The following is a 72,089-nucleotide window of genomic DNA, read 5'->3' as shown; positions in this document are numbered from 1 at the left end:
ATGGACTGGCCACCCGGCCTAGTCCTGGACAGAGTCAATTGTTCACCCCTCTTGGGCAAACCAGTGAGAAAATAAATGTTTGAGGGCTCTATCTCGAGCTGGTGCCCTCCAATGTAAAAGCACTGATCCTGAACGTTCCACCTTTCAACCAGCCACTCTAGAAAGTGCACCTGGGCCCTCATGCCAGGTATGGCCCAGTATTTGTAGAGGTCGCATGCCTTTAAAGCATCAATGGATGGTTGATGATTAATGTCGGCCAAATCAACATCTTCGTGCTCTCTCTCGTGCCAATCAAGCATGGTGGGAAATGTACACACCAAAAAACATCTGTTAGAATCAATGAAATCAAAAATTTTGGTCCATTTTAGAAGGAATTAGGGTTTAAAAACGCGTTTTGCGGGGTACGCACCCCGCCGTTAGAAACAGGGCGTGCGTACGCAGGTTCCCTTAAGGCAAGGTGCGTACACCCGGCATTTTCCCAACTGAGAAAATGTCGGGGTACGCGGGTCACCTGTGGAGCACCTGCGTACCTCGAAAAGCGGACCTTGAAACCCCAAAACCTCCAAAAAATGAATCTAGGGCCTAAAAATAAATTCTAAATGGATGGAAATGAAGAGGAGGATGTTGTAGAATACCTGATGAGACGACGTTCGATTTCGACAGTCGGATTCTCCGCAAAGTCCATGGGAAGTTTCTTGCCAAAAGCCTTTTTTCTCTCCTCAACAGTAAAATGGTAAAAACCATTTTTATAGGTGTTTTGGGTAAATAAATGCTAAATTTGTTTATTTTTCACCATGAAAAGGTATTTTTCAAAGAATTTTTATCTATCTTTAAACATGTATGAGTAATGTGCTGGTTTTTGTGCAGGATAAAAGGATTTTCAGGGAAAATTGTCATTTTTCACAAACAAAAACATCAAAGTCATCTTTTAAGCCCTTTTCTGACTCCTAAAACATGAAAAGATTGCCGAGCGTTTCTTTTACACTCGTTAAAAAGGAATTAAAAGACGGTCCCCTTATAGCCCTTTTCTGACGTAAAAACAGGAAAAGATTGCCGGATTTTGTTCTTTCAAATTCGATACTAGAAATAAAACGACGTGTCCTTGATCGCTTTTTACTTTTCAGGTCAAAGGCACTAATCATGAAAGTACTCCCTGGTCGCAAGATCAAGCGGTTCTCTCAAGTATTATTTTATACTTTTTCGCGCTTGGGAGACACAAATTTACAAAAAAGTTCAACCCTGGAGTCTTCTTAAGTTTTTCAGACTCTCTAAAATTGAAAAACGACGAGTTTCTCCTATACTGGACTCGTTAAAATTTCACAGTAAAGGACCTGTTCGATTACAAACAGGAACGGACCACTCCTTCTTAGGGTTCGAATCTAAAACTAAGTTGGACTCATCTGAAGGATGAGCTTATAATCAAGCATATGTTATCCTCCTCAAGCTTGTAAAAAATAAAGAGGTACTTGGCAGAAATGGTGGGGGAAAAGAGAGAAAAATGAGCCTATTTGTTATCCTTTGTCTCAGAAGAAGCCTTATCACCACTCTTGAACACGACACTTTTCATTCACCTAGGTTGGGAAATCCTTTGCCTAACAGTTGATCAAACCACATTGAAAATCTTCAAACCGGTTCTGGCTATTAACTATTGGGTCAATTGTCACCAAGCCATCTGTCGTGTCGCTATGTGTTCAAGAGGTCACTGCAAATAAACCATTCATCTGCAAAATACCCGTCATCCATATCGACCATCCCTGAGTCAGTCCTTACAGCTACATTTCTTCAACTTGATCTATGATTGCGTGTTGTGGGCTTGCCTGCAACAGGTCGCTTTCTATCAACATCAACACATTATCTAGAAAGATGACCTAGAAATCGTCAGTACCTTGAAATCTGCATGCATCAATGGCAGGTTTCCCGCCTTTGACGACGGTTTACATAATTGACTTTCGATCGAAGGATTCCGTGAAATGTTCGACATCAACTCATTCATTCACATCTCAGGGATTGTGCTGGGTACTTTGACAACCATTTACATCACTGGTGGTCTCTCTCACACTTGTTAACAGTTTACATCATCGACTGGTAATCAAGTGGTTTCTACCATGTTCGACATCAACTCATTTATTCGCATGGATAGAATCGTACCATTTCGGGAAGTAGAAATGAAGACCCTGGATCTAGTTTCCACCATCCAGGCTACGAGGAGTTTTGTATTCATTATACAGTAGACAAATCATAAACAGATGGCTGCGTCCATACTGTGTCTACAAGAGTCTATGATTATGATGTACTGCGAAATCATTCCTATATCAGAGAAGTAGTTTGTTTGTTAGTTAAAGTTTTTAACCTGAGTACGGGAATGCCTACCTCAGTGATGATATGATCTTATCTATGTATTTTGTGTTGAATATTTGCAGGTTCCGACTGGGCTCTCCACAAGATAATCCTTGAAATGATAAAGTACTTCACCCTTCCTAGATGATATGAAACCCTAATCTACTACAGGCTTCGCACTTTACGGGGAAATCTGTTACACTAAAATTTGTCACCATGACTATTTGCAGTTAGTATGGCTCCATCAACTGTCATACTATCCTCCTTGGCAAGTCTTATACCTCTACTCTTCATGTCAAACTCCAAAAAAGAGAGAAAGTCTTTTAAAATCTATATAACTCTGGGTACGCAGTTTCTCTTAGCCTTACCTGCATGTACGCATCTCAAGTTCACATTCCCTGCGTACTTGTACGCTTTGTCTGTAAAGGGGTGGGTGCGTACCCCTGTAAAGGTCAAAAGGCGTGAGTTTTACTTCAAAAAAGTTACTTGTGGTCGATTCTAGAGCATTCTAGAAGTTTGTTTGACGTGTATTGAGCGCCTCCAGATGGTTCATGTATCCCTATGAAAGAGGAACTTATCCCATCAAGAGGGGAGCTATCCCATTCAAAGAGGGGCTTATCCCATTGATGGCGGACCTAACTAACTTCCTCTAAAGCACTATAAATACAGACATTGGGCCAGAGGGAGGGGAGGTTGAAAGTTGAACATTCCTAAGGGTAGATGCTGCTAGAATTAGGACTCCCTTATAGAGCTTGAGAGGAGAGATTCCCATCCTTTCTTAGCTTCATTTGGAAGTGGGTGAGCTGATCAAAGTAAAGGAGAACTCTTGCTGGACCCTGGGAGGGACCTGCACAACACCAAGGCACAGGTTGTAATGGTTTCTTTTGTTTCCACTTAATACAATTAAGCTCATTTTTCTCAACAGGTTGTTATACATGATTTGTTTCATATACTCCTTGGTCTGTATGATGAATATGTTTTATTTTATGAGTTATTCAGGTGCTATGTAATCGTTTGCTTGTTAGTGAATGCAGGTTTCGAAGAGAAGGAGGAGCTCATCTGGATCAGCGAGGCTGGACTGCTACAAAGCGTTGGACTAAAGGTATGTTATAAACACCTGATTACTTGTATTCTAAATGCATATTTAGGGAAAGGTAGTGTTTAATTGTCTTGTTTGTCACTAGAAAGCCTTAGCTTCTAGGGAGGTCGGTTTTGTCCACAAAATTGACTCTTTCCGCATGACAGGAGGTAGAAAAAGAGGCAAAGCAGAGAGAAGAGTCACATGAAACTTGCGAAAGAGAAGTAGCAACTGCCCTCACTGCCCTCAACACACCAGTCAAGTAGAAGCAGAAGAGGAAAAGAAAAACTTCCATGTGTTTCAGGGTAAGGAAGAGTATCATAATTAAAATAGGCAAACCTCAGCCCTCATCAAAGACTCCCATTAACATTGAAGATTCACCATCTACCAAAGTGAAAGAATCTCCTTCCAAGACACCCACAACCTATGAAAGTGGGACTCCAAGATCTTCTACATAGAAGGGAAAGGAAATTCAATAGGACCCCAAACCCGACCTACATGAGGCTAAAACAGTCCTACAGGAGACATTGTCCAAACTACAGGAGACATAGAAACTTGAGGAAAAGATAGGAGGACATGCAGAGGTGAATGAGGAAGTGCAAGAGCTAAAAGAACCTAACCCCTAGCCTCATCTTGACTCTTGTTACATAATACTTGAGGGAGGCAAGATAATCCCATAGAAATTTGCAATTCCATTGTTTTTTGAATTGGAAAAAGAGAGAGTGAGAACACATAGGTGGATGTAGATAGTGAAGTCCAAAGGAGTTGAGGATATTGGCCACATGGAAAACAAACTCAAGGAAATGGGCAGGGAATTTAGTGCTCTCAGAGACAGAGAAGCCATTACAAGAAGCCACCTTGAGAATGAGAATGCATTACTAAGGAGGTAAATGTAGGAGAAAGAGACTCATTTGGCATACATGGACAGATTTTCCATAAAAGCATTACAATGCAGAACACTAGCCAAATCTTATGGCCTCTATCTGAAGGATCAATGGCTTCGATTCCAAATAAAAACTTTGGCACAAAGAGGCACAATGCCTTTCCAAGACTACAGGCAGTTCATGGATTTGTGTGACTAAAGCACCTCCAAGGACAAAGCAAAGATGGTAGAGTTCTATCTACACAACATGGCCCTCATAGACCTGAATGTGTGGGACCCCAATGCCAAGCTAGGGGATCTACAATTAATGGCCATGGCATCATGGATGAACCATGAAGAACTGAGGGCAGCATAAATGAAAATATTGTTAATAAAAGAGCAGAATGAACCATTGATGGTAAGAGCTAAGCCATCAGATCCTATGGCACTCATCAGTACACACAACTTGCTTGTTAATGACCCTTAGATTTCCCCTAAATATCTAGCCAATTAGGAACAAGACATTGCACACTTTGAAGATATGTTTAGGCTAGTTAGGGAGGACTGTGTGCATGCATGCATGAGAAGATGGAACATCCTACCCCACACCTTGCAAATCAGGGAATACCATTCCCCCATGAGGCTGAAGGAGGCATTGAAAAGAGTGCCAATGTATAAGCGCTCCATGCAAAGACCTAAGGTCAACTGGATTGGCCTCAAACTGAGTCCTCCACTCATATTAGGCATGCTAGAAGGTAGAAGAGAAGAAGAAGATGAGGAGAAGTAGAAGGACATAGACAGAAAGGAAGGATTTTATGGAGAACATGAGCAGACCACATCAAAAGCTTGGAATGCTAGGGAGGCCACCACAACCATAAAAGTCAAAGAGATTGACAAGGTTGCTCAGAGGATGAGCAACACCTTCAGTAGGGTGGTGATGATGAGCCTCATAAATGGGTAATTATATGGGCTCATTTTACCTCCTAACCTAGTCAAATCAACCATTCTCTTAGCTTATTGTATGGTTTTATGATTATATTTATGCTTATAGGGTGAGTTGAGTTAGTTATTATGCCATGTGTTCTAACATTTGATGGATTTCGAGGTCAAAGACAATGATATAGTGGTTAAAATACAACAATAAATTGAAGTAGATAGAGGAGAGGACTTATATGAGGGAATTCCCCTCATTTATTGCTCCTCACTTTGAATTCCCCTTCATTCAGCTTGGAGTACAAGTAACCAAATGATGCACTGGAAGGAAGTCGAGCAAGTGGAAGATGATTGATAGTTATCTTTAATTTTGGGAGCTAAGCCTCCATGATTTTTAGGAAGCTGTTGGTAGGTTTAGATGTATAAGTAGAGAGGCCTAGGGCCTCACTAGGGTCAAATTTTTTCTTGTGTAAACTCTGCACAAATTTCGAGCTTACTATTTGGTGACAGTTTTATGTAATCTTGTTATTTTTTGATAATGAAGATGGAATCCTTTTTGAGCTAGCACTGAGTTACCTCAGAGGGCCGAAGCTCTTGGGTTAGGGCCCAATCCAAGTAGCCAAGCTCCTCTTTACTTGTATTTGTATGCTTTACTTCCGTTTGTAGATTAGCTTGCTGTTAGATGTATTTATCTTATGGTTAGGAATAGGTTGCTTTTGATTATTTAGTAGCTTGCTTCCATTTGTGCTTTTTGTAGTAGGTTAAATAGTGATCAAATAAGATTCGAAAGGCTAGCAATAGTGCCTTGTCCTCTCTTCCTCCCTTGGGACCATGATTTGAGGCAAAGACTCTCTTGCTGCCCCAAAAACACAGATCTTCCTCATTCCTAGGACTTCTACTGTTTGCAGCTCTCTAGTAGGTTGATAGTCCAGTTTTTCTTTGCTTTAGATCTTCTTTATCATGTTCACTTCTTGATTTTCAATAGTACTTTTTCATGCTTCCCTTTCTTATAGCATTTACCAACATTTCCTTCTATACATCATAGTTTATGCCATTTTAATGCAAAACTTTGTTTTTCCTAGGATGCACTCATTCCATTGGTTGCTTGATTTTCTTGGTTGATTGTCAGTTTATATGCATCAGATCTCTTCCAGCAGTAGGCCAGATTACCAACAATCACACCCTCCATCTGATCCATGCCCTATAGGTCTCCCAAACCTCACCTCATTTCTGCCCTCGTTTCCTTAATTTTTCATAGAACTTCTTCCTCTCTCCTTGAGCAAACTCAATCATCTTTCTCTCTCTTGGTGATTCATGGTAGATATTAGGTGCCCTAACACCTCATTCCAACCTTCATCCACATTTTCCACCCACTCTCACACCCTCAAAACAATAGAAATTTCTCTTGACCTCATCCTGTAGGCCTTTTGTAGTTTCCCTGTTTTGCTCCTGTAGTTTTTCCTGTAGGATTTATTTTGAAGGCTGAGTGTGGGAAAAGACTCTAGAAAGCCACATAAAACCTCCTATATCCTCCCAAGCTCCAAAACCGCCCTCTAATGCCACCTGTTTTCTGCCACAACCACACACAATAAATTATATGCATGTTAAATTCACATAAAAACACAAAAAATCCAAAAATATGTTTTTTGCTTAATTACTTCTAGAAATAACATGGTTAGATGTTGTTTACTTCCTTAAGTAGGTAATGGCATTCCTTTGATGGTTTTCACAGTGTTTTTGGCAAAAGTAGAATTAACTTGTTAATTAGGGTTTACTAGGTTTTGCTTCGCATTCCAGTCTTTCTCCTTTTTGCAGTTAGAATAACATTTGTAGAGTAATCTTTCTTTCCTTTCATCACACATAGAGCTTCTTCTTAAATCTATAGAAGTCGGCTTGAGCTCCTAGTGATCTCACACATGCTGACCAAGTGACAACCTGCAGTGAGAACTAGTACTTGTGCATATAGCACTGATGCTTTGAAGTTTGTTACGAACTACCAGGTTGATAAAAATAAATTTGGAAGCCTAGGAGTTGCAAAATCCTTGCTGCAATACTAGAGCTCACTAGTTGAAAAGCTCCTTCATGCTGGTTTCATCTACCCTATTCCTTTGACTAATTGGGTGTCAAATATTTTCCTTGCAATGAAGAAACATGGGACAATCCGTGTATGCATCGATTATAGAGATGTAAATTGCGCTTGTCTAAAGGAAAATTACCTAACCTCATTCATTGATCAGATTTTTAATGATTGCATTAGTTGCGAAATATATTCATTCATGGATGGTTTCTCTGGATATAATCAAATCAACTTTCTCCCAGTAGGTCAACCTAAAACTGCATTTATTTTTCCCTATGGTACGTTTACCTACCGAAAACTGCCATTTGGTCTAAAGAATGTTGGGGCCATGTTTCAATGGGAAATGGATTACGCTTTTCACAACATTAAACACATTCTTCATAATTATTTGGATGATCTCCTTGCTCATTCTAAATATCATGTTAACCACCCGATTCATCTAAGGGCCATTTTCTCACCGTGTAGACACTATACTATTTGACCAAATCCACACAAATGTGTGTTCTACATTAGTTCTTATCAATTTCATGGTTTTTTTATTTAAAAATGTGGAATTCGTAGTGATCCTCTGAAAGTACATGAAATCATTGATTTTCCTACACCTTCTTCACTCGTTCAGCTTCAATGACTCCATGGGAAGACTAACTTCTTGCAAAGGTTCATCCCTAATTATGCTAAGTTGACCAAAGGATTCACTTGCCTACTTAATAAAGGGGTTCCCTTCCATTAGAACAATGCTGTACAAATGGCGTTTGATGCCCTGAAATATGTAATCATTCAGGCGTCTCTCTTATATCCCTCTAATTAGCATCACGACTATTTCATGTATCTTGTCGCTGCAATTTTTCCTATAGCAATGTTATTGGTCCATGAAGATGATCTAGGGACTTGACATTCCATATATTATCTAAGTTAGAATCTCAATGATACTGAAGTCAGGTATACCCACGTAGAAAGGTTAACTTTGGCAATCGTTCAAGATGTTCAAAGGTTCCACCATTGCATCTTGATTTGAAAAGCTATGGTTGTTTCATATTGCAACTCTATCACATATATTTTGTCATTTCCATTTATAGGGGGAAAATACTCTAAATGGATCATTATCCTCCAAGTGTTTGACCTGGAATTCATCAGATCTAAGTCAAATAAATCCTTGGTTTTCAGTGAGCTCATGTGCAACATTCCTTCCTCCAATTCTGAATCGACACCTGACGATTCTATCCCTAACGAGTCATTGTTTCTAATTTCGTCATTTGAAGCATGGTATGGATACATTCTGATACATATACAGACCCAGACTTTCCGATCTGATACCTCTCGCTCTAAGCAGTGACATATTTGATACCAACCCAAAAATCACATCATCATTGGCAACACCCTTTATCGACATGGTATTGATACGATTTTATGGAGGTCCCTCACACATGAGGAGGCCGAGAAAGTCCTTGATGAATTCTACTTGGAGGCATGTGGTAGTCATTTGTCTGGTTATGCTACTGCAAAGAAGATCTGATGCACTGGTTACATTTGGCCTACTGATTTTCGAGACTATATTCTCGTTGTCCAAAAGTGTCATGCAAGATAAATTTATGATCGTAAGACTCATGCTCTTCCTTCTCCATTTCATCTCGTTATCCACATCAAACCTTTTGTGAAATGAGGTATCAACTTCATGACATGTAACCCTCACTCGGTCGGGGGGCATAGTTATATCATTGTTGCAATAGATTATTTTGCTAAATGGGCCAAGGTGATGCCTACATTTAAAAACACAAGTGAAATGACTGGATATTTATTTTTCAATTACCTTATCACTCAGTTTGGTGTTCCACAAGCCACAGTTATGGATCACAGAAATAATTTCTGGAATAATATCATGTCTGAACTAACTGGTAAGTTGGGACTTTCCCATGAAATTTCCACTCCCTACTATCCTCAGGGTAATGGACAGGTTGAGGCTATCAATAAAGTTCTCAAAACTATGCTTAAACATATGGTAGGGTGTTGGAAATAATACTAAGAGGGGGGGGGGTGAATCAGTATTATCAAATCAATAATAACTTTTTCATTTCCATATTCAAATTCATATACGCTACTTCAGTTAAGGATACCCGCGTATATACGCAACTGTGTTTAATGCAACTAGCATATATCCAGTAAACTTATGATTCAATTAGTTGATCTTCAATGAGTGCATCAAAACATTATTAACCATATTAACAGTAAACAGGTGCATTAAAATAGAACAGATCATCACACATAAGGAGCACACATGAACACCATGATATAAGGTGGAAACCCAATGTGGGTGAAAACCACCTGCTGCAATTCGTCTCTATCTTCTTTTAATAAGAAACTTCTTTTTACAATAGTATTGGTGCAGTCTTATACCAGTACGCAGGCTTCTACCTACAGAAGGCTACAACCTTCTTAGCTCTTGTACAAGCCGATCCATTTACTACTACATAGGCACTGGCCTACTGAAGGCTCCAACCTTCACTCGTTTTTTAGCTGCTCCTGGAAGGGAGCTACAACCCCCTAGCTCTTGTATTGTCCAATATGTTTACCAGTACATAGGCACTATCCTACTGAAGTCTACGTTCTTCTAGGGACCACGTTTCATAAATTTTCAGACTGGATCCATAAATACAAAACAATCACCACTGTAATACAATCATCAACTACACTTGCATCGTTTATCTCTGAATCACCCAATACTGAATCACTGAAACCCTGTCAACAACAAAGAACAGACAACAGAACTCTGCAACTTCAACTATCATATCTCATAATGTATACACTACTATGAAGAACCAAACCAGCGTACATACGTGCTTTCACCAAAGACAACCCGCGTACAGATCTACAAATATTTACTCATAACTTTGCAACTGTTTAGACATCAGTCATACCCAGTTCATAACATAATAAAACATGCGTCAATAATTCAGATCTAGTCTATCCATAATCAAACCATATAATGATAAACATTCCAAGCCTTAAGATCCCGATCCATCATCCATCATCAACCGCATAGATGCATCCTTGATTTAGATCAAGCTAAGCATCACAAACCAATAACCAACATACTAGATCTCACACTTCATCAGATATTCATTACTTCCACTCCTCCCTTGGCCTAATCATCTTCTCCTTATATAGGTTTAGGCTTCTCTCAATACCATGGTCCAAAACCATGTAGAAACAATACCTTGGACGCAATACCTGGGGTCAACACTTCAGACCAAATACCACAGACCAATACTGAAATACCATGGACCAAATACCATGGACGAATACTTAGTTTTCCAACATGTACGTGCCTTTCCTTTTGTGAACCTGCGTGTGTACACATACGCACCTTTTTTCCTTCTCACCCGCGTGTATACGCACTTTCATCAAGGTTAACCTGCGTATATCTCTCTCTTGACCTGCTGTACTAAGATCTGTCCTCTGATTGAGTTGCCATCACCTGTATCATACCTTTGAGTGAGTTTCCATCAAGGACAACACTTGTATCATAATGCCAACAATCTCCCCGTTTGTACTTTATGGCAACCACCACACTAAGTCACTGTCCCCCTTTGACATCAAGGGAAAAGGGTGGACCAAGATATTCTCTTCTTTGATATACATTCTGTTGTCCATGCTCCCCCTAAGTACATGCTGAAGTTTCGGAATGAGCTCCCCCTTTGTACATGCCAAGATGTACCAATCCATCCTTGCTCCCGCTGAGCATAACATGACTCTATACATACTTTTCCAATGACCTTCCTAAAGACTCATACATACATCATTCCCCCAACCAAGTGGGGATACACCATTTTTGACTTCAAAAACAAGAACTATTACATCATCCATCCCATGCATAGTGGAGTAACAAGATACATCATATGACCCACAAAGACCAAGGACCTAAACAAGACCATGACAGTTATCAGCAGCTATCATACACTATATGATCTGCACTATAAGCATCTTAAATTGCAATCCTTTTTCTTGGTCAATCAACAATCAGTAGTAAGATATGTCAATAAGCATCATCACCAAGGACTTCTAACCATAATGCCAACAATGCATTATTCGAAGCATATGCTCCCCCTGAACCTGTGGCAACCATCATATACCAATGACTGAACCATATCAAACTTCTGTACTGCTGCTTTTCTTCAAAAGCGTCTAACTCATGTATATACGCGACTTATCTTCAGGATACCTGCGTATGAGATTTAGAACACTGATGTTCCACACTTTCAGCTTCCTCTGCATCTATCATGTCTGTGTACTCTGCTATGCCACATCTTTCTGGCCGTACTTCCTTTTTCTTCCATATCTTTAACTGTAATGAAATTTTCTCCTTTTGGTATGGTGCCCAAAATCTTCTCCTACATTCCTTTGCTATGTGTCCAAGCTTGTTACATGCATAAAATCTTACATGTTTCATATTCCTTCTGTAGCAGTCAATGGCTTTGTGACCAAACATATTGCAAGTAAAAAAATATCCCTTAAATTACCTCGATCATGATGATCTTTCTGTGTGACGGTCTTGAACCATTCTACTTCTACATCTGGCTGCAACATGTCCAAGATTATGACATACATAACATTCAACATTATTCATCGGAGGAAATAATCATCTATCAATTCCACAATTAGGAGCAAAATATTTTCTTTGAGAAATTCCTTTCCTTGGCTGTTGTCCTCTCATCTCCTTGTTGATCATTTTAGATTTCTCATTAGAGCTCCTTACCTCACCTTGTGAGCTAGATTCACCTTCAATAGATTCATAAAAACCAAGACCAGTTTTGATAGCAGGCAACGTTTGAATACTAAGAATATCATCCAAAATCTTAGTACTGTCTTGAAATCCTAATAGTTTATCCTTTTCTTCTAATTTACCTTTCAAGATATTTACCTCAACCTGATGTTGTTCCTCCTTTTCCATAAATTGCTTCTTCAAAATTTCTTCAGACTTTCTTCCTTCTTCCACTTGTTGCCTTAGTTTGAGAATCTCTTTGTCTTGTTCTTCATTCAGCTCCTGTAGCATTTGACGAACTCTGAAGGCACATTCCAGCTGAGATTTTAAGCTGATAATTTCTTCTTTGAGGGCACTCTCCCTTTTGCTAGGTAGATCTTCTTGATCTATGATTTTATCTGATGCTTCATTTGCTTGTTCATCTTCAATCTGAGGTGATTCAGGATTTGAATACTTGCTTCTACTCAATGGTAGGCTGTCATTGTTCCTTTGAGCTATCTTCTTCTTTTGATGCGCTTTCTTTCCCATTATTCTACAGATCTCCTTAAAGTGATCAAGCTTCTTCTAAAGGACCTACTCTGATACCAATTGTTGGAAATAATACTGGGAGGGGGGGTGAATCAGTATTATCAAATCAATAATAACTTTTTCATTTCCATATTCAGATTCATATACGCTACTTCAGTTAAGGATACCCGCGTATATACGCAACTGTGTTTAATGCAACTAGCATATATCCAGTAAACTTATGATTCAATTAGTTGATCTTCAATGAGTGCATCAAAACATTATTAACCATATTAACAGTAAACAGGTGCATTTAAATAGAACAGATCATCACACATAAGGAGCACACATGAACACCATGATATAAGGTGGAAACCCAATGTGGGTGAAAACCACCTGCTGCAATTCGTCTCTATCTTCTTTTAATAAGAAACTTCTTTTTACAATAGTATTGGTGCAGTCTTATACCAGTACGCAGGCTTCTACCTACAGAAGGCTACAACCTTCTTAGCTCTTGTACAAGTCGATCCATTTACTACTACATAGGCGCTGGCCTACTGAAGGCTCCAACCTTCACTCGTTTTCCAGCTGCTCCTGGAAGGGAGCTACAACCCCCTGGCTCTTGTATTGTCCAATATGTTTACCAGTACATATGCACTAGCCTACTGAAGTCTACGTTCTTCTAGGGACCACGTTTCATAAATTTTCAGACTGGATCCATAAATACAAAACAATCACCACTGTAATACAATCATCAACTACACTTGCATCGTCAATCTCTGAATCACCCAACACTGAATCACTGAAACCCTATCAACAACACAAAATAGACAACAGAACTCTACAAATTCAATTATCATATCTCATAATGTATATGCTACTATGAAGAACCAAACCAGCGTATATACGCGCTTTCACCAAAGACAACCTGCGTACAGATCTGCAAATATTTACTCATAACTTTGTAGTTGTTTCAGACATCAGTGATACCCAGTTCATAACATAATAAAACATGTGTCAATAATTCAGATCTAGTCTATCCATAATCAAACCATATAATGTTAAAAATTCCAAGCCTTAAGATCCTGATCCATCATCCATCATCAACCACATAGATGCATCCTTGATTCAAATCAAGCTAAGCATCACAAACCCATAACCAGCATACTAGATCTCACACTTCATCAGATATTCATTACTTCCACTCCTCCCTTGGCCTAATCATCTTCTCCTTATATAGGTTTAGGCTTCTCTCAATACCATGGTCCAAAACCATGTAGAAACAATACCTTGGACCCAATTCCTGGGGTCAACACTTTAGACCAAATACCACAGACCAATACCGAAATACCATGGACCAAATACCACAGACCAATACTTAGTTTTCCAACATGTACGTGCCTTTCCTTCTGTGAACCTGCGTGTTTAGGCATATGTGCATTTTTTTCTTCTCACCCACGTGTATACACACTTTCATCAAGGTTAACCTGCGTATATCTCTCTCTTAACCTATTGTACTAAGATTTGTCCTCTGATTGAGTTGCCATCACTTGTATCATACCTCTGAGTGAGTTGCCATCAAGGACAACACTTGTATCATAATGCCAACATAGGGGTCCATAAATCAGACTAGAATTTTCTTCTTTATGCTTCCTTATGGGCGTACTAAACCTTAGTAAGGACTGCTACCATATTTAAACCCTTTCAGTTGGTTTACAATCTAGAAGAAATCCTTCCAATCGAGTGTGAGTTTACATCACTAAAACTATTTTTAGAACTTCTTTGTTTCACTTCTATAGAAGAGGAACATCTTTTACATCTGACATGTTTATATGGGACATGGTGTGATGCATGAAAAAATCAATAGTTCAGTATCAATAACATCAAAAACACAAAAAAAGAATTTGTCAAACTTCCAAAAATTCAAATCGTTGAAATATCTTACCTACAACACCCCATCGCTCACCCTTAGGAAGCACAAGCTCAGAGTCATCACGAAAATCCGTCACTGTGTATGAATAATCAATTATCATAATGAATTGTCTATGTAGCCATCCAAATAAGGCTGGTGAGAAACTTATCGCTGATAGACCTGTATGTTGGGACATATGATCTATCCACATCCTCATCCATGGAACCGTTAGATCAATGTTAGGTCCCTATACTACTATTCTAACCCGTTATTGTTATTAGTGCAACCCCCTTATTATATTGTTGTGTCCATGTAGTACCAATATTGTTATTATTGTACCCCATAGAAGCCCATTATTGTTATTATTGTGCCCTTACATTATTATTGTTGTGTCAACTCTAATTATATTATGACCCCTTAGACTCCTATATATAGAAAGGAGGTCTTGTCATTTGTATCATCCAATAATTGTTCATTTGTGTAGTGTAAAGGAGGTTGTCGCCTCGAAGAGACTGAATTCTAAGGCGTTTATCTTTCTTTTCTATCTTTCTGTGATCTGGTTTCTTAAGTTTCAGAAGCTAAAAAAATCACATTTGAGAAGAAATCATTCTGAACCTTGGGTCTGAATTTCAGATCTTGTCTCACTATATTTGCAGAGATATAATCTAAGGAAGTTAGGGTTTTTGCAGACTGTTGAATTACATTCTAAACAGGTGACTGTAGGAAAATCGTCACAACTGCCGCTCTGAGCATCGAATTGAAATTTAGTAAGTAGTTACAAAATAGGACTGACTTTACTTTTCTGTGTATATTTTTAAGATCCAAAGGTCGAAACACTAATAGGTGGTACATCATACAAGTTCGCTCTACTAAACCAGTCTATAATTAGGTCATTGCAAGAGATTGGGCATAATTATTTCTTCGGGAATCCAATATTGTTCAAACTTGTGGCATTGGAAAGAGGATGCAGAGGGCTACAACAGGTCATAATTTCAGACCTTGGAGATCCAAAATTTCAGAGATACAATAGATTCAAGATCGAGCTACTAAAAGAAAGAAAAAGAATGACTCGAATCAAGACTGGAAACACCTAGTAGTCACAATTGGATGGATGATTTGAAGAATGCGATTGAATATAAGATAAATAATTTTATCTATTCCATGGAAGATGATATCGATGGTATGAAAGCATATTGGAAGAAAGACATGGAAGGTTTGAAGGAAGATGGGACAAAGCTAATATAAGAAAGACCTCCTAATGGCGAAAAAGTAGTAGAGGAAACTCATGATGAGAACAAAAGTAATTTTAATCATGATTTCATAGAATCTAATGTTGGATTTATGACCCAACATGTTCCAAAGATCTATATGAGGAATTTTGATGGAAAGGATCAAGAAACATCAAAAGAAGAGGATATACACCAGGAACCAACCCCAGAGAAAGAAGAAATGAATCTAACCATATCTTACAAAGAATTGGCAAGAATAACCACTAATCAAACTCTCAAGATAAAAGGACATATCAAGAAGAAAAAGGTTCAAGAAGTGAAAGATCACATCAAGAAATAAGAAATGAATTCAACCATATCTTGTAATGCATTGACCGGAATTACCACTCCTCAAACTATCAAGATAGAAGGACATATCAAGAAGAAAAATGTTTAAGAAGTGAAAGATCACATCGAGCATCAAGAAATGAATCCGACCATATCCTGTAATGCATTGGAATAAATTACCACTCCTCAAACTCTCAAGGTAAAAGGACATATCAAGAAGAAAAAGATTCAAGTAGTGAAAGATCACATCAAGCATTAACAACAAGTTCTCCAACTTTTAAAGCAGAACACCACTTTGGTGCAGAATCGAATGAAACAACAAGAAGATCAACATCAGAGTGAAAGAAGTTTTGATGTAGGAAATTGGGTATTTTTACGGCTATATCTCAAGCAAGTTATTTATGAGAAGGAAATGTTGGTAATACTACACGCACTTAAGAAATGGTGACCTTACCTAATGGGAAGACAGTTCAAGGTTAAAATGGATCATGATAGTCTTAAATACTTTTTAGAACAAAGATTATCTTTAGAAGAACAAAAAAAATGGGTCACAAACATGTTGGCTTATGACTTTGAAATCATCTACAAAAAAGGGAAGAAAAATGTGGTTGTAGATGCACTCTCAAGAAAGGATGAGGATGTGGAAGCATTATTTTGTTCTATTTATATTATCCAACAAAATTGGATAAAAAAAGAAAGGAATGAATGGAAGAAGGATGAAGAAGTGTGGCCACTCATTAAAAAGTTGCAGAAGATCCCAATTCAAACAATATTGCCAGAACTTGATGAGGAAATAAAAAACATATTAGAACCTGGAGTAGTTACAGAAACAAGAACCTTACAGCTAGGAAATCAATCAATTTCAGAGTATCTCATCAAGTGGAAGAACTTACCTGCTGAAGATTCCACATGGGAGGAGAAGAATTTTATACAGAAGAATCAAGAACTACTCAAGTGTTGAGGACAATACTTTTTGAAGGAGAGGGGCATGTTAGGTCCCTATACTACTAGTGTAACCCCTTATTGTTATTAGTACAACCCCCTTAATATATTGTTGTGCCCATGTAGTCCCCATATTGTTAGTATTGTGCCCTTACATTATTATTTTTATGTCGGCTCTAATTATATTATGACCCCTTAGACTCCTATATATAGAAAGGAGGTCTTGTCATTTGTATCATCCAAGAATTATTCATTTGTGTAATGTAAAGGAGGTTGCCCCCTTGAAAAGGCTTCTTTTTAAGGCATTTATCTATCCTTTCTATATTTTTGTGAGCTGGTTTCATAAAAATCAATGGGCTCGAGTGTAATCTATTGCGGCTATATTAATGGAGCCCACTATAGAGAAAAACAAACCAAGATGGAACTGTAGCCAAAGTTTTTCAACTTTCCTTCTCTTGCTTTAGACAATTGTTCCTTCATGTTGACCAATAATCCCTCACTCCAATTGAAGACTATTGGCTCCAGACACTCCACACCATATTGCATGTATGATCTGCTAGCTACATGAAGTGTTGAGCTACCCAACAATATGAAAATAATGAATAAGATCGTTCTTAAAGGAAAATGGGTTACATCTTTTATGTCAATCTTTCCATATATAGTTTGCTTGGATTGAGGTCTGCAACAAGTGGAAATATAATATTTCATCATTTCTCCACCTTTTCTCCCACCTTGGAGAGAGATGGGGTCACCTCTCATGGATAAACCTGTTAGAAAATATATGTACTCTACTATCATGTGGAGAAAATGTTGGCCAAATATGAATGCCTATGCATGAACATACCATGAAATAATAAGATACACAGTAATTATATCTATTTCCTCATGACAGGAAGCCAAAATAATTTCAACAATCCACAGTCTTGTAGTGCATGGATGGTATCAGGATCATTAGATGCATTCAAATCATGTTCTTCATGTTCTCTTAAGAGACTCATTAGGATCCATTTCATGCAAAGAAACTTGAAAATCTTGAAGGGGAACTGGTAAACAAATTTTAGATTTGTGCCCAACACACCCCTATAAGGACAGACGGTTCTTCTCAACCCTCCCCTATAGTGTATTCTCATTTAGCTAAAATGTACCTTTCGACCATTTGGGCCTTCGTTGGTCCTAGGGTGACTTATTTAAACCCCAAGGCCCTAAAACTCACATGAAAACACAAAATGGGACCATGAATTAAAAGAGAAAGGTATTAGCTCTTACCTAGAAGTGATAATGTTTGAAACAATCCACGAGATTAAGTGCAATCAGTTGTAGAAGATCAAAGGAAAAAGCTACTCAAAACTCTCACTACTAAAGGTAAATGTGAAATGGTAAAGATGAATAGTCATTTTGAATATTTGTTGTTATTTATTCCATTATTTGATTCACATTTAAGGTTTTGACCTAGTTGCACCCCATTTTTACCATGAAACGAGTATTTTTAATCCTTTTTGTGATGTTATGAGAAGGTCGACAACTGTTTGACATATTTTTTCGTGTTTTGAAAAAAAAAAAACACCGAGGAGAAAACCTTTATCACATTTTAGGGGTCCATAAACTCATGAAAAATGAACCCCCTGGAGTTCTCTTTCAGCTCTTTTCAAACTCCCAAAATATGAAAAGGTTATTGAGCACTTGTCTTTTCAAACTCATTAAAATAGATGAAAAGATGTCTACTTAGTATAAGTTTAACCTTTTTCGAGACTAAGATAAACTACTTACTAAAAATGAATACCTTAGTTGAACATGGCTAAGAGATTCTCTTGGGTATTATTTTCTACCTTTTCAGACCTAAGGGACTATCTATGAAAAGGAACATTTGGAGTTTTTTTTGCCTCTTTTTCAAACTCTCTAAACATGAAAAAGATGTCAAGTTTTCACCTTCACTAGACTAGTTAAAACATCAAACATCGATGGACTCATTGTTCATGACGAGACCGATCCACTCCTTCTCTATGTTTGTTAAATGTACTTAGATGGATTCATCTAAAGGATGAACTTATGGATCAATCATATGCTATCCTCAATCTTGTTAAAAAATAAAGAGGTACTAACCAATATGGTCGAGTAAATTGGGAAAATAGGGTACTTCATTTGTTAATGGAAGTGAGTCACTCTTGAACATGACACTCTTCCACTTCATCTTCATGGTTGTTGGGTTGGGAAATATTCTTTTCTTTTGGTTTATCATACCTTTTCAAAACCTTCGTTTTTGGTTTTGGGTCAATGTTGACAACTCCATTTAGTGTCGTCATTGTGTTCAAGAGAAGTCATTCAGTCAATATATGCTACAATACTCTTAATCCTTCATTTCATGTCTTCCTTTCCTAATTCACTTCCATATCAACATCATTCTAATCATTCTATCTTAAATCATGATACCTGTTTGATGTCGTTTACGAGGGATACATCAAGGCCTTCCTATGATGTGTGCTTTCCTATCGACCTCAACTCATTATCCAGGAAGTTGACTTAGAAACATACCTTGGTGCCTTGGTGCTTTCCTACATCACTGTCAAGTTTCCTCGCTCTTTGTGATAGGTTTTCATCAGTGTTCTTCGACCGAAATATTTTTTGTGGCATTCAACATCAACTCATGTATTCACACCATACAGATTTTATTGTAATACCTTGAGAGCCATTAACATCATCGATGGTTTATCTCACATATGTTAATGGATTACATCATTGGTTGGTAATCAGATAGTGTCTACCATGTTCGACCCCATATCATTTATTCACATCATTAGACTCGTAAATTGTTTGGTCATGTGAACAAGATAGAAGACGCTAGATCTAGTTTCATCCATCTCGACTAGGATTTTAGGAATAATACAAGATCACAATATCTGATGGCTATAATCATATATATATAACTATCCAATCATGGGTCCACCATCAGTCCTCTGTGGACATACATTTTGATCATTGTACATTTAATGTTAGCTTATGTGTTGAGAATGGGTATGCCTCCCTCAACAAAGAAGACTTGATGTAAATGTATTGTAATAGATGATGCTCACACTGGTTGTTCCTAATCCTGACTTGTCACAAGGTAAAGCATTTTATTCATCATTTATCATTTATGACTTTTCACTTTAGGGGGAAATGTAGTATATTCCATTTTTTCACATCTGGTCAACAGGCCTACAAACAAGATCATTCACATCCATTGAACACTTTTTCATCCTTCCTACGCAAATCCCTAAGCATGAGTCTGTCTAATCCTTGAGTTTCTACCTAAAAGTGCCTTATTTCATTCATTTTAAGGACCAATGACCCCCTGCCCCTCATTGGAAAGTGTTGACTACCAGGTTTCCCTACTCTGCACCTGTTTTGATCACCAGTAGGTTTCTTAGTGTTAGGGGTGCACTGATTCTAAAAATACGAGAAAACAAAAAAGAAACCCAAAGCTTCCTCTTTGAGAAGCTTCCAGGATCTGTTGTAATTATTTACCTTAGATAAAATTCTTGAATATTATCCTATTATACCTTGGATTTTTCATCCCTTATCCCTTGATCCCATCAAGAGTGGATTTCAAGCCCAGATTGGTAAAAGGATAAGAATTCATTAACTACCTCCTTCACCTATATATATATTTTGTCATCCATAGGAAAATGGTTGGATTTTGGAGAGTGATTCTACCCTCATGCTTCTGATGTGAAAGATATCATTTCATTCATTAGGGTGATTAGAGGTGAACTTTATGGAAAGGAAAGGAAAAGTAAAGTTGTAGGAGCTCTTTTACATGATCAACATCTATTTTTGGTTGTAATTCACTCCATTTATATTAATGCAAACAGTTCTTTGTTTTCCTATATATGACGTTATGGTTTCATGTATTTCAATACCATGTTGATCTATTGAATAAAGTAATTAGATGATTCTAAATAGATCCCATAGATCATTGACTTATGTTTTCTGACTGCGCAGGTTCTAATTATAACGATCAGAACTAGGATTAAAGCATACAAGCTAAGGAAGGTGCGAAGCATACGAAAAATTATAGGTAGGCTTCATCTTGTTATCTATTTTATTTAAGGAAAACATTAGTCCCTTTCTCTTTATTTTGTTCTAGGTCAGTCCACCAGGCCTAGGGAAGATACTTTTGTCCATGGTCATAGATTCTACAGAACAATACTCACAACATTCAATAGTAGAACATGTGAAAAAGTCTCCAGGAGGCTCAGAAACAAATTCAGCAAGGGCAGGACACATTATCTAAAACTTGGAACTCAAATCGAAAACCTATTGTTCTAATTTCTCTTTCTCCTCTTGTAATTGATCTCGCTCTCTTGTAGCTAAAGCGAGTTTCTTCTATTGCTACTCATAGGTGTTTGAAAACTATTTGTATCTATATTTAGCTATGACCAAGTGATCTTTGAGATGGGTGGTGGAGGTGCAAATTAACTGGAACAAATGTGAAATAGACAAATTCTGGAGATCGCTGGCTGAAAGGATGTTCGATGGTGGAAATATGGCTTGTAGAGGTTGTCCACTAGTAACCGACTTTTCTAACTGACCTTGTGGCAAGGATTCTTGGTCTTGGATTTGTTATTTATGAATATCTAGTGGAGTCTTACAATAACATGCCCCAGAAAGATTGGATCTATATCCAAATTCTTGGAAACCAAAGAAAGGAATTGAAGACATTTTTCTGGGTCACTATCAAAGATAGCGACCTGGTCAATAGAGAGTACTGAAATGGGTCACGATGAAACAATAGTAGATGTGGGAATGAATTGTACTGTGGTGACCTAATGTGGAGTTTGAGGAGGTGCGGTGGATCGAGGAAGAATGACGGGATTTAATAAGACTGATTCAATTTCCATCAATAGTCTCGTTAAGAATAGTATTAGGGTCAAGGTGATTGGAGATGGTTTCCTCATAGGTCTTAGGTGACGCATTAGGTGAATGATCATAATATGGGGGTTTTTCTTGAGTAATACTGATGGTGGGTTGAGTGGTTGTAATAGAAACACCCTTATCTATAAGTTCAATTAAGCTAGAAGTGGAGGGTTGGGGATTTTTGTGTGACTATCGAGGAAATAGGTCAATAGGGATGGTGAAAATGGGAAGGGTTTCAACAATTTTTTTTGGCGCAATTGACACAGGAGAAACAACATGAACACAAGTATATTTTTGAACTAAATATCCTACCTTGGACCGATTCTTCTATACAAAGGAAATACATTCTTATACCATCTTCATTAGTGGATATAGATCTTACTTAGATTCAACAGATCACCTTTTGGACGATGATGGAGTATCATCACGAAAATTATTTGGTCACATTCCATCAAAAGAGTATAGAACTTCACCATCTTTCTACATAGCAATGATTCCTCGCCATGAGAAAACCTTTGTATGGAAGGAAGTCTCATTCAAATATAATGGCAGCTTATGAATCGAAACGTTTGTTGGATTGAAAATAAGGAACTAGACATAAGCATTAATGTGGCTAACACAAAATCACATATGAAGAGAATATCAGTCGAGCAATGGAAGAGGCACTCTAGAAACATGACAAGTGATGCTGACCATATTAGTGTACCACTTCTCGAAGGAATGTTCAATGAAATCTATGTTTGTTGGATCTTTAGTGGTTCACCAGGGAGAAAAATCATAGGCCAATGACTCATCATCAACTACTTGGGAAATATCTCTAGCTATTGGGATGGGGTCCCTAGGGTCAATTTTGTTGAGTTTTGAGTCATTTTTGCAATATCTGTTTGTAGCAAAGGTAGAGTCTCCACAAAATGTGGAAAGAGGAGCACAAAGATAAGTAGAGTCAAAGGGGCTTTAGTCGCTTAGGTGGGTAGGTAACAGAGTTGGTTTGAGACCTCCCCATGGTCCACAAAGCATGGTATTATAAAGCAAAGGCTATATAAAGTTGAGTCATAGAGATTCTTAGAAAATAACTTGAAGTGAAGAATCATTGTAGGGACAAGGTGCTAAGGCATGAAAGGTCTATTTCTTGTACTAAGGTAAAACAGGAAGGCCCCTCTAGCTAAGTGCGTGGAGACCTTCATAAGTCCACAAGCTAACTATGCAGGCCCCTGCAACTAAGTGCGTGGGGATAAGAAGTTGGTATCAAAACATTTATATCTAATAAATATTATTTCAGACTGAAAATGATGCATTTGTGTCCTTTTATTTAATTATGGTAAGTTTATATATCTTCACTCTGTAATCTGTTGAATATGAATTGATGCTTATTTACTATGCGGAACTAGTAGCTCTATAATATTTAGGCATAATAAGTACAATTAAGTACCTTCACGAAGCTCTGAAGGTCATTTAGATAGAATTGTAGTAGTTGTATGTCGAAAGGATTAGATCTAGGCGATGGCAGATCTAAGCCGCAAGGGAATGGGGAAACCATCACACAGGCCTCTGGATGCAAAAACCTGGCTCTGGAATCCTCCAATACTGCTTTGGTTGAGACTACAGCCTGCACTACACAGATTGTTTCTGAAAGGGCCAAAAATTAGGGTTTTGTTGGTTGGTGCAGATAAAGTTGAACTTGGTTCAGGCCCCATCAATCCAACAAATGGTTCTATTGTTGAGTCTGGGATCTATCTCAGGAATGTGTGATGTTGAATAAGTGGTTTCCTACTAATAAGGAAATTTAGAAGTAGATCGATTAGAAGTTGCATGTGTTTGCAGCTCAAGAGAACAAAAACCCTTGGTTATCCAAGGAATAGTTGTTGAATAGATACATGTACACATTCGAAACTGAAGCCTTTTTCTGTTTCTTCCCTTAGGAATTGCACGAGTTGATGTATATATTGGAGGATAGTCAAGGTACGTGGAGGCTTGACGGTCCTACTGTGTGGAATCAAGAGCTGGTGAGGTGCTTGGAAGCTTAAGAAAATAACATCACGTGGGTCGTTGATCACTGGATTGATCTCATAATTGGAGGATTTGTCACTAAACTTGTGATTGATACGTCCATAAACTAGAGTGAAGCAAAGTGTAGGCTCTTCAAGGGGCCATAAGGTAAGTATTTAAAATATCTGAAAACTTGGATTAAGATGTTGTTGTATGAAACATGGGTTATTCCATTACCTTGATGTTTGGGACTATGAGAAGCAGAAAACCTTTCAGAAGGAACAGAGAATTGGGCTATGAATATACTCCGCTATTAGGATCCTCTTCAAGTGATGATGAAGGAACTATTATGAACACACCGCAAAGTGCATTTTTTAAGTCAGGATATCCCAAGGATACCTCATCCATCCACTCCACCTATGCCTCCACCTCTGCTGCATACACCTACAACTTCACCTCCAACTCCACCTCCGCCTCAATCATTCAACATGGTGAACACAATGAAGATGTCGATCTTTAAAGGGATAGGGAGTGAAGACCTTGACCAATTCTAGTTTGTTACAAATGATGTGTGAAAAGAGCAATGGATAGTTGATGATAATATAAAGAAAGCACAGATGCTCATGGTGCTAAATGATAGGGCGCTGACTTGGTATATCAAGTTCTTTCAAGACAAACCTAGCACGATGTTGGTAGAGACTTAGCAAGAGTTGAACAATGAGTTTAAGAAGCCTAAGTCTTAGGCATAGTCTATCACAAAGTTTAAGTAGATACAACAAAGGTTAAATTAATCATCGTGGAATTTCGATTAGAGGCTAAAATGTGTGATCTGGTAGGATAATATGAACATCATAGATGATCAACACAGAGACTAGTACATTGACTTGTTGTTGCCTCACCTAAGATTACCATTATCGCAACAGAAGATAGGAACACAAGAAGAAGCTATGGAAATCACGATGAGGTTGGAAGCCTCACCAATACAAGATATGAACATTGGAGTACAAAAGATTTACTCCCAACTAGAAAGTATGCACATGGAGTTGTAGAGATTGAAAATAGGAAAGGAGGCCTAGCTTGAGGTTCGCGTAGAAGTCTTGTTGTGGGGAAAAATGCCTATGCAGGATGATCCTATCCACCTAAGGTGTGACAGTGCCTTAGCAACAAACAGAGACAGCTATTCTAGTATTCTTCCTTTATGAATTAAGAATGAAGAGAGATGGATGGACTAACCGGTGTCTTCCGTTTGTCCCTCGATCCGGTTCCTCTTCTCTTTGGGAGTTCCCAGCTACTTGTCTTCTCGCTCGCCCAGCTTCAAGAGGTTTCTGCAAGATCACAAGAAGAGAACACTACACAAAGACATAGATTCATATTCATAACTAGTTCAGGATTAGAAATAAACTAAATACACTAATGCAATCATACATCAAAGACACATCAGTATATAGGAGAAACCAAGATAGCTTTATTGATGAATAACAAGGTTCAGGAAGAGATACAACCCAGAGGGCTCCAATCTAGCATCTCCTTCCCAGCAAATGAAATTCCTATCTTCACCTTCCCTCAAAGCATTAAGCACCCAATAATTCCAGTCTCAAACCAACAACAATTCTTTGCAATAACAAAATTCCAGCCTCCAGATCTCATGGAGGAGAGATCCATATATAGATGTTTGGAGAGAGGATGAGTCAGCTTGAGATCTGACTAGTGTCCTCTCCCTCTGTCAGTTCTTGATTCCACTTGGAGGTTCTTGCTTCCACTTGGAGATTGGGAACCTCTTACTCATCACTAGTCGAATTCACTGAGGCAAGTGTCATTGAGGAAGATTCTGGAAGCTTCCTGGGCCTTGACACCTCTTGGAATGAACTTGCCATTTGTCAATTCCCGCTCAGCGCACCCTGGTAGTGCTTCTACCTACGTTGTAGTGCAGGTAGCCAGTGTTGACTTTGCATTTCAGCGCAGACAGCTAGTGGAGCCACTGAATTGATCCTGAATTGACTTGTTTTTGAGCAGTTTCTGGTGGAGAACTTCTGTGAATTGCTGTGGTTTGTTAGCCTTGTTCCTCTAGGGGTAGGAACAACATGTTTAGGGACTTTGGATCCCTTAGATTATGGACATTTCATGCTCAATGCTGTAAGGCACAAAAATGTCTATAACAGTTGCCCCCTAATGTATGAGGCCGTTTATCGGGTGAAATGCTTTATCAGGAGGATCCGAAGTTCATCCAATGCTGGGAGGAGACCTGTAATAAGATACAATACAATACATTATTTTTCATACTGCTTTCATGATCTAGCTATGGCGGGCATTCCCATTCTCAGCTTTATAAATTCATTTTTCTGTACATAGAACAGACAATCGTCTGATGGTAGACTGATAATTTTGATGAAATTATCATCCTTTGGATAGGATGATTATCTGCTGCAATGATGTACATGTCAATGTCTTTATCTTTTCTGAATATATATCGCAGCCCGGATGGATGAAACTAGATCCGAGGTCTTCAAACTCGTTCGATCTTCACTCTAAGTACAAGTCGATCCATGTGAGAAATGTTCTGAAGTCGAACATGGAAAGACATCGCTTGATTACCGGTCAATGAGGTAAACCATTAACAAGCGCGAGAGGAATCACCGATAATGATAATGATCCTCAAGGTACTGCAGTACAATTCATGTGGTGTGAATAAAGGACTTGGCATCGAACACCACTCAAAATATTTCGGTCGAAGGTCATTGATGTATACCTGTCACCGGAAGTGAGAAACTTGCCATTGAGGCATGCAAGCTTCAAAGTACTGAAGGGGTTGTTCCTAGATCAACTTCTTGGATAATGAGCTGATGTCGACAAGAAGCGATCCGTCAAAGGAGGGCCTTAATGAATCCCACATCAATGACACGGAACGGAGCTAATGATTTTGATGGAGGTGAAAACGATCTGTGACATATGATTCAGGGTGGCGGTCATGAAAGGATGAAGGACAATGTACGGCAGTGGATGGGACACGGTTGACTTTTCTGAACGACTTCTCTTGAACATATGGCGACACTGATGCGATGGATCGGTAGCATTACCTCAAATATGGATGGTATGGCGAGACCATGGTGATGTGACCGGTGAATGAAACAACCCAACCCGATTGTGGTACGGAGGAAAAGTGTCATGTTCAAGAGCGACTTGCTACCATCAAAGTTTTCTTGAGTTTCTCCCAATTTTCCCCAGTCATTGCTGACCAGTACCTCTTTATTTTTGTCAAGCTTGAGGAGGATAACATATGCTTGTTCTATAACTTGCCCTTCGGGCAAGCCCATCGCTATGTTTTAACGAGCCTAGCGATAGTGAAACTCGTTCTCGTCTAAAGACAAGTTTGTCACTATTTAATGATTTTAACGAGTCTAACGACAAAGATAACTCGGTCCTTTTCATTTTTAGAGAGTCTGAAAAGGTACATAAAGTTAACTCCAAAAGTCCTTTTTCGTCATCTAATCCCTTAGGTCTGAAAAAGTACAAAACAATACAGAAGGGATGAGTTTTCGATAGTTTTAATGAGTCGAATAAAACAAGTGCTCGATCTTTTTGTGCAATAATCCCTCAGGTCCAAAAAGATTAAAATCTAGAGGAGGGATAGCACTTCCTGTCCCTTTAACGAGCTGGAAGGCCAAGGACTCGACAATCTTTTCATATTTTACGAGTCAGATGAAAAGAGCTTAAAGAAGACTTGTCTTTTGAGGAACGAGTGATGAAATAGGTTAGCAGCTGATTCCAGGTAAGGCTTGGAATTTTCCAATCACGACAGTGTCACAAGGATGGCTAAGTGAAATCACTCTTCGCAGCTGTTCCTCAAAATGGGTAAACAATCAAATGGAGGTGAATGATCGGCCAATGGAAAAGTGGAGGTGACGGTGCAAACACGACCAAGGCTTTAATGGCTAATGATATTACATTCACTGTGGTTATTTACCGGGTAGTTCATTTTTTAACGAGCTTAAACGCGGATTGAAACACTTGCTCGATTTTATGTTTATTTTTTAACGAGCATGAACTATACGATAAAACTGCTCGGATCTTGTGTTTATTTTTTAACGAGCATGAACTGTGTGCTAAAACTGCTCAATAACCCAGTCATATGATAAGAATGTCTCATTGAAGATGCTATTTTTTATGGAGCTTAGATCTTACAAAGCTTTGCTCCGGATCCTTTCGTTATGCAAGTTCGGAAATGACTAATCCTACGAGTTTAAAGGGTTAGACCTACAGGTTTAAAGGGAGGACCTAAAAATTTAAAAAATAAATAGCCACCCCTTGCTTGCACTCCAAAAGGTTTGCATGCCCCCAGGCATAAAGTAGGATTTCAAGGTTACCCCTTCTTTAGTCCAATAAAACATTTGTTCTACCGGGAGAGGCCTACCTCTTTCAGGTTACCCAAAGATTGTCTCGTTAATCTTTCAAACAAAACACTTCTTCAGCGATGTCTACCGAAATAGACAAAGGTGAGAGACTTCGTCTGTCAACTCACATAACTTTGACAAAAGAATCTTATTCTAGAATAACCCCTTTCCAGCAAGGGCGGGGTACAGACTAGTCATATTCTCCCGCGGAAACCTACCCTATACCCAAAGTTTTCCTGCCGAAGCAGACCAGGACGCATGCCCCCTGGGTTCCAGTCATATCCTCCCGGATTACTCGTGCTCATCAGGAGGACGGACCGTGGGTTGAGACATTTATTGCGTGAATAGACCATTTAGGGATGGTACATGACTATTTGCGATGCGTGATCCGGGAAATGAAAGCTGGTCCACGAGCTTGACCACTCTTCCTTCGTGCGGAAAACACATTACTCTAAAGAGTGAGGAGACGATGGCTCCCATGCAATATATATAGTCTCGTCCAAGGAGTAGGTTATAATCCAAGGGTCCTTGAACGACCATCACATTCATTTGAACGGTCTTCCCTTTCAATGTAATGGGCACATTGGGGAGGATCCCTAAAGGTCGACTGGTTCCTTTATCAAAGCCTGTCAGATTTCTCATTTCAGGCAAAAGCGCTGGCGAACCAAGCGCTTTCCAAGCAATAGAGGAAAGGATACTCACAGATGCCCCCTCATCAATGATGGTGCTAGCCATCACCATTCTGTATATTTGAATGATAATCTTGAATGGTACGCTTGCTGGAAAACGGGGTCTGCCTAGTTGGTTCCAGTCGAACGAGACAACCAGGTTGCTTGGTGGTGGGATCGAATAGACGGCCGGGTATGACTCTGACGGAGTTCCTTCCTGCGATAAAGGAATGGGCAAATTGCCCCCTTGTTCGTCGGAGTCTGTGTTGATGAAGAGAATTTGGACGGTGTCGTCTTTATTCTCCTCTGTGATGGTATCATTCGAAGATAGAACCTCTGAAGGCAAAACCGGGTCAACTGCCGTTTCAACCTTTTGACTTTCGTCAGGCATGGACTCATATGGTTCATCTTCAATGATAGGTGCTTCGGTTGACCACCTGAGCGGGCCAGCCGGGTTCTCAACTAGTGAAGGACTTGGCAGGAGTTTTTGATATCCAGGAGGAAGTTGCACTGGTAAAACCGGGCGATCTTCCAAAACTCTTTTCGCCTCGTCTAAGAAGGGACAACGGTGGATGGCATGGTCGCCTTCACACAGTTTGTAGGGAAATCTAGCTTTCCCTCTCTATCCTGTGGCTTCACTTTCACTAGTTGACGGTGTGCTGTCAACATGGCTATCAGAGGTTGACGCTACCGAATTGTGCAAACGGGGAGACCAGTCCCTTAGTATCCGAGGGATGCAGGGACAATCTCTGTGGAAGTGGTCTCCCTTACATATGACACATGGCGATTTAGGCCTAGTCAGTGCTGTGTGTGGATTTTTGTCAGACGACACTTGTTTGCCCCCAGTCGCTTTTGGCTCCTTCTTCTTCTTCTCTTTCTTCTTCTTTTCCTTCTTCTCCTTAGGAACTTGGTTTTTTGATTTACCAGTTCCGTCAAGCGAAGAGGAAGGAGGAGAGGAAGAATTAGATGAAGTAGAAGGCTGGTGGGCAACTCTGGTCTAGTCTAACTGTTGATTCGACTGTTTAGGAATAGTGGTGTTTTGAACGACATTGGTTGAGAAGAGCCAGACCGGCAAGCCAATTGTCAGTCCTGGAAGCGACAATGTGGCCATGTGGGGCACACCAACATCTCCCCAAGAGGAGAAGGGACTAGGATTTCCACCAAGGGGAATTCCTTGGTTGGTGTGCTCCATTTTCTCAACCTAAAGATCAACGCAGGAAGAAGGGGTGATTGTTCCGTTTAAAATAAATTTTAATGATGCTTTAGAAACAACTTGCTTTTTCACTTTTAAAGAGTCGAGAAAAAGCTAAAGATGACTCTAGTCTCCTTCGATGTTTTAACGAGCTCGAAGTGACAAATGCTCGGATGGACTTTTTCCGTTATAGAGTCTGAAAAAGGCCAAAAGGAACTGCTCTGGAGTTCTAGGTAGAGGGTGTGCCAAACTTTTCGCAAAACCGCAGAATACTTTTTAAGGTACGAGCGGTCGATCTTCTTGAATGCTGTGTTCAGTGCATTGCGATCAGTAGGGTGGCCGACACGGCTTCCTAAGGATAAAGGTTTTATGCCTATAAGGGTCTCCCAATATATACGCGACGGTACGTGGGAGCACAATCCGTACTGGCGCTATCGTCCCTCAGGAGGAATCACCCACCATCAACGAGATCGACAGTCACCAGGCTTTACGACGCCGGAACACGTCTCTAGCCTAGACCTCTATGTTGTGCGTTATGTTGCAAAGCGTTGTTAAGTTCATTCAATTTATTTTAGGTTGATCTTTTTAGAAGTTTGCCTTTTGAGGTTCACCACGAGATGTATGATACAATTCCTAAATGCAGTCTAAAGATGATAAGCAAGCTTTATATCTTTTCAACTTATGAAAATCCTAGCTACAAAGGGAAAAGAAAGACACCATCTTTTCTCAAAGAGCAATCAGCACACTCTAATGCACTTTTCCTTAAAAAATGCAAACAATCAAGATGCAAATGCACAATGCAGGTGTTTGTTTTCCGCTTTCTTAGTATTGATGCCTACAAAGAAAGCTTTTTGTACAACTTTGAATTTGCTTTTAAATGACAAATGCAAACAAGTTTACTTTTTCGAAATCAGAGAGGGTAGAAGAGATTACAACACTTTACGAATTTCAAAATGAACACTTGTTTCGACACTTAAAAGAGACAAACTCAAACCAAAAGCAAAAATCAATGTATAACCAACTGTAAACAGCCAATGAACTCTCTCCTAAGATCACAATCAACAGATCTGAATCAAGGGCTACAGGATGATTATTTCACTCTTGCAAAGAAAAACTATAAATGACGCCACAAACACATAAAAACACTCACATTCTTTTTGTACAAAAGGAGGCGGAATTTAAGCAGAGAAAAGGAGTTATCAGACAGGTACCTATGCTGGTTACAGGCTGCAAAAATCAGAGATCAAAACAAGGCAAAACAAGCAGAGAACCCCAGCTACACAAGGCCTAACTGGATCAGCGCACCCTCAACACAGGGGTTTTGACATTCAGCGCAGGTAGCCTTCATGGGACCTGCGTTGAAATGCAGAACCTCTTCACAGGGTCTGCGCTGAAGGAGAAACGAGAGTTTCTCACTGGGTTCTGGGTCATAGTTTGCTATTTAATCTACAGTTTCAGGCCAAATCAAAGCGACAAGCAAGGTACAATCAAAGGGATGCTTTGAGGAAGGGCTAAGATCTATCACAAAGGATCATCAAATCATTTGTGAATCCATTGTTTAGATCATAGACAAATCCAGTGATTGGATCAAAGCAGGAGCTGTCTACTTTGCATCTGAGAATAGCAGATGCAGTTCGATTGTTGCTGTTGAGTCTATGAAACAAACAATGATAGAGACACAAATAAAATGACTAAACAGATCTCCCCAGTGGAGTCGCCAATTTTTTGTGGGGAAAAATGCCTATGCAGGACGATCCTATCCACCTAAGGTGTGATAGTGCCTTAGCAACAAATAGAGACAGCTATTCTAGTATTCTTCCTTTATGAATTAAGAATGAAGAGAGATGGATGGACTAACCGGTGTCTTCCATTTGTCCCTTGATCCGGTTCCTCTTCTCTTTGGGAGTTCCCAGCTACTTGTCTTCTCGCTCGCCCAGCTTCAAGAGGTTTCTGAAAGATCACAAGAAGAGAACACTACACAAAGACATAGATTCATATTCATAACTAGTTCAGGATTAGAAATAAACTAAATACACTAATGCAATCATACATCAAAGACACATCAGCATATAGGAGAAACCAAGATAGCTTTATTGATGAATAACAAGGTTCAGGAAGAGATACAACCCAGAGGGCTCCAATCCAGCATCTCCTTCCCAGCAAATGAAATTCCTATCTTCACCTTCCCTCAAAGCATTAAGCACCCAATAATTCCAGTCTCAAACCAACAGAAATTCTTTGCAATAACAAAATTCCAGCCTCCAGATCTCATGGAGGAGAGATCCATATATAGATGTTTGGAGAGAGGATGAGTCAGCTTGAGATCTGACTAGTGTCCTCTCCCTCTGTCATTTCTTGATTCCACTTGGAGGTTCTTGCTTCCACTTGGAGATTCGGAACCTCTTACTCATCACTAGTCGAATTCACTGAGGCAAGTGTCATTGAGGAAGATTCTGGAAGCTTCCTGGGTCTTGACACCTCTTGGAATGAACTTTCCATTTGTCAATTCCCGCTCAGTGCACCCTGGTAGTGCTTCTACCTGCGTTGCAGTGCAGGTAGCCAGTGTTCACTTTGCATTTCAGTGCAGACAGCTAGTGGAGCCACTGAATTGATCCTGAATTGACTTGTTTTTGAGCAGTTTCTGGTGGAGAACTTCTGTGAATTGTTGTGGTTTGTTAGCCTTGTTCCTCTAGGGGTAGGAACAACATGTTTAGGGACTTTGGATCCCTTAGATTATGGACATTTCATTCTCAATGTTGTAAGGCACAAAAATGTCTATAACAAGTCTGGTGCTTGAAATGCAAGGATTATGGTCATGACAAGGATTATTTCCCAATTTATCATAATTATCTTATTGGGGGGGCCTGTCCCATTGAAGCCAGAAGATACCACTGGGCCGAGCATAGAAGCAGCACCGTGGTGCAGTATTTGTTAGGTTATAGGACAACATGCGACAAACAATTTTCATCTACTATAGAAGTTTGTATAGACCCCCCAATAGTGTTTTGCAATTTCTGCAAATCTAAAGGTCATGATGAGTGCCATTGTCAAAGTTATGAATTAATGATGGATAGAACCCCTTCTTATCAAATGCAGGTGGAAAATCAGCCTCAGGATGAGAACGCAAGTGTAGCATGCAGAGGATTTCAAGGTCGTGGGAGAGGAAGAGGAGGAGGGGCTGGCAGAGTTCGTTGGAAAGTTATTTTTTATAATTGTGGCAAAGCTGGACATTTTTCACGCGAATATGACAACCTAACGCATCCATATTTTCCATATTGCAGAGAGTTTGATCATGTGATAGAATATTACCTAATACTTATAGCAAAGATGTAAGAAAAGAAGACGTAGACCGAGTAGCCTACATAGAATATCCATATGATGAGGGAGGAACCTCGCGAAGATGATCATAGCATCAATGTCGTAACACGTAGTGGTATGGCCACCGGAGAAGATAAAGGAAAGAAGCCAGAAATTGAGGGATGGGTGTGCAAGGCTGCTAAAAAGGAAGTTGAGTTTGACCTCAATTGGGCTAAAGAAAATTTCATGGAAGATAAGAAGAACTTTGTTGAGGCTTCTACGTCGGGAAGTCAGGAAAAACCAGTTGGAAAAAGTGAAGTGCAAGATGTGGATCCTTCGCTGTTAGCCACTTTTCTCAAAACTTATATGAAGCTATTGAGGGATCAGAAGGATGAAGAAGGGTTGTAGGAGATGATTAAAAATTGTATGGGAAAAGTTAAGATTCCTTAAGAACAACGTGTTGTAAGGAAACTAGGTAAACACAAGAAACAGGCTAGGCATGAGATGAGGCTAACGGCACAGATTAGGAAGTATGAAATGGACCAAGTCATCCTCAATTTGGGTTCTCATGCGAATGTACTACCAAATAAAACATCAGAAAGGATGGGGAGACCTATGCTAGAATGGTCTCCTATACAACTTCACATGGCCAATTAGCAAAAGATCATTCCTATGGGGCACCTGTATGGGGTAACAATGGACATTGAAGGAGTAAGTGTGTTGGCTAACTTTGAGGTAAATGAAGTAGTAGATGACAAAAATCCTTACCCTATGCTACTAGGAATTAATTGAGCCTTCAACATGGATGTGGTGATCAATCTAAATAAGCGAAGGATGACATTAGAGAAGAAGACACTTAGGGTTATTGTGCCACCGGACCCTGCTGAAGGAGCGCGCTACACTGAGATGGTCCGTGACTATGAGGAGGATGATGATTTAGATCATATATATAAGATAGCTATGTGCAATGAAGATTGAGTCAATCCCACTGTAGATGGGAAGATCACATGGAATATAGACAACTCTTGTACCTTAGACTCAGATGAAGAGCTCGAACACTGGCAGAATCGGTTGTATGAAGTCTCCATGCTACGTTGCAATATGATGACCAAATCATTACACTACATATCGATGAAGGAAATAAATATCCCACATTATGATGTCTTAAATGATGTTAATATCTCCCAAGGAACATTAATTCCATGCACTTGAATTGGCACTGCACGCTACGCCTGCCCATTTGTGGGTTATGCATAAGGAAAGCTTCGCTGACTGGAAGGAATAAAAGTGAATGATGAACATGAGGTTTGGATACACTAATACTTGGATGAATGAGGAATATAGTGGAAGGGATGATCCATGGGAGCACTTTGCATGCTGGACTAAAGATTGGGGAGAAGATCCAAAGCCAGAATGGGTACATATCTTCTGTCATACCCTTAATATTATCCCAATGAATTGGTATATTGAAACAGAGCTATGCCATGGGACAGTCAAATGGGACATCTTAAGGGAGAGCTTCTTATTAACTTTCAGATTTGAGGATGGATTCAAATACATTGATGACACGATCCAAGAAATTAAGGCTGATATCTTTAGAATTCCTAAAGAGCTAGTAGAATGGGTTCAACTAGATTGTAGTACATAGCTTCGCCATGCATTGGAATGCTACAATGTGACTGTAGAAGAAGAAGATGATTCACAAAAAATCAATATTCCAGAGACTGAAGGATAGCGCGAGGTTGAAGGAATTAAAGAAGAGAACCTTTGAAGACCATAAAAGTAAACATTGGATCCGATGCACAACCTAAGTTTTCAAAGATAGGATATTATTGGGATGATGATACAGTTGATAAAGTTGCAAAGCTATTGCACAATTACCAAGACCTGCTTCCTAGCAAGTTCTCGAACCTGAAGGGAATAGTAGGGGATTTGGGAGTGATGAATATCACTTTAAAACCCAACGCAAAGCTCGTGAAATAGAAACCTTACTAGCTGAATCCCAAGTATAAGGAAAATGTGCGCAAAGAGCTAGAAAAAATGCTAGAAGGAGGAATTATTGAGCTAGTAGAAGAATCTGATTGGGTGAGACCAATGGTAGTTCAAGAGAAGAAGTAGTAGGGTGAAATAAAAATATGCGTAGACCTGAGGAAGCTCAATGATGCATGCATTCATGACCCATTTCCAACACCATTTACGAATGAAGTTTTGGAGAATGTGGAGGGCAGGAAGCTTATTCATTCACTGATGGGTCCTAAGGGTATCATCAAATTAAGATCGCACTGGAGGATCGTAGTAAGATGAACTTTGCGAGGGATTGGGGGTGCTTCTAGTACACAGTGATGCAATTCGAGCTGAAGAATGTGCCCAAGATCGTTTCACGAGTTGTAATTGCAACGTTCAATGAATTCATCCATGAATTCTTAGAAGTATATTTTGATGACTGAACTGTTTTTGGGTTGGTAAAATGCCATGTTGTAGGTTTGTGCCTCATGTTGGATACTTTTCACAGATACCAAATCGCCCTAAATTTGAAGAAGTGTACCTTTTTCATGCCTTATGAGATACTCCTAGGTCATGTGGTTTGCATGTAGGGATTAATGCTAGATCCTGCAAAGATAGTAATGATTGTCAATTTAGAAGCTCTGAATAATGTAAAGTAGCTGCAAGAAACATTGGGCACACTAGTTACGATAGAAAATTCATCAAATCTTATGCACAAATAACTGCGCCGATGGAGAAATTATTGAAGAAGGATGTGACCTTCTGCTGGGATGAAGGGTGTTAGCACAATCTAGATGTGTTAAAGGAAAAGATGGCGACTGCGCTTATTTTGGTGTTTCCCTATTGGAAGAAAGAATTCCATGTGCATGTGGATGCCTCTTGTATTGCACTGGTTTCGATATTGACCCATCCATGAAAAGGCAAGATAGATCACCTTATAGTCTTCGCGAGCCTAAAATTGTCAAAGGTTGAGAAGAATTATTCAAATACAGAATGCGAAGGATTGGCGATGGTCTACACACTACAGAAGTTTTGACATTATTCGTTGGGCATGCATTTCAAAATGTATGTATATCAATCCACTCTCAAGTACCTGACCAACAAGCCTATGTTGGGGGGGAATATCTATAGATGGTTATTGATGTTTCAGGAGTATGACTTCAAGGTGATTGTGAAACCTGGATGGTTGAATTTGGGACTAGATCATTTATACCGAGTTGAGACACGTGAAGAGCCAACTAGTTTGGAAGAAGGGTTTCCATATGCACAAATCTTTGTTGTATGGGTCGAATATGATCACTTTTTTTATATAATTTAGTTTCTAACTACTGGAACAATCACGGAAGGATATTCTACCTAGCAGAATAAGAAAATGGGGGTTCGAGGAACTGAATTTTTGTGATTGCAGGACACTTGTATAAGATCGGTACTGATGAAATACTACACCGATATGTTCTAGAATTTGAATGATCTAGTATCCTCACCGAAGCACATGGAGGAGTGGCGGGAGGACACTTTGTCGGTAGAGCAACCATATGGAAGATTCTGCAGAAAGGATTATGGTAGCCAATGCTACATAAGGATTCTAAGACATATTGCAAGGCATGTGATGCATGACAGAGGATGGGAAAGCCATCACGAAGGGATGAATTACCTTTGAATCCTCATATTTCATTACAGGTGTTTGACAAATCGACTATTGACTTTGTGGGTCTGATACAACCTTAAGGGAAAAATATTGTCGCGCAATATATTACTACTACGATTGAATATCTGACAAGGTGGGCAAAAGCAGAATCGGTGAATGACTGTATCATTGCTACAACTGCGAAATTCCTATTTAAGTATGTGTTGACAAGGTTTGGGTCTCCTAAGATACTGATGAGTGACCGGGGTACGCATTTTCTGAGTGAAACTATTACCACGATCTTCAAGGAATTTCAGGGTTATCATCAAAAGAGAATGTCCTATCATCCTTAGGCCAATGGTACGATTGAAGCATTCAATAAAATCTTAGAGAACACATTAAAAAAGATTGACAATGCATAAGGAAATTATTGGGATATGCGTATATCAGTAGTCCTATGGGCATATAGGATGACGTGTAAGAAGTTGACTAGACAAACCCCGTTCAGATTCGTCTACGGCATAGAGGTTGTGATGCCTGTGGAATATATTATGCAAAGTTTGTGAATTGCCGCATTGACTGATATGGAAAACCACAAGACTATGGAGGAGCACCTCGCGTAGTTGTTGGAGCTAGAAGAAGATAGGTTTTTAGCAAGATTTTACCAACAAGTGCAAAAGGAGTGTGAAAAGGCATGGTACTATTGGCATATTAAGCTATGCACCCTCAAGGTGAATGATTTGGTCTTAATTCCTTGTGAAGTTTAAAATGCATTGGTTCGGGCCCCATGTAGTTAAGGAAATTACAGATGGTGGCGTAGTTCAGCTCGCAAAGCTGAATAGGGAAATATTTTCGAGAAGAGTCAATGGGAGTTGACTGAAGCTATATTAATGGGATCCTACCCCTACGCAATGATTACATGGTAGAAAGATAGTCTTAGTACTCCAGGCAGCTTCAAGGAGGTACAGGACTATAAATTACACTGCTCGAATAATGGGAAAATGAAGTAAGGAGGTTGCACGAGGGAAGCCATAAGTGCGCCGAGAGGGTTGTGCCATGAAGGATGGTGCTGTGTGAATGAGTCTAATATATCCGTTGGATGCACTGTAGTTGAGAGGATGGAAAAAAACTCGTTAGGAGTGGGTAGGCTGCATTTATGGCACAAATATTTGGCAATTTGCTACCAAAAGATGCATTTATGAGTAGATATTGGAGGGAACAGTCAGATTTGAATTCGAAATTACCTATAAATTGAGCATGTTGGCCTGTAGTAGAACACTTTGCCTTGTGAAAATTATTTTTAAGCTCTATTGTCTAAAACCAATCACCCAAGAAGATTGGGAGGTACCTCAGTCACAACTGGCGTTCGCAAATTTTCCTGAGTGGAACTGTGAGATCATTGTTGAGAAAATGAATGATACTAATTTGGCAAAAGTCACTGTCACTAAAGCTGCTATATCTGAAGTCGTTGTCTCTGACGTTGTAGCCCCTCAAATTGCATCAACAATGGAATCTACACCATCTGTGCCTCTTGAACCGAGGTCGCTTAGGCATAAACCATCCACTACTAAGGAAAAGCAAATGAAACCACAGGCTGTACCAGTGCAGTAGTCACATAGGAAGAATCCTATGGAGGTTTAGGAGAAAGGGAAGATGAGCAAAGGAAAACATCCATACGAACCCCTGGATCTCGATGAAGCTAAGATTTGTGATGGGGTTGAAGAGTTGGATGCTGAGGAGGGAGAAACTATCACTAGCCTCTCAGATTATATCCCTCCACAAAAGGGAAAATCGAAGGTACCCAAGGATCCAGATTCGGGAAAGTTTATGGTCTCTACACCACTACTACTGGAGAAAGTACCATTTGAAGGCATGTAATTAGGATGCATTCCCGCACTCAACATGGAGGACTAGGATCTAGCTGATCATGAGAAATTCCCTCACTTGGCGACAAAAAAATATTTGGCGAAGATCTACTATAAGGATGCGTGAGTCACGTGACTAGAGACTATGAAGTGCGTTATGGGGGTTGAAAAATATGGGTTGTTGAACATGTTGTGGGTACCACACTTTAGTTGAACCACTATCAACATGGTGTGTGTATGCCAATTGCTTACACTGGTGGATGATGTGTGTCTTTGGTTGGGAGAGCCCATCCCCATCACAGATATGTTGATCCACCATATCATGAGGTTTCGCTACCAAGGGTTGGATCCTGCCAAGGAGTTTGGAGGAAAAAGTCAAGAGAAACAAATCGCAGGAAAAAAGAAGCGTGAGTATGGCTTACTGAAGAAGTCACACGGATACTCTATCCATTCCATCACCGACAGGGAAGTGGAGTTTGCTGCTAAGATATTGGCTTGCAAGATTATGGGAAAGTGTCGTGCGGACGAGGTGTTGGTGCTAATCATTTCCTTGGTTGCACAATGCGTGAAGGGGGTGTAGTACAATTGGGTGTAGTACCTATGCAAAGAGTTCCTATTGAATTGTCATGAAGCATAGGATGACAAAGACAAGACTCTAGCTTGCTGTAGATTTTCTTGAATCCCGATTGCTTGTCCCAAACTCTCCTGAATTTGACCTGTTTAAGTCTCCAATTCACACAAATCCTTCTACACGCTCTCGAGTGTCTACATGCAATACTGCTCAAAATATTTCCACAATTTCATCGTTGTGTCACAGACCTTGTCTCTAATCTCATCCAAGTCCCCCTCAGTGACTACCATTGGATCTGCATGTGCATGATTATTAGATTTTTGTTTCTTTCTGGACCCAGAAGTGGTCTCTGTGGTCCACTTCTGTAATATAAATGGAGTGCTATGCTCCCTGTCACCACCTTCTTCCTCCTCAGGCCCTTCCTTGTCCGCAGTATGTTGAGAAGACTACTCCTCAACTTCCTGTGTGGCCTGCTTCACAGTGTGCTCCTTGTCAGTGGATGCCTTAGTAGCAACTTCTTTCTCCTCCTGTGCATATTTTTCTTGGGCTCTGGCCTACTCAACCTCTTTCTTTTTCTATGCTAATTTCTCTCGAGCAGCAGCCTGCGCATCTTCCTTTTTATGCTGCGCTACTATGGCCTACGTGGAGGAACTTTCCCCAGCTATGCTTGTTCTTGCGCCAAGATTTTATGGTTTCCTCCACTGAGCTGGCCATTTTCCATGACTTCCTCTACATTTGCGTCCATTACTAGGTATGGTAACTTGTACCATACTTTCTTAGGGTCTCGCTTAGCGTGAATGGATGCATTATGAAAATCTTCCTTAAAATCTGCACAAGCCTCCAATTGTCCAAACCATGTTGGTTACAACCTTGGCCTATGGTTAATCATGGTGCGAAGGTCCATCTCAACCAACACCTAGAACACTTTTGTCTCCATGACCCTCTCTAGGTCTTTCATTGCCCATAGTGAAGCGAACTTCGCGGTCTCTGATAAATCATCATCTTGTGGAGGGAACTAACTGTCCTTTGGGAGCCTCCATGCGATGAGGAAAATCAATAATAGCATCTAGGCATAATGGAACGCCTTTTCATTGTCCTATGATTCATGGAAATTCAACAAGAAATCTTTGCAAAGACACTGCACCCAATTTTATCGCACCCCCTTCGCACATTGTGTAGCCAAGGAAATGACTCGTGCTAACACCATATCCTTGCAACACTTTCTCATAATCTTGTAAGCTAAAATCTGGGCGAAAAATTGCACTACCCTGTAAGCAATGGAAGCTACACCGTCTGTGCCTCCAGCGCCAAAGTCACCTAGGCCTAAACCATCCACTGTTAAGGAGAAGTAGAAAAAGCAACAAGTTGTACCAGTGAAGCAGTCCTTAAGAAAGAACCCTATGGAGGTCTGATAGAAAGGGAATATGGACAAAGAAAAATATTCATACAAACGCCTGGATCTAGATGAAGAGGAGCTTCATGATGGGGTTGAAGAGTTGGATGCTGAGGAGGACGAGCCTATCACTAGGCTCTTGGATTATATCCCTCCATGAAAGGGAAAATCGAAGGTACTCAAGGATCTAGATTTGGGCAAGTTTATGGTCTCTACATCACTATTATTGAACAAAGTTCCATTTGAAGGCACGCAGTTAGGATGCATTCCCACACTCAAAATTGAGGACTGTGATCTAGCTGATCACGAGAAATTCCCACACTTTACGATAAACAAATATTTGACAAAGATCTACTATGAGGAGACCGGAGTCATGTGACTTGTCATGCGGAAAGAGTCGATAATGCGGACAAAACCGACCTCCCTAGAAGCAAAGGCTTTCTAGTGACAAAAAAGACAAATAAACACTACCTTTCTCTAAACATGCATTTAGAATACAAGTAATCAGGTGATTTTAACATACCTTTAGTCCAACGCTTTGTAGTAGTCCAACCTCACCGATCCGGATGAGCTCCTCCTTCTCTTCGAAACCTGCATTCACTAACAAGCCAAAAGATTAAATAACACCTGATAAAGTCATAAAATAATACATATCCATCATACAGACCAAGGAGTATATGAAACAAATCATGAATAACAATCTGTTGAGAAAAATGAGTTCATTTGTATTAAGTGGAAACAAAAGAAACCATTACAACCTGAGCCTTGGTGTTGTGCAGGTCCCTCCTAGGGTCCAGCAAGAGCTTTCCTTTACTTTGATCAATTCACCCACTCTCAAATAAGGCTAGGAAAGGATGGGAATCTCTCCTCTCAAGCTTTACAAGGGATTCCTAATTCCAGCAGCATCTACCCTTAGGAATGTTCAACTTTCAACCTCCCCTCCCTCTGGCCCAACGCCTGTATTTATAGTGCTCTAGAGGAAGTTATTCAGGTCCACCATCAATTGGATAAGCCCCTCTTTGGATGGGATAGCTCCCCTCTTGATGGGATAAGTTCCTCTTTCATAGGGATACATGAACCATCTGGAGGCGCTCCATACACGTCAAACAAGCTTCTAGAATGCTCTAGAAATTACCACAAGTAACTTTTTTGGAGTGAAACTTGTGCCTTTTGACCTTTACAGGAGTACGCACCCTCCCCTTTACAAACAGAGCGTACAAGTACGCAGGTATTGTGAACTTGGGGTGCGTACACGCAGGTAAGGCTAAGAGAAATTGCGTACCCAGAGATATATAGATTTTTAAAGACTTTCTCTCTTTCTTGGAGTTTGACATGGAGAGCAGAGGTATAAGACTTGCCAACGAGGATAGTATGACAGTTGATGGAGCCATACTAACTGAAAATAGTCATGGTGACAAATTTTAGTGTAACAGATTGCCCCCTAAAGTGCGAATCCTGTAGTAGATAAGGGTTTCATATCATCTAGGAAGGGTGGAGTACTTTATCATTTCAAGGATTATCTTGTGGAGAGCCCAGTCGGAACCTGCAAGTATTCAACACAAAATACATATATAAGATCATATCATCGCTGAGGTAGGCATTCCCATACTCAGATTGAAAACTTTAACTAATTAACTATCTACTGCTCTGATACAGGAATGATTTTGCAGTACATCATAATCATAGACTTTGTAGACACAGTATGGGCGCAGCCATCTGTTTATGATTATTCTACTGTATAATGAATACAAAACTCCTCGCAGCCTGGATGGTGGAAACTAGATCCAGGGTCTTCATTTCTACTTCCCGAAAAGGTACGATTCTATCCATGCGAATAAATGAGTTGATGTCGAACATGGTAGAAACCACTTGATTACCAGTCAATGATGTAAACTGTTAACAAGCATGAGAGAGACCACTTGTGATGTCAATGGTTCTCAAAGTACCCAGTACAATCCATGAGATGTGAATGAATGAGTTGATGTCGAACATTTCACGGAATCCTTTGATCGAAATTCAATGATGTAAACCGTCGTCAAAGGCGAGAAACCTGCCATTGATGCATGCAGATTTCAAGGTACTAACGATTCCTAGGTCATCTTTCTAGATAATGTGCTGATGTCGATAGAAAGCGACCCGTTGCAGGCAAGCCCACAACACGAAATCATAGATCAAGTTGAAGAAATGTAGTTGTAAGGACTAACTCAGGGATGGTCAAGATGGATGACGGGTATTTTGCAGATGAATGGTTTATATGCAGAGACCTCTTGAACACATAACGACACAACAGATGGCTTGGTGACATTTGACCCAAAGTTAATACCCGGCTGAAAACTTTCAATGTGGTTTGATCAACTGTGAGGCAAAGGATTTCCCAACCCAGGTGAATGCAAAGTGTCGTGTTCAAGAGTGGTAATAAGGCTTCTTCTGAGACAAAGGATAACAAATAGGCTCATTTTTCTCTCTTTTCCCCCACCATTTCTGGCAAGTACCTCTTTATTTTTTACAAGCTTGAGGAGGATAACATATGCTTGATTATAAGCTCATCCTTCGAATGAGTCCAACTTAGTTTTGATTCGAACCCTAAGAAGGAGTGGTCCGTTCCTATTTGTAATCGAACAGGTCCTTTACTGTGAAATCTTAACGAGTCCAGTATAGGAGAAACTCGGCGTTTTTCATTTTTAGAGAGTCTGAAAAACTTTAGAAGACTCCAGGTTGAACTTTTTCGTAAAGTTGTGTCTCCCAAGCCCGAAAAAGTATAAAATAATACTTGAGAGAACCGCTTGATCATACGACCAAGGAGTACTTTCATGATTAGTGTCTTTGACCTGAAAAGTAAAAAGCGATCAAGGACACGTCGTTTTATTTCCAGTATTGAATTTGAAACGACAAAAATCCGGCAATCTTTTCCTGTTTTTATGGTCAGAAAAAGGGCTATAAGGGGACCGTCTTTTAATTCCGTTTTAACGAGTGTAAAAGAAACGCTCGGCAATCTTTTCATGTTTTAGGAGTCAGAAAAGGGCTTAAAAGATGACTCTGATGTTTTTGTATGTGAAAAATGACAATTTTCCCTGAAAATCCTTTTATCCTGCACAAAAACCAACACATTACTCATACCTGTTTAATATAGATAAAAATACTTTGAAAAATACCTTTTCATGGTGGAAAATAAACAAATTTAACATTCATTTACTCAAAAAACCTATAAAAAGGGCTTTTACCATTTCACTGTTGAGGAGAGAAAAAGGGCTTTTGGCAAGAAACTTCCCGTGGTCGTTGCGGAGAATCCGACCGTCGAAACCGAACGCCGTCTCATCAGGTATTCTACAACATCCTCTCTTGCATTTCCATCCATTTAGAATTCGTTTTTAGGCTTTAGATTTATTTTTTGGAGGCCTTGGGGGTTTCAAGGTCCGCTTTTTGGGGTACGCAGGTGCCCCATGGGTGACCTGCGTACCCCGACATTTTCTCCATTGGGAAAATGCTGGGCGTACGCAGCTTGCCTTAAGAGAAGGTGCGTACATATGCCCTGTCCCTAAAGGCGGGCTGCGTACACCGCGGAGTGGATTTTTAAACTCCAAATTCTCCAAAATGAACCAAAAATTTTCATTTTTATGGACTCTAACAGATGTTTTATGGTGTGTAGATTGCCCACCATGCTTGATTGGCGCGAGAGGGAGCACGAAGATGTTGATTTGGCCGCGATTAATCATCAACCTTCCATTGATGCTTTGAAGGCATGCGGTCTTTACAAATACTGGGCCATACCTGGCATGAGGGCCCAGGTGCGCTTTCTAGAGTGGCTGGTCGAAAGGTGGAACGTTCAGGATCAGTGCTTTTACATTGGAGGGCACCAGCTCGAGATAGAGCCCTCTGATATTTACTTCCTCACTGGTTTGCCCAAGAGGGGCGAACAACTGACTCTGTCCGGGACTAGGCCGGGTGGCCAGTCCATTGCTAGCCTCCGGCTAGAGTGGTGTAACAACCAAAACCAGGATAAGGGGATAGAAATCAAAAAGATATCCCTACCTGAACTTATGGTAATTTCCTTTACAGTTACCAGACTTTGCGGCGCTGCCGCTTTGCACATTGCCACCGGGTCCCAAATGCGGATGGCGATTGACTGCTATCGAGGCACCATTTTCAACTGGTGCGATGCTGTGTTGGCCAATTTAAAGGGCCAACTGACTAGGGCAAAAAACGGGCAACTGAAGACTTTTGGTTATGGGCCTTTAGTTGTGAGTTTTTCCCTAGAGAGGGTTCCGATGTTGATCCCGCAGCAGCTCACTGTTGAGGCTGGGCTTCCCCAAGAGCCTAAGTTGATGTGATGGGTTGCGGTGATGGCCCGACATCCTGACGAGGGCACGGAGGTTGTCCGATTTAGACCGAAGTATTTTAACTGGTTAGAGAACCAGGTCTTCTCGATTCAGGATTTTCCATATGCCGGAGTTGATTTTCGTGGAGATCCGGACATGATTCTTCCAGCGGGAGAATAGTGGGACGACACAGGTACTTCATTTTCCACAAGTTTTTTAAATTATTTACTTTTTTTTGTTTTTATATCGTCTCAAAACTGACAGTGACAATTTTCAAAATGCAGATGTAGGCCCACAGCGTCCGGCCAATCTCCGGCCTTTCGAGAGGAGAGTACCAGTTGCACCAGCACCAGCCCCACAGGATGCGGCCGCAGAGACCCTAGCTGAGTTGGAACAGGACCTAGAGCGTCTTACGGCAGACATACCAGAGACGACTATAGATGATATTCCTATCAGACTTCAGCGCTATGTGGTCGCAGTCCCAGGACCTTTTAGGAGGTTCTTGTGTAGGGTAGCGCGTGCAGTGGTGTCGTATAGAGAGCACCACCAGTGATTGGCTAGTCACTTTTTGTAGACACATGTGACATTTTGGTTTTTTGTACTTATCATTTTTGCCGATCATAAGGTGTTTTTCAACCTATGATCGAAGACGATGTATATTTTGACACACTCCTATCTATATATATCATTATTACCGGCTTATCTTGTTAAACATGTGTGATGAAATGTTTTTAAATTTACATGTATGATTATCGCAAATGTCTGTCTAACATTCGAGAAGCAATTGCATCTGCTAATGTATTTAATGACCTTGGAATATGCTGATATTCAATGTAATCAAATTCACGTTCCAAGAGGCGCACTCTCAAAAATAACCTTAATAACACTGGATTTCTAATGGCATACACTCTATTAAGCTGTAATACAACGAGTTCAAAATCTAACCTCACTATCAAACGCCGAATCCCAAACGAAATAGATTCAGATAATAACTCAATCACTGCTCTGTATTCTGCAATGTTGTTTGTTGTTTGACCGAGGCTCACCCCATGCATAGAAACTAACTCGTCAGAGGGCGAATAGATAACCCAAGCTGCGGAAGAGATATTCGTGTACTACGACAAGCACCATCGGCGAATCCAATGTACGTTTGGAGAGGCGTCGACATCTGCATATCAAGAGTAAAACCAAGATAAGCCAGAATAACGATGAAAAGCACACTCTCTAAGCTAAGCACACTGTCTATACTAACAAACACACCAGCTAGAAAGAAAAACTAACCTAACTAAATCTCCATACCCATCATTTAAGCATAATACCTCTTTAGGTAAAGTCCTTTTCTGGGCTTACCCAAAGAGTCCCCATCAAAATCTACCAGCTCATAGGCCCCTTTTGCTAGCTTTCGCTTGACAATGTAGGGCCCATGCCACATAGGAACGAATTTTCCAGCACCTAATTTATCGTTAGCTTGATCATATAATAGCACTAGGTCTCCTTCCGAAAAATTTCGAGGGGTCATGTTGCGATCATACTGAGCTTTCATCCGTTTTGCGTGAGTCTCAATTGCCAATGCAGCATCACGTCGAGTCTCATCTAATTGAGGTAAGTATAATAGATGCTTCTCCTCTTTGGAAGTAGCTGGAAGTAATTCGACAGCCATTTGAAGTGACGGGATTTCGCATTCAATGGGCAGCACTGCTTCCAAACCATAAACTAGTTGGAAAGGAGTGAACCCTGTTGATGTTTTCACTGAGGTTCGGTACGCCCAAAGTGCGGAAAATAACATGTTGTGCCAATTCGACCGATGAATACCAATGATTCGTCGAATCATGATAACTAAAACATTGTTGATAGACTCAACCAGGCCATTGGCTTGTGGATAATAAGGAGTTGAGCTATCGTGACGCAAACCAAGCTGGCCTGTAAGTTCTGTCATCATAATGTTTCGAAAATGGCGCCCATGGTCAGTGATTATCGCTTGTGGGACACCAAACCTAGCAATAATGTGATTGAATACGAAAATCGCAGATGTCTTGCCATCTGCCTCGAATGTAGGCATCGCCTCGGCCCACTTAGTAAAATAATCAACCGCAAGGATGATATACGCATGCCCCCCGGCCGAGTGAGGGTTACATGTAATAAAATCAATACCCAATTTAGCAAAAGGACCAACGACAATTATAGGGTGGAGAGGAGCAGGTGGTGCGCGCATCTTGCGATCAAACACTTGACAGTTGTGGCATTTTCGGACCGCAATAATACAGTCTTTAAACAAAGACGGCCAGAAGTAGCCAGCGCACAATATCTTTTGGGCTGTGGCATACCCAGACATATGACCACCACACGCTCCAGAGTGACAGTCATTCAAAACCCTTTTAGCTTCCTCATGTGTTAAGCAACGACGAAAAACCAAGTCCGCCCCACGGCGATAAAGAGTATCTCCAATGATTTTGTACTGTTGGGACTGGAATCGAATTTTCCGACGTTCTGACTTTGAAAGTTCGGGCCGAAAGGATTGGTTTTGGAGATAGACAATTATATCTCCATACCACGGATCTAAAGTGCTGATGAGAAATAAAGATTCGTCTGCAATGGGTTCCTCTGCCACAGTTTCTGTATCAGCACGCGGGAAATCACACATCAATTCCGCAAAAACTAAAGATTTCTTAGACTTAGACTTTTCAAATTCCAAGTCGAACTCCTGCAGGATAACGATCCATTTAGAGTACTTGCCCCCTAGCAATTGTTTAGTCAAAATGTAGAGCATAGGGTTGCAATCCGAAATGACTGTAGTTTTACGGAGAAGAATGTAGTGACGAAAACGTTGGATAGCTTAAACGGCTGCCAAGGCCAATTTCTCCACATGTGAATATTTGAGTTCAGTGGGATTTAACGTCCGACTATGATAATAGATCACATGTTCCGTTCCGAATTCATCTTCCTGTACTAAGACCATTCCAATGGTGGAATTAGTGGCGGAGAGGTACAAAAAGTAATCCTGGTTGTAGTTGGGAGGATGCAGCAACGGTGCATGGGTCAACGCGTGCTTGATTGCATCAAACGATTTCTGAGCTATCTCATCCCAAGAGAATTGAGCATTTTGTTTCAACAACCAGGTAAAACCCTTGGTAATCTCGGCGTAGTTAGGAATGAATCGGCGTAAAAAGTTTGCTTTCCCCTGCAAACTTTGGAGTTGGCGCAGACTCGAAGGAGGAGGCAGTTTGATGATAGCTTCTACCTTCGAGGGATCGACGCGAATGCCAGCTTTTGAAACTACAAATCCCAGCAATCGTCCCACTTCTATGCAGAAGACACATTTGTGTGGGTTCAACCGTATACGATAATGCCTACACCTCATAAAAATTGCTCGTAAATGGACAAGGTGATCAGTTCGATGTAAGGAGTGAGCGGGAAAATCATTGAGATACGCTTGCACAATGTGCTTGATGTCATGAAATGCATAAGACATCGCCCGTTGAAAAGTGGCTCCGGCATTCTTAAGCCCAAAAGGTAATTTGCAATAAGCAAATGTCCCCCATGGACAAATGAAAGCCGTTTTTGGTTGATCGGCAGGTAGAATATTGATTTGGTTGTAACCGGAAAAACCATCCATAAAGGAAAGTATTTCACTGCCAGCACAATCATCAATTATTTGATCGATATAGGGTGTTGGGTAGTTGTCCTTGGGACAAGCACGATTGATATCCCTATAGTCGATGCATATTCTTATTGTTCCTTGTTTTTTGTTAACAGGAACAATATTCGATACCCAATCCGTTAACGGGATCGGATAAATGAAACCTGCTTTCAACAGCTTCTCCACTTCTGCTTTAATTGCAGCTACTTTTCATGGGTGAATCTGACACAAACGTTGCCGGATGGGTTTAGCGTCCGGGTAAGTCTTGATCTCATGGACAACAATGGCGGGATCAATTCCTGGCATTTCCTCGTAAGACCAGGCAAACACGTCGCGGAATTCTTGAAATAGGGCCTTGTATGTTTGAATTTCGTCATCTGAACACGAGGCACCTATATGAATGTGCTCAACAATTCGGGCTTGACTGAAATGTCAATGGGAATACTGCGAGAAATGTTTCCCAAATTCAGCTCTGAATCAAGATGTTTCATTGGACTCTGAGCTTCTTTGACATATTCAGCTGTAAAGATTGATGAGAAATCGTTTTCAAAATGATCATCCTTAGGTAAAAACGAAGATCTATGATGGAGATCTTCCCATGGTAAATCGTCTACACACAGGACTTCACAAAGTTGTTCGTCAGATGACACAACTTCGGGAAACGTTATTAACTCCGAGGTTGACGCGAAAAGGGATTCCTCACGGACCACATTCATTTGGTCGATTTTGGTTGAACTTGGGTCGGAAAAAGACTACACGGCTTCATAGGCAATTTCATATGGACTCGAAGGCATTGCATCGCCAAATGAGTCTATCTCAGATTCAGAAGGAACGATCCAAGGATCGTCATAAACAATGGTGTCTGAAGTAATCATATGAATAGATGCGAATGAAGACATGGTGTTGATTGGAGGAAAAGGAAAAGTTCCCAGTAAACCGGCATCTTTAACTAATCCTACGCCAACATCCTTATAAGGGATAGTCGTTTTACCAACATGTTGGATACTCTCTGAAGAGGCTGGGTCGGATGAAAAATAAGCCAGCTGGTCTATGGTTACGATCTTGCCATTGTGTGGAAACTTTATTACTCTGAAGACCGATGAAACGACCGCTGTCATAGCGTAAGACCAACTTCGACCCAAAAGAAGGTTGTAGTCTAGAGGGGCATCAACCACCTCCACGTCTAGACTAACGATTTTTCCTTCAACCCCTATAGGCAAATCCTATAGAATGCCAAACGGATGGAACCCACGGCCATCAAAGGCCTTAAGAATTGTCGGGGATTGATTTAGTGAAGGAGAACCAAGCGATCTCCAGCACTGTATCGACATAATACACGTGGAAGCTCCCTCATCAATTACAGTCTGATGAATAGGCCTGTTTTTGACTATCACTGGGATCTGGAAAGCCATCTGATGAGGCAAACGTGGTGTACTATTTTCTAGATCAAAGATTATTAGGTGCGGGTCTTGAACATCAACAGCTCCTATAGCCGACAAAAGTAATTTTCGTTGTGCTGGGCATGATTGCAGCACTTCTAAAGCCGACATTGCTGAGGGTGAAACAGCTAAATCCTCAACAATGTTGTAATTCTGGGCCGCTCTCGCATGTGGATTGAAAGCAGACCTTCGAAGTACACCCTTGGCGGGCGGTTTGATTACTAAGTCAGGGTTAGGTTTCTCGATCTGTAGTGGATCGGAACCGGGAGCTGAGGTTGATGGATTTGAATGAGAAGATTCTGCTTCTTTCGATCCATCAATAGGACTTTTACTACCATAATCTTGCAATCGAGTCGCAATCCTTACATGAGACATCATCAATATGGGTTCTTCAGTGGCACCCGAGGAAGAACCTATCATCTTACTCTCCTGCTTTGGAAATGGATCTTTCAAAACAGTAGGAGTTGGGGAACCTTTGACGATTTTCACAACCTCAGCCCGATGAGGGCAATCTATTGTAAAATGATCCTCTTCACAAATAAGACAAGATATCGAGGTTTGCGCTTTTCGTCACTGGTTTCCGACTTTTCTGTTTTCTCCTTTGGAGTCTTGTCTGCTTTACTCTTCTTCTTAACTTTCTTCTTTCCACCGTTTTTTGATTTAGCCGTAGATGACTCTACAGCGTGAATATCAGCAGAAATTTTAGGAGAAGATTCTCCTGTCAGGGAATCTGGTAAGGTTATAATGGGCGAAGAATTCTTTGAAGACTTCTTCTTGCTTTTAGTATTTACCGTACCAATCATGCCATCAGCAGCATGAGATCCCGAAGGAGCAGCAGCGATTTGATTTGACTTTGGAAGATCTGGGATCTTTTCGTGTAACGTACCTAACTGAGTGTAAACTAAGTCAAGGTACTGCACTTGAGCAATCACTTGCTCCTCAGTAACTACTCCGGCCTTAGCTACATCTTCAGTAATCTTCGGTAATAATGATTTAACAAACCATTCAGCTAAGATTTGGTTTGGGATAAAAACTTTCACTAATCGTCGTCGACGTCTCCATTCATGTATATGATCGGAAATATAAGTGGACGTCGACTGTTTTAATGAAGTTAGTAGCTCCGTGCCATTATCATATCTGACCGGCAACTGAAAATGAGTTAGGAACGAGGTAGCTAACTGACTAAAATTGTAAAAAGAGGCCCGTGGTAACTCAATGTACCACTTGGCCGCGAGACCAATGAGCGTACGCTGGAAAAGACGTAAGCGTATCGAATCATCCGAGATGGAATTTGAAGCACACCAGAGGTGGTAAGTCATCACATGATTTAATGGATCCTCTCTAGACTTACCTTCGAACTTGGGTATATCACTGGGCAACTTATTTGGCATTGGCGGCCAGAACGGAAGATAATTTATTGGATCATTCGTTAGGTGCGACAAGTCTGGTAAATCCAAAGTTGCGATAAACGGTAACTGCCAATTAGGATCCCTAAAACTCTGGGTCACAAGACCAGTCCCAGGAGGAGGATATCCAGGATAACTTGGAATAGGTATCGCATTCGGGATATTGTATCCTCCTGGAAAACCAGGATTAACCGGACCGTACTGGGGTTGTTGATAAGTGTACCCAGGATACGGTTGATACTGGTAAACTGGCTGTTGGACAGCAGGCCCGTATTGGTACTCTCCCTGGTATGGTTGATAAGTGAATTGTGGTTGACTAGTGACAACTGTACTTAAACCAGGTTGTCCTACAGGCATCTGAACTGTAGTTTGAATCGTAGATCCAGACAATGGTAAATATGTCTGAGGAGTAGTTGCAGAGACAGTAGAAACCGGAGTTGTCGATACTCCAGAAGCAAGTGTGGTGGAAGGAACAGATGTTGCGGTAGTTGCAGCAGTCGTTTGAAATGGAGTACTAGGTGCAATTGGCGACTGAGTAACTACCGAAGGTATAGAAGTTTGAACATTAGACTGGACTGGTTGTTGGGTTGAACCAACAACTAAGGGTTGTCCAGCTTGAGATGACAATTGTATGCTTGGCTGCAATACCTATTGAACTTGTGATGGATCCCACACTATGTTCATTCCGGGGTATTGACCCATGACAGGTTGAGGATATTGAGATCCATAACCGGATTGAGGGTAGGATTGATAATTGAAAGGTACATTTCCCGTACCTTGAACATAAGATTGACCTTGAGGTGGTTGATAACCTTGACTCGAGTATTGACCTTGAGGTTGATACCCTTGAGGTAAATACTGATACTGGGGTTGACCTTGAGCTATAAATTGATACTGAGGTTGACCTTGGGGTACATATTGAGGCTGGGGTTGACCTTGAGGAATGTATTGTACTATGGGTACATACTGTCCTTGAGGTTGCCCCCCGGACGCAATTTGTGTACCTTGAGGTTGCCCCCCAGGCGTTAATTGAGGCTGCCCCCCAGGCGGTAATTGGCCACCTTGAGGTTGAGAACCGGGAACTAAACCTGACATCATGTAAATGTCTCCTACACCCAACGGTTTATTACCATTGTTTCCAGCTAATAACCCATGTTCAATGGGTTGAGGAGATGCTCCCGCAAAAGTACCAAAAAGTGACTGATACCCAGAGGGAACAGAAGGACCGCCGTACAAGAAAGATTCAGGAGATTGAGTGAACACGGACGACTAACCAGACATATTTACAGGAGTATAAATACCTCCAGGTGGAAAAGGAGTACGAGGTGGAGAAAAAATTATCCCTGAGTTGTCTAAATAATTGGTTAACAAAAGGTACCAAGTAGTACTTCTAGGAGGACTATAAAAGATGGATTCACGCTCCCTTAGATCAATAGTAGGTTGATCTTCAAGGATAGAGACGCCAAATTCTTCCTCTGGAGCAAGTTCTTCAATAGCTATCAATCCAGCAGGAAGATTTTCGGTGATGACTCTTTCTACCCTAGGTGAATCAGGTGCACTAGAAGTTGGAGTAACAGGTTCAGATATTTCAGGTTCTTCGCCTATATCACTAGTAGATGAAAAACTACCAGCAATCTCAGAAACTGCAACAGCTTCGGGATTATAACCTGTTTCTAGACCTTGGTAATCTGGATGGACTACCAATGATGACTCTCCTTCTTCAGGTGAACCTACTTTACTGCCACTAGGAGTTACAAGGACTTTCAAACCCTCGTAATGACCCGGAACCTCTTCAGGAGGTTCGCCCCGAAGTCTACGGGACTTCCTCAACAAATCGGCCACTGTAACAATCTCAGGAGACTTGCCCCGAAGTCTACGGGACTGTCTCGGTAATTCAGCCACAGTTAAAAACTTTTAACTACTGCACACGCAAACAAAGTAAAATCTCAAAGCAAACCACCTAAAGTCTCTAAGGAACCAAACAAATTCGAATCACACGCCTAAAGAATCTAGGGCGTCATACCATACACAAACAGTAGCCTTCCGGACCGAAAACACTAGTTGGAGATGAAACCCAACATCGCCGAATTCAGTACAGAAGTGGTGGGTGGAACAGTTACCCCGGCAACCTACTTAATGAATAGACCGGCACAAGTTCCTCCACTTTAACCGTCTCGAGTGAAGTGAACCCCCCAGAAAATCCAAGTGAGTCTAGCCGACGTCTGCTCCAGGTACAGTGGGATCTTCCCTCCACCGTCACCTCGGTAGAATCCTAAAGATAATGGTCACTAAGGTTACCAACAGCAAAAAATATACCTGGGGGAACAGTCTACGACCCGATAGCACACAAGGGCAGAGTAACAAGCTCAATCCCCTTGCCGTCTCCTTGACAATAATCCAAGGTTTACCGGCAAGTGACCCCAGGCTCCTCGACAATAATCTGAGGTTTACCGTTTGTAGTACATGCGTATCTGTCGTCTTTCCCAATGAAGGAGGATTGATCCCCTCACTAGTTTGGACACGGTCTCGTGCTTCTCCTTTAAGAGGAGCTTTCCCAAAGTACAAATGAAACAGTTGGATTTATCCTACCAGAAGATGAGCTACTTGTTTGGTTTTACTGTCTTGGAGAGTTAATTACTCTCCTACTCCAAGACACTAGCCTGATCTATATGGGTGTTTCAGAGCCCTAGTAAATGAAAAGTTACTAAGTTGATTCTACTTTAAGCGTCAATTTTATGGCTTTTCTTTAAGACAAAAGGTAGTGGAGATGAAACTGATGGTGTGTAGACTCGACCGAAATCCACTAAAAAGATGCACTTAGGATGATTTATACTAATTTTCTTTTTCAATGAATTCCCTAGCTAAGAGAGTTGGAGAATGCAAAATTGATATAAAACAACTTTCTTGGCAATGAAAATCAAAGAAACAAACTCTTTATCTTTTCCAAAGCATACAACACATGACCACTAATTACTTCACGAAAATTCCTTTTCCTTTCAAAGACTCAAATGCTACCAAAGCAAACTTTCCTTCAAAAGATATTTTTGTATTTTTTCCTAATTAATAAAGCATGTAAAACTTACTTTAACAGAAATCAAAGTTAAAAAAGCTATGGCAATCAAATCAACTCAATTTCACTCAAAAGAAAATCTAAGAGAAATGCACCTAAAAACTAAATCTAACGAGGCAAAAGCCTACTAAAGATGATTCCCGGATGTTTTACTTAGTCAAAATTTAACTAAGGACTAGTTAATGCAGAACCAAAAACTAGTCAAAAACAAAAATCAAAATCTTTTGTTCTTTTTCTCAAGAATAAAATTCAAAGTTCAATCAACAAACTTTTTCGAGATTCAGCAAAGAGAGGACACAAAGGTAGGTTTCTCGCAAGGGTGGATTCTATGAAAGGCCCGACTCCTAAGAGGACTGAACAAAACCAGGGAGATCCAAAGTTTGACGACCTCTAAAGCTAAAGTCACTACAGGACCAGTGCAAAAATCAAACCCTAAGGCAAAATCTCTATGAATTTCACTAAAACTCTTGACACTGACGAAACAAGCTTAGGTGAAGATTGATGGCAGATAACCAGTGGATCTGGGCAGAAAAAACAAATTAAAACTAAAATCTAAAAGGCAAAAAAGGAGAAAATTGAAATTTTCTCAATTTTGACAGGGTACGCAGGCAACCTGTTTGCACAGGTGCGTGTACGCTCTGTGCACAAAGCTGCAGTGCGTACAGGTACGCACTGTGCTCAACGCAGAGGCTGCGTACTTCTAGCAAAACTAAGAAAAACTAAAATCTAATTTAACCCTAAGCTAGCCCACCCAAAAACACAGTCAGACAGCCAAAAACCAAAAAACAAACGACTTTTCTCAGACCAAAGTTTCACACAAAGGAAAAATCATTCACATCAATGGATTCCCCAGCAGAGTCGCCATTTTGTCATGCGGAAAGAGTCGATAATGCAGACAAAACCGACCTCCCTAGAAGCAAAGGCTTTCTAGTGACAAACAAGACAAATAAACACTACCTTTCTCTAAACATGCATTTAGAATACAAGTAATCAGGGGATTTTAACATACCTTTAGTCCAACGCTTTGTAGTAGTCCAGCCTTGCCGATCCGGATGAGCTCCTCCTTCTCTTCGAAACCTGCATTCAGTAACAAGCCAAAAGATTAAATAGCACCTGATAAACTCATAAAATAATACATATCCATCATACAGACCAAGGAGTATATGAAGCAAATCATGAATAACAATCTGTTGAGAAAAATGAGTTCATTTGTATTAAGTGGAAACAAAAGAAACCATTACAACCTGAGCCTTGGTGTTGTGCAGGTCCCTCCTAGGGTCCAACAAGAGTTTTCCTTTACTTTGATCAGTTCACCCACTCTCAAATAAGGCTAGGAAAGGATGGGAATCTCTCCTCTCAAGCTTTACAAGGGAGTCCTAATTCCAGCAGCATCTACCCTTAGGAATGTTCAGCTTTCAACCTCCCCTCCCTCTGGCCCAATGCCTGTATTTATAGTGCTCTAGAGGAAGTTATTCAGGTCCACCATCAATGGGATAAGCCCCTCTTTGGATGGGATAGCTCCCCTCTTGATGGGATAAGTTCCTCTTTCATAGGGATACATGAACCATCTGGAGGCGCTCCATACACGTCAAACAAGCTTCTAGAATGCTCTAGAAATGACCACAAGTAACGTTTTTGGAGTGAAACTTGCGCCTTTTGACCTTTACAGGAGTACGCACCCTCCCCTTTATAGACAGAGCGTACAAGTACGCAGGTATTGTGAACTTGGGGTGCGTACACACAGGTAAGGCTAAGAGAAACTGCGTACCCAGAGATATATAGATTTTTAAAGACTTTCTCTCTTTCTTGGAGTTTGAAATGGAGAGCAGAGGTATAAGACTTGCCAAGGAGGATAGTATGACAGTTGATGGAGCCATACTAACTGCAAATAGTCATGGTGACAAATTTTAGTGTAACATGACTGGAAACTATGAAGTGGGTCATGGTGGTTGAAAAAGCTAGGATGTTGAATATGTTGTGGCTATCATGCTTTAGATGAACCACTATCAACACGGTGTGCATACGACGATTGCTTATGCTAGTGCATGATGGGTGCCTCTAGCTGGGAGAGCCCATCCCTATCACAAATATGTTGATCCACCGTATCACAAAGTTTCTCTACCAAGGGTTGGATCTTGCCAAGGAGTTCGAAGAAAAAGTCAAGAGAAACAAATTGCAGACATAATGAAGCCTGAGTATGGCTTAGTGAAGAAATCGCGTGGATACTCTATCCATTCCATCACCGACAGGGAGGTGCATTTTTTTGCCCAAATATTGGCTTGCAAGATTATGAGAAAGTGTCGCACAGATGAGGTGTCAGTGCCAATTTTTTCCTTCATTGAACAATGCACGAAGGGTGTTTAGTACAACTAGGTGCAGTGCCTCGGCAAAGAGTTCCTATTGAATTGTTGTGAAGCACATGATGACGAAAAGATGTTCCATTATGTCTGTCTATTGTTATTAATTTCCCTCATCGTGTGGAGGCTCCTAGAGGACAACCAGTTCCTCCACAAGATGATGATTTGCCGGAGGCCATGAAGTTCTCTTCGATATGGGCAATGAAGGACCCTGAGAGGGTCATGGAGACAAAAGTGTTCTGGGTGCTAGTCGAGATGGACCTTCACACCATGATCAGCGAGAGGCCAAGGCTGCCACTAATATTGTTTGGAAATTTCGAGCCCTACACAAAGTGTAAAGTATATTTTTCATAACATATCCATCTGCACTAGGCAAGACCCTAAGAAAGTATGGTACAAGTTACCATACCTAGTAAGAGACATAGATGTATAGGAAGTCGTAGGAAAATGGCCATCTGAGTAGAGGCAACCATCAGATCTCGGTGCAGGAACAAGAATGACTGGGGCAAGTTCCTTCGTGTCAACCACAGTAGTGCAGAAGAAAAAGGAAGTTGTGTAGCCTACTACTCGAGAGAAAGTAGCACAAAAAAAGAAAGAGGTTGAGCATGTCGTAAACCAAGAAAAATCTACACAGGAGAAGAAAGAAGTTTCTACTAAGCCAGGTGCTGAAAAGGAGCACATTGCAGAGGAAGCCACATAGGAAGTTGAGGAGTTTTCTTCTCTACATTGGACCTCAGATTTATTTTGTTACTAGAAGGATCACTTTGCGCAGAGGAAAATGAAGAAAACACCCAGCTCGGGTAGATCAAGGATGTGGGTGTCAACTTATCTGCGTTTCCTATTCAGACCCTCCATGCACTTCATCAGGGGGTATCATATGAACTCAAGATTAGGGAGAAGCATGCACTATCAGTCATCAATGAGTTCAAGATGAACAATGAGTAAATTTTTGCAGAAAAGTCTCAGGGGCTAAAAGAAAAGAAAGAATTGGCCACGTGAAGCAAGAACTTGGAGGAAACAATTGTGAATGCATGCAAGATACTACCATATCTTCACATTTGAAAGGATGCAGAAGCAACCATGAATATTTGGAAGTTGGCTATCGCAATAAGAGAAACAAAGGATCAAGTCGGTCGGATCACATTTGAACTTCAAATGAAGATCTCAAAGCTGGAATTGAAATTGCAGCCAACCACTCTACAAGAAATCTGGGAGCAATGCAGAGCAGCCATAAGAGAGAGCATGGCCACTTTATGCAACAGTCACAAGCTACACACTAATCTTCGAGCAGGCCATGGAAGTATGGACGAATATGTAGGAGGACCCAAACTTTTAGAAAGTTAGCACATATGTCTGGGAGACGCAATGAAAGTTTGATGAAATCATGGCGATTGCGTGCACTTTGGTGCTAGTCCAACTCCTCACTCGATTGCAACAAGGGAAACTGCTACAATCACAAATTGAAGAGCTAAAGAGAAAAGAGGTCATTTTAAAGGCTAGAATCCAGCCATGGACAGAGGAAGGAAGTCAACTTACTCTTTCCATCCAGGAAAAGTTGAAGACACTCCAGTATATTCAAAGGACGATGTGCCTTGTGATGGAGTAGACAACTAGAGAAAAGATGGTAGAGGAAGTGCAGCAGGTCGTGGTACAGGGTTCTGCTGACATACCAACATTGTAGGTTGAGTTTAGTGATATCTGCAACAAGATCGAGGTGCCAACTGAGTGACTCAAGGGCGATTTATCCAATTTGTGTTGTGGGCTTGTTGGGATGGGGTCCCTAGGGTCAATTTTGTTGAGTTTTGAATCACTTTTGCAATATCTTTGTGTAGCAAAGGTAAAGTCTCCCCCAAATGTGGGAAGCAGAGTGCGAAGCTAAGTAGAGTCAAAGGGGCTTTAGTCCCTTAGGTGGGTAGGTAATAGAGTTTGTTTTAGACCCACCCATGGTCTGCAGACCATGGTATTGTAAATAAAAGGCTATATAAAGTTGAGTCATAGTGAGTCTTAGAAAATAACTTGAAGTGAAGAATCATTATAGGGACAAGGTGTTAAGGTAGGAAAGTTTTATTTCTTGTAATTATCTGAAAGGGGAAGCCTCTTGCAGCTGAGTGCATGGAGAACTTGGTAGCTCCACAAGATGAGTACGCAAGCCCCTGCAGCTGAGTGTGCAAGAATAAGAAGTATGTATCTGAATGTTTATATATAATAAAGACTGTTTTGGACCGAAAATGATGCATTTGTGTTATTTTATTTACTTTTCCTAATTTTATATATCTTTAATGCTATGTAATCTAATTAATATGAATTAATGCTTATTTACTACGCGAAATTGGTATATCTATAATATTTAGGCATAATAAATACAATTAAGTACCTTTGCGAAGATCTAAAGGTCATTTAGATAAAATTACAGTAGTTGTTTGTCGAAAGGTTTCTATCTACACAAAGGTAGATCTAAGCCGTAAGGGAACATGGAAACCATCACACAAGCCTCTCGATGCAGAAACCTGGTTCTAGGATCCCCCAATACTACTTCAAGTGAGACTGCAACCTACGCTACATAGGTTGTTGCCGAAAGGGCTAGAAGTTAGGGTTTTATTGGTTGGCATAGATAAAGCTGAACCTAGGTCAATCTCCATCAAGCCAACACTACCTTCTGAAGGGAAAAAATTTCATAATGGCGAGAGGAATGACTAGATATCCAAAAATAAAGTAAGTTTCCCTATTGTGGACATCCATGCACGCTTCAAAGAGCTCATTTAGCAGATAACTAGACTAGCTGAGTTGTTCCCCTTTTACACATGCCTCTGTGATAAATATGGTATCGAGCAAGCATTCCCCTCTTCTATAATGACACATAAGGTTGTTGGAAATGATGTAGTAGAAAACATTAATTGGCTCATTATTAATCAAGTCAATTATAGCTCCACAACCCTCAAATTCAACCATATTCTCCACCTCCAATAAGTTATGGTCAACCCCAAGGGGGACCAGTTCCTCTTACACCTATTCCCCCCCCCCCCCCCCCCACACAAATATTTCACATGCAAACTCTTATCCAAGTCACAACATGTCATATGCATATCCACAGGAGCATTAGCAAATGCTAGGGCCAATTGTTGCTCCACCTGTCTATCCTAATGCTGCCCCATCTGCTTACTATCTCTATGCACCGCCTAACACTCTAGCCTTTTTGGCACCAATGCCACAGCCCCCCATGCCTCCTCCACCTCTGCCATAGCAAAAACCACCCATAGAAGGTTAAGAATATTCTCAATAGAGAAAAACCAATTCCCCTAACCCCTAGAAAGGTAATAAGGGGAAGGTAACCAAAACTAGAGATATCAAGGTGATCAAAGTATCTAGGGTCTAATGCACCTCAACGAAACCAACCTACTCCGGCAACCCAACAAGAGGACAAACAACCCAAGAAAAATAAGGCTCTTCGTACAAAAAAAAACCTTATGTGTGTTGCAGCATATATGGCCATTATACGCATTAGTGTCCCCTTTTACCTCAGATGTATTAGGCATGGGAAGATCAAGAACTGCTTCTAAAGGAGAACAACCCATAGCTCCTACTCTTCTAACTTCAGCTCAAATCATTGTGCTTACCAATCTTTTTCCTCACCAAGGATATCTTCTTTCTCGACCAACACAAAGTCATGCAGCTCCCCCACCCCCACCATGTGGTCACAATGATTATAAAATTATGATGATGAATTCTGAGGAAGTAAACATTGAACAAGTTAACCTTCAAACTCGATCACGCTAGTGTGATATGCCAACTACTATGTTCACAATTAAGTCCCCACCCCAAGTTTCCATTGAGCCTCTGTCATCATGAAATGGTACCTTATAGATCCCTCTGCCTATGGTAGAGGTTATCCTCGAGATTCCCAAAGTTCCATTACATCGAAATGTTACATCTATTAAATCCACCCATACCCATAATATAGTAGATGAATTGGTACAATCTCCTGCTACCATGTTAATGCTAGAAGTCCTCCAAACATGCCCATCCCAATGGAAAGCTATAGTCTTGGCTTTGGGTGTTGTGGATCATTTATACAATCGTATGATTGTCTCTGACACTGAAAAAATGGAACATCCCCCACTTCCTTCATCAGTTTCATTCCGAATATGAGCCTCTATAAGAAACACCATTGTTCAGCAATGTATCATAGAGGAAGACGCCTCCACCCATGTGATGGAAGCTAGTTATTGAAAGCAACTTGGTTCATTTGACTTATCCCCTTCCACCATCACTCTCCATGTTTGGGATGGTCATCCCTCTCATTCCCTTCGCTTATATTGAAACTATCCTATGATTGTTGTCGGAAAGACTATTTCAATTGACATCGAGGTTGTTGATTCCCTATTAGATTATAGCATATCGTTAGTTCATAGTTACACCTATGCTATGTCAATTGTCGTAGATGCAGTTTTCCATAAGATGTGCTTCCATCATAATGGAACGATCATCACTATTGATCAAATTACATACTATGATCCTAAGTAACAGAATTTAGCTCAGTCCACTATCTCATCGATGACTAGAAATAAGATTGTCTCTTCCCTCACCAATGTCTCTCCTTGAGTGTACAAATATTCCACCTTGCTTGATGCTTATTATGGTCCACCACCTACTGCTTCTGAGCTTAGCTCGTCTAGTATTTGCATGCTTCAAGTGTCATAGGCTAGCCATAAGAGGTTTGGTATGCCTTCACAATAACCAACACCTTCATAACTTGTTACTCCCAACTCAACCCAACCTTCATGTATTACTCCTCAAGGTCCATTTCCTTCTACTAGTATCTCTCCTAGTCATTTCCAGCCTGAAACCATTCCTCCGAGTTCTAACCATCTCAGAGCAGTTCGACCAAGTCATTACCCTTCTGGTCAAATATCATTCTTGTTTCCACCCCCTGGAGTTTATTCTACACATTTCATGGCTATGTTGAGATTACCTAACATTATCTTGGGGATCCCAGCCTGGTACATTGATCCTCCCGCAAACACTCCCCCCAATCAACTCAAACCTTACATAACATTGACCCTGTTGAACCTGTCATTACTACCCCTTCTTTTGCTTTGGTTCCTCAAAAACCTCAATAGGAACCTACTCAGGTTGTCAAAGGATCTAGTGAGGGGAGGAAAGCCTAGGAAAAGGGAACTAAATATAAGGAACCCCAATCAACTCCGTCTCCTCCTAAGCCGTGAAAGCCTACCCCTCCATGTGCTTTGTGTGATGTTATTGCTCATGCCATGAATAATTGTCATGAAATCCCTCATATAAAGAACCTAGTCTCTAACACCTTTCCTAATTTTAACATCCCTGAGGTCCATGTCACCTTACTTGAGTCAGCTAATAATAACAAATCATTACGCATGAATCACCCTTTCACTTTGTGTGATAATTATGGCCATCTCATCACTATCCCCATCTCGAAGACTTTCATGATACACTTCAAGTTTTTTGTGAATTGGAGTTTGCTCGTAGTGATTCCACCTCTCCTCCACTAGCATGTTCTGGTCCCACTCCTATGTGAGAGTAGGAGGTCTCTCAACAACCCATCGTGATCCCTCCTCTTGTTGTCAAGATGACAGAAAGTATCACTATATTGTAGCTGCTATAACAACACCCAAAAATTTTAGCATCTCCAAAATTTTGGGTACCTCTTTGCTCACCCTAAGCCATTAGGTTTTTTATCATGTTTTTCAACTTGTTACTCTCCTCGCTACCCTTCCTATCAAATCTTGATGTTGTGTCCATGCACGTGTTACATGTTGCACCCACACATCATGTGTTTTCTTAGATACTGACCTTATGAATGCTTTAGGGTTTTGATGGTTTGCCTCTTCCTTGATGTGTTAAGAGTCGCCCATGAATTCAAAACATATATTTACATAACATGCATCACAATTAGTAGAGGCACTCTTTGTGGGTGAGAAGGATTTCATTTGGCTTCCTTTATGGGGACCATATTAAGGTTTGGGAGAAACCCTAGATTGTCAAAATAAAATTTTTCCCTCATGATTTAACTTCACCAGTATCCCATCTCAACATTTACATCAAGGTTCATGGTAAATTTTGTCTCTTTTGAAGCTTCATGCTATCCAGAGTGCCTTCAATTCCCTTTTCAAATTTTAGGTTAATGAAGAGATTCCACTTGTAAATTGCAATCCTTGTAAGACAAATGAGAGAAAGCTATAAAAATAGAACAAATCACATGATATATTTCATTGATCTCAATGGTTACATATTTATAGCATATGGATTCCCGACTAAGATACATCCAGATAGTTATTACAACTCACACATAGGAAAACAATTACTTCTATATTAATGCCTAGGGATTGATAATGAAAACCACATTTGACATGGAAGAATTACTTCCAACACCCTCCCTTAATGATTACATGGAAAAAATTCAAAGTACATATTACACCAATAAATAAATATTTGTAATATTTGTCTAATATGGTCATCTCTAGCACTCATATCCACTCTGAAATCTCACGGCTTTCGCTCTTTTCTTCACCACACTTTCGAGCTTCCCACTTGATCCATTTAAGACATAACCACTTTAGACCATCATTGACATGATTTGAAAAATTTATGCTTCTCAACCTCTTCGAGTGCAATTGGATAGTCTTGATACTGATCCATCCTATGGAAGTGATACCATCTACTGAATCCATGACCCTCCGTGGCCATCACTAGTTATATAGGATAGCATTCTCGATACAAAATGTCTTTAGCAAACAATTCTACAACTTGACCTTGTATAAAGAACCTATACTGATGCTCCTGCAACACAACTGATCACACCAGCTTGACTATATTAATAATTACTTGTGACTAATTCTCCTAGAGCATGATGGGTCACATTAGTTTGTTGATTAGTTGGCCTTTTCTTTGTGGTTTTGCGTCATTTTATTCTTGCCAATAAGTCCTTTTCGCCATTAAAATTTCCACCCACAACTACTATTTTTTCCATATAAATTAAAACTAGTCACACCAATAAAATATATCTCAAACCACTTATTAAAATAACCTTAATCAATAAAATAACCACTTAATAGAGTAACCTTAACAAACATGGCAATCAATAAAATCATCCAACGTTGTAAACTATTGTTGCATATTCATGTTAGCATTAAAGGTTGTGTAACAAAAAACAAGTTTGTGAAAACGAAAAGGAAATAAGTGAAGTTTTAAATGAAGTAGCCATACATTGACACTGAGACATCTTCGAGATTTTGGCGTACTTGTACTAGAAATGTTGCCAAACTCTTTCCATTGATTGCAGATATATGTGAAACGTATAGAATTGAATGGAAGACACTTCCTTTAGAAATTTGAGTTGCAATGTATACATGACTGTAAAACACAATATTGGAGGAGGCCTTATATAACAGAAAGATCAGATCTGCACCCTGTCTCTTGATGTAAGGTAGAGGCTATGCCACACAAATTCTTTAGCATGATACACGTGTCAGAATTGAAAAGGTATTTATGTCAACGATAGTTTGGAATTTGTATTGGTAATGACACAGGGAAAAATACCATAAAATGTCTTCCCTTTGGCAACATAAAATACACGTTCTTGATAGCATCCCTTCATTCATAAACTTTTTTTTTTAATAAAATCGGGGGACACTTTCATCTGAATGCTTCATAGCACATCATAATCACACACAGACACACCACCTCTAGTAACACATATTTCATTAAATTTGGAAATATTTTATTACAAGGACAATGACTAGAATTGAACTTTTTGGTTATTTTGAAATTCTAGATCCACCATTTAATTCCAAATTTAATGAAATATGTGTTTAGTGTTAATGACGAGCTTTCCTTCAACTCTCTTCAAATCAAAGTCATATCACCATTTTTGGAGCAAAACGTAGAGAAGTGCATTACACATATTAAAGTTCTCTGACGGTCAACCAACATATATCAGTCCCTCTTCTTAGCACATTTCATATATATAAAATATGTTGTGCAGTAGGGGTGTTAGTTAACATATATTCTCAACACCTTCCTTCAATGGAGCTCAAACACATCAATCGAAGCAACGAATTCCTCACAACTTCCTCATGTTGTTTATTCCAGTGCTTATCTACCAGATCAATCACTTTATCTGGAAGATTTCGCCCAACTATTTCCAATATATTCACACAATACTCAAATATATACAGTGGGATAAATATACACACAAAACACAACAATATTTTCTACCACACTAGAAATCTTCATGTACACATCTAAGCTACAACTACTCTAATTTTAGAGCAATACAATTCAAACTTCTCTCACATCTTCTTGGACCTCCCTTGAGGGAGTCAAGCCAGTACCAGTGCTGATACCATGTAAGAAAAGTGAGAGAAAGATATAACACACAAAAAATCACATGATATATTTTATTAATCTCAATTGTTACATATTTATATCATGTAGATTATTGACTACAACGCATCAAGATAGCTATTACAACTCACATATAGGAAAACAACTACTTCTACATTGATGCCTAGGGACGCATGATGACAACCACACATGACATGGAAGCATTAATTCCAACACGCTTATGTCCATGAGCCTTGCATTTCGATTTATGTAATTTTCTTGAAGAACATCCATGATATTTTAGGTACCACATTAATGGGGTGGGGGTCTCCTAGACATTGTGGAACTCATTTAGACTAGCCTTAACTTCTTTGTTTATTATTAAGGTTATATAGTGGAAACACATGTTGGTGACTCCACTAATTCATGTGGTATTTTGTCATTTAGTACAAGTGAAGGAAGCCCACCATAAGTGTCAAAGAAAAGAATTGAAATTAAATGGAAAACCCATAGACACTAATTAAAAGAGAATGTCAACAAGGAATTACAAAAGTGTTACAGGGAAAAGTGTCTATATAGAACTGCTCTATCCCACTAAGGTGTGATAGCTGCCTTAGAAACAAACAGAGAAAAGCTACTTTTGTTTTTCCTTTATGAATTATAGATAGAGAGGAACAAAAGACCAACCTCTGTCTTGCGCTAATCCTTCGATTTGATCCCTCTCTTCTTTGATATTTCTCAGCTACCTGCTCCCTTGCATGCCCAGTTTCACAAAGTACCTGTAAGATCACAGAATCATAGCACTATACAAAGACATGGATCTATAATCATAAACAATATAGGATCAGATGTAAATTGACCATACAAATGTAGCAAGCATCAATGACACAAAAGCATGGAGGAAAAATCAAATAGCTTTTATTGATAAACAAGAAAAGATCCAGGAGGAGTTACAACTAGTTGTTCTGACCTAGCATCAACCTCCCAGCAAAGAAGCCCCTCTTCACCTCAAACAAAGCATAGATCACCCAACAATCTGATGTTTGTCTCAAAAAACCAACAACAATTCCTTACAATATGCAAAATTCCAGCCTCTGGATCTCTGGGATGAGGGATCCATATATAGATATCTGTAAGGGGGATGAGTCAGCTTGTGATTTTATTAGTGTCTTCTCTCTGATAGTTCTTGCTTCCACTTGGAGACTGAAGGTCTCTTACTCATCCTTGGTTGAATTCAGTGAGGCAAGTGTCACAGGAGAAGATTCTGGGAGCTTCCATTGTCTCTCCACCTCGCGGAATGACACTGCCATTTGTCATTTCTCGCCCATTGCACCCCACAGAAGGGACTTTTGAATTGCAACGCACCCTCACAGTGTATTTAGGTGAGATGCAACACACTTAGCCAGTGGAGCAGCTGCAATGATCCTGTTTTGACCAATTCTGAGCAGTTTTTCATGGAGAACTTCTGGGAGAAGTTGTAATCTATTGACCTTGTTCCTTTAGGGGTTAGAACAACACTTTTACAGACTTAGGAGCCCTTGGTTTATGGACATTTCATGCTTGTGGTTGCAGGGCACAAAAATGTCTATAACAGTTGCCCGCTAAAGTATGAGGCCGTTAACCTTTTGGTGTCGGGTGAAATGCTTTATTATGAGGATCTGAAGTTCTTTCAATGCTGGGAGGAGACCTGTAATAAGATACAATACAATACATTATCTTCATACTATTTTCATGATCTAGCTGAGGCGGGCATTCCCATGCTCAGCTTTATAAATTCATTTTCATGTACATTGGAAAGACAATCGTCTGAGTGTAGACTGATGATTCTGATAGAGCCATCATCCTTTTGAGTGGATGATTATCTCTGCAGCAATGATGTATATTTAATGTCTTTATTTCCTTGAATATATGTCGCAGCCCGGATGGATGAAACTAGATACGGGGTCTTCAATCTCGTCCGATCTTCACTCGAAGTACAAGTCGATCCATGTGAGAAATGTTCTGAAGTCGAACACGAAAAGACATCGCTTGATTACTAGTCAATGATGTAAACTGTTAACAAGCATGAGAGGAATCACCGATAATGATAATGACCCTCAAGGTACTGTAGTACAATTCACGTGGTGTGAATAAAGGACTTGGCGTCGAACACCACGCAAAATCTTTCGGTCGAAGGCCATTGATGTAAACCTTTCGCCAGAAGTGAGAAACTTGCCATTGAGGCATGCACGCTTCAAAGTACTGAATGGGGTGTTCCTAGATCAACTTCTTGGATAATGAGCTGATGTCGACAAGAAGTGATCCGTCACAGGAGGGCCTTAATGAATCCCACATCAATGACAAGGAACGGAGCAAATGATTTTAATGGAGGTGAAAACGATCTGGTGATATAAGGTTCAGGGTGGCGGTCATGAAAGAATGGAGTATAATGTATGGTAGTGTGTGAGACACAGATGAATTATCTGAATGTCTTCTCTTGAACATATCGGCGACACTGATGTGATGGATTGGTAGCATTAACCCCAAATGTGGATGGTATGGCGTGACCATGGTGATGTGACCGGTGAATGAAACAACCCAACCCGACTCGGACACGGAGTGGAAGTGTCATGTTCACGAGTGACTTGCTACCAATAAAGTTTCTTTGAGTTTTCTTCCCAATTTTTCCCCAGTCATTGCTGACCAGTACCTCTTTATTTTTGTCAAGCTTGAGGAGGATAACATATGCTTGTTCTATAATTATCCCTTCGGGCAAACCCATCGCTATGTTTTAACGAGTCTAGCGATAGTGAAACTCGTTCTCGTCTATAGACAAGTTTGTCGCTATTAATCTTTTTAATGAGTCTAACGACAAAGATAACTCGGTCCTTTTCAATTTTAGAGAGTCTGAAAAGGAACGTAAAGGTAACTCCAAAATTCCTTTTTTGTCATCTAATCCCTTAAGTCCGAAAAAGTATAAAACAATACAGAAGGGATGAATTTTTGATACTTTTAACGAGCCGAACAAAACAAGCGCTCGATCTTTTTGTGGAATAATCCCTCGAGTCCAAAAAGATTAAAATCTAGAGGAGGGATAGCACTTCATATCCCTTTAACGAGCTGGAGAGGCCAATGGCTCGACAATCTTTTCATATTTTACGAGTCAGTTGAAAAGAGCTTAAAGGAGACTCGTCTTTTGAGGAACGAGTGATAAAATGGGTAGCAGCTGATTCCAGGTAAGGTTTGGAATTTTCCAATCACTACAGTGTCACAAGGATGGCTAGTGAAATCACTCTTCGTAGTTGTTCCTCAAAATGGGTAAACAATCAAATGGAGGTGAATGATCGGCCAATGAAAAAGTGGAGGTGACGGTGCAAACACGACCAAGGATTTAATGGCTGAAGTACTACATTCACGATGGTTATTTACCGGGGAATAGTTCATTTCTTAACGAGCTTAAACGTGGGTGGAAACATTTGCTCATGGCTTATGTTTATTTTTTAACGAGCTTTAACTATGTGCTAAAACTGCTCGATTAAATGGTCCCTTTTTTATTTTACCATAAATAGCTCTGTTCTTTCAAAGATTGTACTGTATCTTTAACTGCTTCATCAAACTAGTTAGAAATGAACAATATATGCTTGAAAATGAGTTAGAACACAAATATTTTACTTTGAACTACATAAAAAGTAATGAAAAAGTGTTTTCACCTTGCATTTTACCATTTCATTTGAACTTTGGTTTGTTGGAGCTTTGGAGGTGCTTTTTCCCCATTGATTTTCATCAGCTGATTTCAGGAGATTCTGTGGATGATTCTCGGCGCCGTCTGGACCAGGTAGGAGCTAAACCTGAGCTCTTTCATTTCATGGTTTCCATTTTGTATTTTGAGCTTGATTCCTAGCTTTTCTGAGCCCCTGCGGTTTGAAGAACTCGTTTTGCCTTCAGCGCACCCTCTGTGTATTGAAAGCTGCGTTGAATGTTGACCTGTCTAAAGGCTATCTGAAATTCAACACACCTAGAACACTGCCGCAGGTGCGTTGGGCGCAGAAAAGGAATTTAGTGCACAATTTTTTGATGGAAATTTTGCCTGTTTCTTACCAAAATCAGGATCTAACTCTTCTCTTGTGAACTCCAATCATTCTTTGCAGCATGTGTTTCAGGACCTTGTTGATTGCTTCAACTTGTCCTTTGGCTTGCGGATAATATGGAGTAGAGCTGTCATGAGACAACCCTAGTTTGGCAGCTAATTCGACCATCATGTGATTGCGAAAATGCGATCCATGATCTGTGACTATAGCCTGTGGTACGCCGAATCTGGTGACTACATGATTGAAAAAGAAGAGGGCAGTTGTTTCACCGGTATTATCTAATGTAGGCATCGCCTTGGCCCATTTGGTAAAATAGTCAACTGCGACTATGATATACCCATGGCCCCCGGTTGAGGTGGGGTTACATGTCATGAAATAGATGCCCCATTTGGCAAATGGCCCAATAGCAACTATTGGTTGCAGAGGTGCGGGTGGTCTTCTGGTTTTGCTATCAAAAACTTGACAAGCATGGCAACTTCTGACTGCGGTTATGCAATCTTTGAACATTGTTGGCCCGAAGTATCCTGCTCGTAAGATTTTTTGTGTTGTAGCATAACCGGATTGATGCCCCCCACACGTGCCTGAATGACAATCATTCAGGACCTTTTCGGCCTCCTCATGGGTGAGGCACCTTCTCAGAACTGTATCGATACCACGATGGTAAAGTGTATCACCAACGATCATGTAGTCTTTTGCTTGGTATCGAATACGTTTTTGTTCAGAGTGGGAGGTGTTTGGCCTATATTTTTGGGTTTGGAGATAAATGATTATATCCCCATACCACTCATTGCTTGTAGATATCAGAAACAAATTTTCATCCACGATTGTTTCTTCGGATGTTTCATCGTTGGACGACGATGGGAGATCGCACAATAATTCTGCGAAAACTAGAGCTTTCTTCGACTTGGATTTTACAAATTCCAGATCAAACTCTTGTAGGATTGCTATCCATTTTGAATATTTGCCCCCTAGCAACTGTCGCGACAATATATAAGTCATGGGGTTGCAATCTGACAGAATGGTAGTTTTCCGAAAGAGGACATAGTGTTGAAATCTCTGTATTGCTTGAACAACTGCGAGTGCTAGCTTTTCAACGTAAGAATATTTGCTTTCTGTATCATTTAATTTTTTACTTAAATAATATATAGGATGTTCAATTCCATCGACTTCTTGAACTAAAACCATTGCGATGGTCGTATCCGCTGTAGCCAGATTCAGGTTAAAATCTTTTTGATAATCAGGAGTGTACATTAATGATGCTTTCATTAGGGATTCTTTTAAAGCATCAAAGGAAGCTTGCACAACCTGGTCCCAGACGAAGGGTACTTCCTTTTTCAAAAGACGCGTATAACCTTTAGCAAGTTCGGCGTAATTTGGAATGAACCTCCTCAGAAAGTTTGCTTTCCCTTGGAGTTTCTGAATCTGAAGAAAATTCGAAGGTGGAGGCAAATTTATGATTGCCTGGACCTTACATGGGTCGAGATGAATCCCGTCCTTTGAGACTACAAAGCCAAGCAAACGACCAGAACTAACGCAAAATACACATTTGTGTGGATTGAGTCGTATCTTGTAGTGTCGGCAGCGTAGAAATATCGCTCTTAAATGCTGCGGGTGATCAGTCCGTTTTCGCGAATGGGCCGGAAGGTCGTCGAGGTATGGTTGAACGATGTTTTTGATGTCATGGAAGGCATGATTCATTGCCCTCTGAAACATCGCCCCTGCGTTCTTTAAACCAAAGGGTAATTTTCGATATACGAATGTGCCCCACGGACAAATAAATGCAGTCTTTGACTGGTCCTATGGGCGGATATTTATTTGATTATACCCGGAGAATCCGTCCATGAATGAAAAGATTTTGCATCCAGCGCATTCATCAATTATTTGGTCAATGAAGGGTGTAGGGTAGTTGTCTTTTGGACAAGCTTGATTTACATCCCTATAATCGACACACACTCTAATTGTTCCTTGTTTTTTCATAACAGGGACAATATTCGATACCCAATCGGTTAGAGAAACCTGGTAGATGAAACCAGCATGGAGAAGTTTTTCAACTTATACCTTAATGGCAGTGACTTTCTTGGGATGCACCTGCGTTAGCCATTGTCGTACTGGTTTGACATCTGGATACATCTTAATTTCATGTTCAACGATACTCGAGTCAATGCCTGGAATTTCACTGTATGACCAAGCAAAGACATCTCTGAATTCGCGAAAAAGAGCGTTATACATTTCCAGTTCTGAAGGAGAACAACATTTGCCAACATAAATATTCTCTACAACATCTGTTTTGGTCGAGATATTTATGGCGAGAGTCTCTTCAATGTTGGACAAGTTTCGATCGGAATCCAGCGTGTTTACAGTATTCGATAGGAAATCAAAGACTGAAGGATGATAAAGGTCATCTTGAGTATCTTATCCACAATCCGGAAGAAGGGAACGATGGTGGGAATCATTCCATGGTGCTCCTTCAATTACCATTGATTGGACAATTCTTTCGTCGGTGACATGCACTTGTGACCAAGGATCTGAAGGGGTACCATATTATTTAGACCTATCTATCCAAACGCTTGATGAGCGTTGATTTGGGTTTGCTTC

This window comes from Pinus tabuliformis, chromosome 3_2 (assembly GCF_031772625.1).
Source record: "Pinus tabuliformis cultivar Carrire ecotype Pingquan chromosome 3_2, CPIR1, whole genome shotgun sequence".
Taxonomy (NCBI): Eukaryota; Viridiplantae; Streptophyta; class Pinopsida; order Pinales; family Pinaceae; genus Pinus; species Pinus tabuliformis.
The sequence above is the reverse complement of the archived record's forward strand: the minus strand, read 5'-3'. Positions refer to the sequence as shown.